The following is a 72,089-nucleotide window of genomic DNA, read 5'->3' as shown; positions in this document are numbered from 1 at the left end:
CATCCATTTACATTTAATACTATTAAAATAATAGTTTATCATTCTAGTGGAAGAAAGAAACAAAGTATACAGAAAAATCTTTTATAAATGTTTAAAAAAGGGGATTTCACAATGAATTTCTCATTTGCAGCTGGGCAAAGCGTGGTAAAAGGGATTTTATAGAATCTACCTTTGATTTTGAAGAATGGGGGGATGACACTTTCCACATCCTGATCTGTTTCAGAACTAGTCCTTGTGTTTATGAGAGCTGCACAAAGAAGCCTTTCATGTGGATCAGAAGGACATTTTTTCCCATGTTGTCTATGAAGTGCCATGTGCTGCCCTTGGGGTTTTCCACATATCGATGATGCCCATGTAAGTTACACAGAGCCTTTCTCCCTTCTTTTCTCAATCACAGTGTTGACAATTCAATCTGCTCTGCAATGAAGCCCTAGCGGTGTGGTTTTCCTGTTTTCCACCCGCTCTTTGCATATTGCTCACTTTGAAAGGATCTTTAGACAGGAGGCAGTGTTTCTGCTGAAGCTTTACAGCATTTAAACTGTTCTTATTTTGTTAAAAAAAAGTGTGGGGACCTTTTTGAAGATTAATATATATTGAGAAGTTTGGAAAGTTCTCTTTCCCGTCTTTTTTGGGGGGGGGTTAAAAACACGTTCAGCATACTCCTTTTACTCTGAACTCCTGATCTAAGTCTTAAATAATTTAAAGTAAAGGTCAAAAAGAAAGCTGGGTACAAAACTGTGCTGCCCTCACTTAACAAGCATCAGAAAAGAAAAAAATCATGCAAGGGATAATTTGAGTTACGCTTCTCTTTTCATTTGAGAAGCATTTCGCTTTCCCCTCTGAATATTTATCATGATGATCGGCACCTGGGATGGAAAAAGTCATAACGAAGCAGGAGGCAAACTCTAGAAGGGGTACCAAGAAATTGTTCAGAAACTTCAGGAGCATTTCCTCCAAACAGGCTTCTCCATTTATACAACAGATCAAGGAAGAGCAGAATCCAATTTCAAGTCAAATAACCTCCATATCGATGTGCAGGCTAGTTGACAGAGTACTATCATCATCCCTGGGATTTCTGGTGGGTAATGTGCACAAGATAAGTTAGCATAGCCATTTGGCAGAAAACTGCTGTAGTCAAATTGAAATAGCCCTTAGTGCCTTGGTTAAAATGGCCAGCCTGCGAGATGCTTGTTGTGGAGCAGAGACGGAGGAAAAAGTGGGCTTGAATTAAATACGTTTTAGTGCAGTCGGGAGCAGCACAGGTGTCAGAGTCTTATTTCAAAGCGTTAAGGCAAAGCACAACACAGAAGCGAAAACTGAGAAGGCAAGATCCTTCCCTGTGATCAGAGACATTATTGCTGTCAGTGGGATCAGCTACAAAGAATGCCATCGTATTTTCGAATCACAGAATTCAAAAGTTAGAAGGTACCCTGGAGAGCATCTAGCCCAACCTACTGAGAAGTGCAAGAATTGCTATTCCAGCATCCCTGACAGATGGACATTCGGCTTCTGCTTAAATACTTTCAGCAAAGGGAATTCAGCACCTCCCGAAATAGTCTGTTCCATTGTTGACCATCTCTTACCATTAGGAATTTATTTCCAAGTCCAACTGAAATCTACTTTCAGAGCAGCAGTGCAGTGGTTAGAGTGCAGTACTGCAGGCTATTTCTGCTGACTGCCGGCTGTCTGCAATTTGGTAGATCGAATCTCACCAGGCTCAAGGTTGACTCAGCCTTCCATCCTTCCAAGGTGGGTAAAATGAGAACCCAGATTGTTGGGAGCAAAAGGCTGACTCTGCAAACCACATAGAGAGGGTTGTAAAGCACTGTAAAGCAGTATATAAGTCTAAGAGCTATTGCTACTTCCTTGTAATTAAAACCCATTTTTCCTTGTCTTGCTTTCTGGAACCCTGGAGAGTTGTGTTCTATCGTTCTACATGATAGCCTTTCAAATATTTAGACAGCTATCACATCTCCCCACATAACAGTATTTCTCCAGGCTGTAACATCTCTAACTCCTTCAACCATTCTTTATGAAATTTACCTTCCAGCCCTCTTATCATTTTGATTGCTACCCTCTGAATGTTCTTTGCTTTGTCACTGTGCTTCCTAAAATCTTCTTCTTGTTGTTCTTTGTGTTATTCCCATTGTATTGCAGGTCCACAGTTTTACATTTTACATGCCATTTTGTCCAGTTGGCAGTTTTATGGCAGACACCTACGGCTCACATGTCTTCATGCAGGCAGTCCATCATCCATCGCTTTTTTACTTTACTGTCCTTCCTAAAATGTGGTGCCCAAATTGAATACAGTATTCTAGATATATAATTGGAGCAATGCAGAAATGAGAGGCAGATGGACTTCTCTTGATCTTGACCATATACTTCTATTCTGTAACCTAGGGTCAGAAGAGAAAAAAGAAGAAGCAGCAAAACAGATGCCCCCACCCAAAAAAAGATAATTTCCATTCCTCGTAGCTTAAAGGAAGGGGAATATGAGAAAACTATTGCGATTGTGAGAAAACATGTGTTGTGATTTGTTGAAAAAGCCTGGATGTGTGTGTTAAATGAACACGCACAGTCAGGAGGACAATCAGATGGTGCCTTTGGAGTCCTTATGTGGATGCTTTATAATTTATGCCCTGACCCGACAAAAGGGCGAACGACAAAACTGCGCCGGCTAAACCATGTCGCTAAAACCGCGATGTCATCAGCGCGCCGACAACAGCGCGCCGACAGAAGCACGATTTAAGTTAAGGTAAGGGTTAGGTTTAGGTTTAGGTTTAGGGTTAGGGTTAGGGTTACAGCACGCTTCTGTCAGCGCGCTGTTGTCGGCGCGCTTCAGCGCTCATTCGTCGGCGCGCTTTAGAACTCGCGGTTTTGTCACCTCGGTTTAGTCAGGCCCACTTTTGTTGTTCGCGCTTTTGTGGGTGAACCAATTTATGCACATTCCGGAGGATTTCTTTTCTCTGTTTCTTACTTATGCTTTCTACAGACACCAAAGAAAAATAGTCTTGGGTGGGGGGAATAAAAGTTGAACAATATGGTGGGGAGGGCAGAAGAAGAACATCTGAATGCCACAGCTATTAGAGTAGATCTTGGGAGCTATTTTCCTTGGGTTCTATAGTTGGAAAGAGCACCTTCTGAAATTCTTGTAGGCATATAAAGATTTTCTATATTGAGATGTCTGTCTAAGTGCCTTAGGATTGTCCCATCATTGTATGGAAATACCAACCAATAGATGTATTTTGGCTTATAGAATAACATGTATTTCTTGAGGGGTGAGGGAGGAAATCCTCTTGTTAGAGATGGCAAGCAGGATGCAAAAATTAAATGCTTTTTCAAGGTGGATTTGCTTGATGCGGCATAAAGGACAATTGAATTCACTGGAGTGGCTGACCTTTTCTTATTTAAAGCACCCTTCAAAGGTATTTTGTCTTGATGCATAGTCCATTCCATGAAACGTGTACTCACAAAGAAGCCAATCCTTATTGTGCTGCATTCTTTCTGAATTACACAAATCGCCAACGTGATTCCCCCACAAACCTATCCATATCAGCCATTACAACTAGAACCTTTCTCCCCCGCCCAAATTCCATTTCTGCCTTCACACACATTTGCACAAATCTATCTTATGCATAGCACTTTCAGAGAACCTGTTTTTAATTTAAGGTTTTACCAAAATACAAAGCACTAGAATGTACGGGCCAATGAGACTTTATAAAAAGGCAAAGGTTCCCCTCACACATATATGCTAGTTGTTCCCAACAGGGTGGTGCTCATCTCCATTTCAAAGTCGAAGAGCCAGCGCTGTCTGAAGACTCTGCATGGTCATGTGGCTGGCATACATGACTAAATACCAAAGGTGCATGGAATGCTGTTACCTTCCCACCAAAGGTGATTCCTATTTTTCTACTTACATTTTTAACGTGCTTTCGAACTGCTAGGTTGGCAGAAGCTGGGACAAGTAATGGGAGCTCACTCTGTTACATGGCACAAGGGATTCGAACTGCCGAACTGCCGACCTTACTGATTGACAAGCTCAGCGTCTTAGCCACTGATCCACTGTGTTCCTGAAACTTTATTGATATGGGTAATTACTCATATCTATGTACCATGAAAAATCAAACATAATCCCAACCTGTTTAGATGTGTAAGAACAAGGATTACGAGCCAACACTTTTTACATTGCTACCACAGAATTCCAGAGTGGCTTAGTTCCATGTGCTATCAAAGTGCTGAATACTTTCACAAATATTTCTCTTGACAGAAATCAGTCTCGCACCTTCCTTTACTTGTAATATCCATTCTCTTCCCAACTTTATTCAGATTAATTGTAATTTCTGTTAGAATAACACTTCTTTCTAAAAATTCAGGTTTAAATTGAAATCAAAATTCTAGCATCTTAGAATATGCTAGTTTTGTAAGATTATGCATGGCATATTTATATTATTTGTCAGATTTGTGAATGATATGATGAAAATATATATTAGCATTCCGATCCTAAACTTTTCAAGTTGAGATAGATATTTAAACTATGAATGTGAGGACAATATTATTTTTTCAATTACATGCATTGACATATTCAACACATCAATTCTAAAGAAAAGGGAAAGTACGTTTAGAATCATACAAAATAGTTGCATAGTTCCAACCCTACAAACCTTACAGGTTTTTTTTTCAAACCTCTTATTCAAATTAATTAAAAAAGCATTCATTGTTCATGAATTTGTTTCCAAAGGGGGGGGGGAATCCAAAAGTGGAACAGGTTAGTCTTTCATGGTCCACCATATTCCATAAAGCCATTCCCAATTTCCCATATTTCAAATAAAAACAGGGAAGCTTTTTAAGGAAAGTAAGAATAAAACCTCTCGTGCTGCTTTTTCTCTCTCTCTCTTGTTTTTCCAGATCAGGAAGCTTGAACCACCATGAAAATGGTAAAGTGACAGAGAAACTGTCATGCAGCCCAAAAGCAGCAGCCTCGACCACCTCATGAAATCGAGGTAATCTTAAAAATACCAAGAACGGAAAGTCTGAAGAAATTATGAAATAGTCTACGAGTGAGGTAGAAAATAGAAGTCAGTTACATAAAAAGAGATGCCTTGCAGGAAATTGGAGAACAGGCCCTGCCAGCAGCATCCACAGGCTCACACTGTTTTTGTCAGAATAACAAATGCACCATTACAATACGGTGCCACAAGCTCTGTCCCTTTGTGGCATTGCTCTGCCTCTCCCTTCCCCTACCCAGAAAATGCTGCTAGACTTGCACTAAACTATGAAACAGATAATTTTTTCAAAAAAAATGTTCAAGGGAACATTTCTTTCCTGAAGATCCAACTCAGCCTTAAGAAGCTACAGTTCCCTCTCTTTCCTGGTTCATATCAGGCTCACCAACATCATTTTCATGTAAATTGTTCATATTACGGACAGGGAGATACACCTCAGGACATGAAAACTAGCTTTCTGTTATCCAGGATCTAGGTCTTTTCTGGGGGTTTTCATAAGATGGCGAAGAAAAGATCTATTTTGAAGGGTGCTCAAATATGTGCTGTTATTTCTCCGCAAACATCTTGAATTTCAGATATTTGGGGAATCCCTCTCTAGATCCCTTGAGGGGAACGGAGAGGGAAGTAAAGATGGCCAATATGTTCAGAAGATCTCTTGTCCAATGTTAGATGTAAGTATTATTGTGCCACACACAGCCAGTTAAGACTCAAGAGAGAACGCAATGATTATGCATTAAAGGCAAAAGTCCAACTGCATCTGACAGAGAAATCCTGTTATTAAGCTCTGACCTGCTTCAGAAGCCTTCATTGGTCTTGTTGTCTCATTGATCAGAATGAAAGATCTATGATTCTCTGGCTTTTTGTTTAAATCTGGTAATTTTTGTCATACATCCAAACTATACTGTGTTTTTTCTCCATATCATATAATATATGTGGGTATATGGATAACTTTCTATTTATTTATTTATGTATTTATTTTTGTTTATTTATTTAGTCATGTTAGCAATAGCAGTAGCAGTTAGACTTATATACCGCTTCATAGGGCTTTCAGCCCTCTCTAAGCGGTTTACTGAGTCAGCATATCACCCCCACAGTCTGGGTCCTCATTTCACCCACCTCGGAAGGATGGAAGGCTGAGTCAACCTTGAGCCGGTGAGATTTGAACCGCTGAACTGCAGATAACAGTCAGCTGAAGTGGCCTGCAGTACTGCACCCTAACCACTGTGCCACCTCGGCTCTATATATCTATATGTTTCTGTAGTGTATATTAGAGGTGGAGACCCTTTGAGAGCTGTAGGCAACGAAATTTCATTTTAATGTATGCCGATTAGTGTACATTCAAAGTGACAACAAAGTTAACAGTCTAAGTCACTGTTCTTAAGCTGCAAGGGGAAACTACTTTATTAATTATCCGAGTTATTTTTATTCCATCGTTCAAGATACAAATCCTTCCAAGATAACAATTGTTCATGTCACTTGTAGATTAACCAAATCACAGGTTAGTAGCTCACCATGAGTAGGACAGAGAGTCAGAAGACTACTGAGAGGTCAGCAGCTCAGCAGTTCGAAACCTGTGAGCATGAGCCGGTTTGCCCAAATCGGTAGCATTTTAAACTACCAGTTCAAGCGAATGGCGCGCATGTGCGCCCAAAGTGAACCAGTAGCAAAGCAAACCGGTAGCAGACTTCAGAGCATTTCACCCCTGGTCCTAAGTCATTTTTTTTCAGTGCCAGTGTAAATTTAAAGTCACTAAGTAAACTGTTGTAAGTTGAGGACTACCTGTAGTCTAGAACAATATTTTTAGATGTATTTATTTATCACATTTATATAGCCTCCTTAGGCAACGTACAAACAATTTTTTAAAACACAAATGAATGGAACCAATTTTTTTTTCAACTGACATTGGATTAAGGGATGAGTTAGATTTGTAGATGAGCATTTGCTGGTTCCAGACCAAAATTAACAGGAGTATTTTTCCTTGTTTGAAATTTAGAGCAAGACTGGGCATTCTTGAGGTTAAAAAACGTCACAGCTACACAAGCATCTTATGCAGAAGGCTTTGTGTGTTTCTATGATAATTCCGCCCAGAATATGGAAGATTTGAAAGTTCTGTAAACCTTTTCAAATCAAAACAAGGAACAGAAAAAGGTGGGGAAATGAATGGCTTGCAAACGCAGGAGCTGTGGATCAAGCCGTCTGCTTTAAACAAAACCTCTTTCTAAAGCTTTCTGAAATAGCTTCTCCACCCACTCACCCCCAGCAAACTGTTTTGAAATCTGTGTTCAATGCTGCTATATATTACTTTAAAACACACACACACACACATACACACACACTCGCATACACACAAGTGTGCTTGGTACCCTGGTAAGAATTTAGAGAGCAGCCCATATATAATACACCAAACCTGTAGAGTACCATATGGCTACCAGTTAGCCAGCCAAGAAGATGGCATCTCTGTGAGTGATGAGCCCCCTGCTTCCAAGACATATCCTTAAGTTATGAATTAACGTGACTATGATTATAATCGTGGGTGATTAGAATCTTTGGAAGAGCGTCAAGCTTTCCGTCAGTGTTGTAGCAAGAGCACTGGAGCAAGCAGTGCTTTTCAGGAACAGGGTTCAACAGACCCAAAGCGATTGCTAGAAGATTTTATCGAGGAAAAGAAATCCTTGCCTTCCATTAGAACTTCTTTAATGGAGAAAGAGAAGGCAGCAGAAGGTGGCCTTCTTCTCCTTTGGAGCCCTGAGTACTCTGAATTTCTCTATTTTTCAGAGGTGACTGACAAACAAGGGAACAAATCTTGCTATCCACAAGAGTCCTACAGAATATAAAAAAGAAGAGAAGAGAAGAAAGAATAGAATAGAAAAGAAAATAGGAGAGAATAGGAGAGAATAGGAGAGAATAGAATAGAATAGAATAGAATAGAATTCTTTATTGGCCAAGAGTGATTGGACACACAAGGAATTTGTCTTTGGTACATATGCTTTCAGTAATATATAAAAAGACAAGATACATTCATCAAAAATCATAAGATACAACACTTAATGATAGTCATAGGGTACAAGTAAGTAATCAGGAAACAATCAATATCAATATAAATCGTAAGGATACAAGCAACAAAGTTATAGTCACACAGTTGTAAGTGGGAGGAGATGGGCGATAGGAACGATGAGAAGATTAATAGTAATAGTAATGCAGAGTTAGTAAACAGTTTGACAGTGTTGAGGGAATTATTTGTTTAGCAGAGTGATGGCGTTCGGGGCAAAACCTCTTGTGTCTAGTTGTTCTGATGTACAGTGGTCTATGACTAATTTGGTCCTCCCCTCACTCCGTTTCCTTCTCTGTGTCCTTAATATCATTGGCATTTTCCTGCTGGAACCTGATAATCCTCGACTTATAATTGGTCGCTTAGTGACTGTTCAAAGTTGTGATAGATCCCGAAAAAGATATGTATGACTAGCATTCAAAGTTCCAATGGTTGGCTTTCTCCCATGGTCACCTGATCATATTTTGGGTGCTTAGCAACCAGCTTGCACATATGGCCATTTGCAGCATCCTGAGGTCACATGACCACAATTTACGGCTCTGCCACAAGCCAGCATTTATTTTCAATTTCCATTAAAAAATGCCTCATAGTGAACAATGGGTTTGCTTAATGACTAGACTATATGTTTAGTTTAATGAAAAGAAGGACTAGGGGTGACATAATAGCAGTCTTCCAATATCTCAAGGGTTGCCACAAAGAAGAGGGAGTCAAACTACTCTCCAAAGCACCTGAGAGCAGGACAAGAAGCAATGGGTGGAAACTAATTGAGGAGAGAAGCAACTTAGAACAGAGGAGAAATATCCTGACAGTTAGAACAATTAATCAGTGGAACAGCTTGCCTCCAGAAGTTGTAAATGCCCCAACAATGGAAGTCTTTAAGAAGATGTTGGATAGCCATTTGTCTGAAACAATATAGGGTTTCCTGCCTGAGCAGGGGGTTGGACTAGAAGACCTCCAAGGTCCCTTCCAACTATTCTATTCTTAACTGTGGGATTTGCTTGTTGACCGCCACTCAAAAAATGATTATAAAATTAGGTATGATCACATGTTGACCTTCTTAACACCAATTAATTGCAGGCTTAATGATTGTCGCAAGTCAAGGACTACCTATAGCCAAATTAAATACGATCTATAGGAGAACTCCACGTCTCTCTTAATCCTGAGAGTTTCATTGTTGAAAATTGCCTAAACACAACCTGAACTCTATACCTCATGCATAAAAATCACCCCATTTATACATCACAATTCTGACTATCTAAGAGGTTATGTTCCTCAATACATTGGCTCCATCTGAAATTCCAGGTTATATCCCGCAAAAATGGTTTTACTTCCTTAGCTTTGGGCAAGGAAGGAACAGATGCCCTCACTTTTCCACAGCAGATGTTCTGATCAAGGTGTCACAAAATCACAAAGCAGACTCCTTGTCCCGACAAAACCCCTTTTTATTAAGCTAATGTGAATTCGTCTCATTCACATCCAGCAAAAAAAGTCTTTGAATTTACAACCACAGACCTTATCAGGCTTGGAGAACTGCCAGGCCAATATCTTCCAAATGCAACGCTGTGCAAGAAATACTTGGCAAGTCTCTAAGAGTCATGAACAAATCTTCACACTAATTAAATGAACAAATTGTATCCTGCAAACTTCCATTTCGCTGCTCTTTATTCCCTAAGGGAGAGGCCATTCACTGTCCACCTGTGCCTTTACTCCCGAGTCGGTCCTTGTTCCTTAACCATTCCCTTCTCCTGGCAGCTCTGCACATGCGCACATCAAGAGCAGACTCCAACTGTTCTTCTGCCCCATTGATCTCCAACTCCAAAGGAAGCTGATAAATGTCGGACGCCCCTGGCCCCATCTCTGCCTCCGACACAGAGTCCTCATCCGAGCCTCCCCCAGACTCCAGGACTGGCCCATGTTCCTCCCCAACCTCCTCACTGTCTGAGTCTGCCGCCAGCTCTGCTGTCCACTGGTGGGCCACAACAGCAGAGGAACTGTAGGCCAGAGATGAGCAAGTACAAAGTCCTCTGCAAACGTATTGAAAAACGAAGTTATTTGGAGGAGGTTGCTTTTTGTTTTGTGTTCTGCTGGTTTTAAAATTCACTCCCCTACCCCCACTCCCGAATTCCAGTAAGTAAGATTTACTCAAGATCACTGCGACTTGCTTTCGCAGTTGCTTGAGTACAAGTTGAAATAATTGTGGGGTGGCAGAACTTGTTCACAGTAAGGCCTGCAAGAGTTCATCTTAAAGTTCGCGGCCTTAACTTCACAACAGGCTTTTATCCCCTTTTCGTTTCTCCGAAATGATTTTGCGTAATAGTGATGAAAGAAATGTCCTTCTGGGTTCAGCTCCAAGTGGGGAAAAAGACACTGGAGACATGGAGGCTGCTTGGAAAAATGGTTTATTGTTGGACAGGACCACATGGCTTGAGTCCTGAACAGAAAAGGTGATCACATGCTTCAATGTTGGTGGAGAAGAAGAGAAGGGCTGAGGAAAGGGCTTGCTAGGCTTTTTATAACCTGTTCAGTCCCACCTCTCTGTTTCCTGTTCCTGTGTAAGAAATGTATTCTGATTGGTTGTCAGACTCCCATAGGGCCATGCAGGGGCAACTCTCTAGGCTGTGTTTTGAATCCAGGTTTGGTTGGGTTCTCAGATGCCATGTGGTCAGTTGAGTAAAGAGCCAATATTATCATGCTTTCCTGTAGCTGAGTGGAGAATAACAATAGCAATAGCAGTTAGACTTATATACCGCTTCATAGGGCTTTCAGCCCTCTCTAAGCGGTTTACAGAGTCAGCATATTGCCCCCAACAACAATCTGGGTCCTCATTTTACCCACCTCGGAAGGAGGGAAGGCTGAGTCAACCCTGAGCCAGTGAGATTTGAACCGCTGAACTGCAGATAGCAGTCAGCTGAAGTGGCCTGCAGTACTGCACTCTACCCACTGCGCCACCTCAGCTCTTCAAGAAGTCTTTATTATGTAAAGTGGACTACCTTGGCCTTCTTAATGGCCCATTAACACAGTGGGGATGGGCAGGAAGCTACAGGCAGCTATTCTGTCTTTTAAAACATGTTTCTTTCTTTTCACGTCCAGAGAAATATTCTGCCTTTTCAATATTTCCTAGGATATTTCATTTTTCTGGGAGAGGGCTGGGTGATAACTTCCTACAATTGTTAAGCTGATTTAAAAAAAAACGGGAAGAACTCAGAAGACTGTTTGGTCTTTAGCAAATGTTCACTTGTGCAGGAGGCTAAGTCCAAGAGAGCACATGGAGAAACTGATGCTTCAGCAGTTGGCAACTTCCCAGATGCTGTAGCAACAGGGAGAAGGACATATGATGAATAGTCAAAGAAGTTGTTTTTTTTTATGACCTGTAATGATATCATTGGCAAAACATCATGCAGTGGGCTCCCATCACTACTCCTTTCCAGACAGTGAGGATGCTCCTAATAAAAAATATTGGCTTACTTTATATTGCGCAATTATTCATAACACGAAGGGCAAATGTGTGCAGAATACAAGTGTTGCCCAAAGAGTCTATTCCATTTCTAGGTGATTGGGGAGAAGGTACTGTGCAGTGAAGGGAGGCTCAGAAAACCTGAATCCAGAAGAGTCCTGGGGGGGCATTGCTTGGAAAATGGACTGAGAGTGCATTCCTACCCCCAATAGTAACTTGACCATTGGCCATTCTATAGGCTAGGTCTCTCCACATCTTCTGATTTTGCATGATTTCTTTAATTTTGTTTATGCTCTGGTATTGGCGTTGTTGGTGTCCCGCTACCATGTTCTTTGATGGCCTGGTTTCATTTTACCACTAATTCTTCAAAATATACCGTATTTTTCAGAATATAAGATGCACCTTTTTTCCTCAAAAAAGAGGATGAAAATCTGGGTGTGATACACTGAATACAGCATTTTTTGCCTCCCAAAGCCCCGCCCCTTCACCAAAATGGCCATGGATATCCTTATGGAGGCTTTCAGAGAGCTCCTGGGAGCTGGGGAGAGCAGAAATGAGCAAAAAGCAGGCCTGTTCCCCCCCCCCAGCCCCCAGCAGCACTCTACAAGCCTCTATAAGGCTATGCATGCAATTTTTTTGACAAAAAAAACGGCCCTGTTTTCACAAAAATTGGGCTGTTTTTTGCTCATTTTTGGGGCCCGACCCACAAGAGCACCCAAGGCTATTCATGCCTGAAAAAAGGGCCCATTTTTGTAAAAAAACAGGCCATTTTTTGGAGATTTGCAGAGTGCAAAAACTTTGCAGAACTTTTTTTTCCTTTTGGAAAGCTCTTTAACTGATTGATGAGAATTACATTGATCAAGTGCTATGCCAGCAGAAATACCTACCTGTTCTGGCCCCCACTTAGTCTGTTCCAAAACTACAGTCACACGAAGCTTGCAAAAGAAAGCCTTTATCAGTCCCGGCTCACTCTGGCTGCGAGCCCAAAATAAACATAGATAAAATCTCTGGCAAAAAGGTTACGCAGCAAAATGCAAAAACAAAACTCTTACAGCAAACCAGGTTTTCAGGAAGCAAAATCACTTATCCAAGTGTCTCTTTGAATCATAAACACAAACTCGAACAGGAACAGAACTGAATTCTCAAACAAACAAACGGGCGTTGACTTCTGCAACTAAGGCGTGGCACCATCCGTCTTTTATCTGCAGAAGATGACACTAACAAGCAACAGCTGCTCATTATTCCTGCATCCCGACTCAACTCACAGCAAACTTCTGCTGAGTCACAACACCTACCTATCTACTGTATTTCTCTCTATCTCTATTTCTCTCTCTCTTTCCCTCTACCTACCTACCTGCCTACACACACTCTCTCTCTCTCTCTCCCCACCTACCCACTGTATTTCTCTACTTCTTTATTTCTCTCTCTCTATCCTTCTATCTACCTACTTACTCTCTCTATTTCTCTATCTACCTACCAACCTACCTACTCTCTCTCTCTCCCTACCTATCTATTGTATTTGTATTGTATTCTCTCTCTCTATCTCGCTACCTACCGACCGACCTTCTCTCTCTCTTTCTCTATCCCTTTATCTACCTACATACCTAATTACTCTCTCTCTCTCCCTACCTACCTACTGTATTTCTCTCTCTTTCTCTCCCTCTCTATCTCTCTATCTACCTACCTACTTTTTTTTAAAAAATTGCCTCTTCAAAACCTTGGTGCGTTTTATACTCCAGTGCGTGTTATACTCCGAAAAATACAGTAATTGTTTTCTCCAATGAATTATCCAGCATGATATGCATATTACTCAAACACTGGAATTACTGAGGAGGAGTTAAGACTGCCACAGGTATATAGCTGAGGACAAAATGAAGGTAACATCATGAAGCAGAAGAAACAAGGTGTGTTTGTGCCGTGTTTAGGTGCAAGTACAAAAGAATCTTAGTTGAGCTTCATATACTCTCATAGATTTATAAGTCAGGGTCTCTGCATATCACATTTTGTCTAGGTTTCTCAGGTTATCCTTGGACTGGGGACTGATGTGTTCAAGTAGACAAGAGCTGTGGTGACACAGTGGTTAGGATACAGCAGTGCAGGCTATTTCTGCTGACTGCTAGCTGACTGCAAATTTGACAGTTCGAATCTCACCAGGCTCAAGGTTGACTCAGCCTTCCATCCTTCCGAGGTGGGTAAAAGGAGGATCCAGATTGTTGGGGGAAATAGGCTGACTCTGTGAAACCGCTTAGAGAGGGCTGTAAAGCAGTATGAAGCAGTGTAGGTCTAAGTGCTATTGCTATTAATAAAACACAATTTCTCCAATCATTTAATAATCAAGTCCTGAATGAAATTATACCTCGTGCACAATTTCATCTGGTGTAGTAAAAAGAAGGGAGGGCCAACCTTGAAGCAACAGGAGGACAAAACCACCAAAAGATATAGAAGAAATGAAAAGGTAATAATAGAAGAGGAATCAAACAAACAATAATAGGAACTTATTTTCCATTAGGCACCTTCAAGCTACCACAAAGGAAAACATTGAGAGAAGAAACTATAGCAACAGTGCCAAATAAAATTTAGGAAGATTATTTCAGGGGGGGAGAGATTGAGGAGGCAAGAACATTAAGTAGCTCCAAATTCCAGAAAAGGAGAGAAGCAACATCAGGTCCTGAGGAGGATAGGTGAGTATTTTGGGGGTTGAGAAGCCTACCAAATTTAATGAAGCCCAAAACTGTGATTTTAATATTATGAACCGAAGGATGCTCAGAAAAGAAATGGCAGAATGTTCTACTTTTGCAGAGGAGGAAGGCCATGTGCCCTGGAAACAGTCCCATGTCGCCTGCTTCATAATGTCACAGTATACGGCAGCAGGGCTCACAGCATTGCCATTGGCAGGGGAAGGGTGGGATGACAAAATGTATATTGCAGTGCTAACCTTTTCATCCACTGTGATGTCATGAGGCACATTTTGTCATTCCAACAATATCTCAACTTGCTACAGATGTATTTTGTGTGAATAGAGCCATGGTAGCGCAGTGGTTAGAATGCAGTATTGCAGGCTGACTCTGCCCACTGCCAGCAGTTCAATCCTGAGCGGCTCAAGGTTGACTCAGTCTTCCATCCTTTCGTGGTGGGTAAAATGAGGATCCAGATTGTTGGGGGAAGGGAGGCCATATGCTATTCTGAAAACCACTCAGAGAGGGCTGTAAAGTACTGTGAAGTGGTATATAAGACTAAGTGCTGTTGCTATTGCTAAATAAAAAACCAACAAGTCCAATCCATGCCATGTCTCCTTTCTTCTTGGTTCTGTTATAATTGTGATCCTTAACAAATATACAAATGAGGGACTTCCCATTGATATTACCTTCACAAGAACAGCAACATTGTGAATAGGATTAGACTAAGAGGAAATGACTAGTTTTGTTTTTTTTAAATCATCCACCAAACTCCTTAATAAAATGGAGACGTCAACCTGCGTGTCCTCACTGCAGGTCTGCCAGTTTAACCAATAAATCATGCTGGTTTGGGAAAGGACCCACCTCAGTGGTGGGATGCATTTTTTTACTACTGGTTCTGTGGGCGTGGCTTGGTGGGCGTGGCAGGGGAAGGATACTGCAAAATCTCAATTTCCTCCCAATCAGTTGGGACTTGGGAGGCAGAGAATAGATGGGTGCGGAGCCAGTCAGAGGTGATAGTTATTGGTTCTCCAAACTACACAAAATTTCCACTACCAGTTTTCCAGAACTGGTCTGTGAGTGCAGAAAGCCATGGGAGACAACACTGAACCAGAGAGACAATGGCATGAACTGTCCATAAAGCCCCATGCCAAAACTTTCCCTTAGATGCAACATCTCCATTTTTACCATTGTTTCTAGTCTTTACTTTTAATGTTACACTTGGCAGAACCTCAATTAACTTCCCAGCTGACACTAATAGTAGTCTTCATTTTATTATCTCTTGCCTGACAAATTTAGTGAGGTCTGTACCCTGATTCCATATTATTCGAGAAAGAAGCAGACCTCTATGTTATCTTAGCCAGTTGACTTAGCTACTTTGAATCACCGATAGCATTTAGCAAAGTGCAGGTCATCTTTTGATAATAGCACCTTGAAGGCATCCAGGTAAAGTAGTATTAGTTCTGCCTGTCTCATATATAGGGAATCTTCATTACTATGTTTTATTTCATTTTTTTAAAATCTTCATTTGCAAAAGGAACTGAAGTTAGTCATTTAGTATCTGACATTTTTTTTTTCTCTTCTGAGTCAAAATTGAACCAGTGCCCAGTATTGCTTAAAGGTGTTAATTGCTAGATTGGATGTAAAAACGAAGGTTGTGACCCCCTCTGGTAATTAAATATCCTATGGCATTGTTCCCAAGAAAAAGAAGCTAAATACACTTTTCTGGCTCCATACTATGGAAATGGTTATTTCATCCTAAACTGCTTTTTTTTTTTTTTTTGCAAATGATTTCTTTTGAAGTGCTTGTGATAAAATCTATGCTCTGCAGAATCTTTATATTTCCCACATTAAGATTTTGAAAAGAAAGGGCCATTTCAGATGGACACTAAGCTCAAAATTGGCTGGATGGATCAGCTCCTGGCTGCCTAAAATATTATCATTACTCTGTGGTTTAAAGTAGATCCATGACCACCAGCATCAACATGACTGCAGGAAAGGGGAAAAAACAGTGCTCTAGCACTGGGCATATTCTTCAGTCCAATATTTCATCTTAAAATAGCTCTGCAAATGAATATATTATCTTTTTTATAATCTGTAAGACATCCAGAGTTACCTTACAGGGAAAATGGGGGGCATAATAAATAAATAAATAATCAAACAAATAATAAATAAACAAATGCATATTTGCATACATACATACATACATACATACATACATACATAGATAGATAGATAGATAGATACATACATACATACATACATACATACATACATACATACATACAGGCAGTCCTCAGCTTGCAACACAATTTTGCCCCAAATTTCCATTGCTAAGTGAGATAGTTGTTAAGTAAGTTTTGCTCATTTTATCACGTTTCTTGCCACCGTGGTTAAGTGACTCACTACAGTCATTAAATTAGTAACATGGTTGAGTGACTCTTGCTTCTCCATTGTTTTTACTTTGTGTCAGAAGGTGATCACATGACCCCGGGATAATGTCACAAATAGAGGCTCATTGCCAAGCGGCTCAGTTTTGATCATGTTGATCATGGGAATGTTGCAATGGTCATAAAGTGAGAAATGATCATAAATCACTTTTTTCAGTGTCATTGTAGCTTCAAATGGTCACTAAATGAATGGTTGAATGGCTGAGGGCTCTCTGTAAATAAATAATATTGGACAATAGACGATGGAAGACAGACAAGGAGACAATAGATAGATGATAGAAAGATACCGTGTTTTCCCCAAAATAAGACAGGGTCTTATTTTCTTTTGACCTGAAACAAGTGCTTGGCCTTATTTTCGGGGAGGTCTTATTATTTTTGATGTGCAGGAGGCAGCGAGCATGGTCACAGCTGCTGCTGTGTTGCAATATTTTCAAGAACAGCTTTTTTGGGGGGGGGGATAGCTTATTTTAGTGCATGTGCTCAATAGATAGATAGACAGATAGATAGCTATAGACAGACAGACAGACAGTCAGACAGTCAGACAGTCAGACAGTCAGACAGACGTCAGACAGACAGACAGACAGACAGATGATAGATGATGGATGGATGGATGGATGGATGGATGGATGGATGGATGGATGGGTGGGTGGGTGGGTGGGTGGGTGGGTGGGCGGGCGGACGGACGGACAGACAGATGATAGATTGATATAAATAGATAAAGAAAAATGTTTAGTATTATATATGTATGTTAGTATACATTTTATAACATTTCATATATTTGATTACTTGTGTCACACATGAAAGACCAGAGCCATAGATTACGTTCCAATTAAACTGATATATTGCTCACTCCTATGCACAAGAATCTAGTCAACTAACTAGCACTAATAGAATACAAGAGGAGTAAGACTACTTAGACTATTTGTGGGAACATGAAGATCTAGGCTTATTACTCTGTTGACTCCTCTTTGGGCTCTGCTAGTCTTTCTCCCACACTTGTTCTTTTCAACAGAGGTATTTGTAGAGAAAGGCAAGTGATGTCAATCACACTGCAAGACATCATTATGTACACCATATCAATTATATTATGTGCATTGTTTGAATCATCATATTATAATGAAATCAACCTAAAATCACTTAATTCTCAGTAGCATAATATCACAACATAATCATGGCTTCTATTGGCCACCTCTGTCCTCCACATTTTTTGTGCAGAAATGGGGTCATTAGTTGCTCCATTTTAGACATGAGGAATTGAGACTGATTTGCAGCACCTTCCAGGATGATCCCAAGACATTTTGCTCTCTGTGGTGAAAGGCAGTGAAACATAATGATTGCAAGTGTTAGGAAATAAATAAATCTTCTACAAAATGACAGAGGTTTGCCATGAAAAGTAAGAATGCTAGCTGAGATGCTAAAGACTTTAGCTGCAAGGATCTGTAACTGTAAGAAGCAGAAGAAAAACAATCCTAAGAGATGTTATAGTAAATGGAGGTAGAAATGGAGGCAGAATATCAGCAAATAGCCCGAGCCTGTAAAGATGAAGTGAGAAAAGCTAAGGCTCATAATGAAGAAAGGCTTGCCACAAAAGTAAAAAATAACAAAAAAAAAGCTTCTTCCAATATGTTAAAAACAAGAAAAGGGTTAAGGAAACAATTGGTCCATTGCTGGGAGAAAGTGGCAAGGTGACAAGCAACAGGGAGAAAGCAGAACTATTTAACTCATTTTTTGCATCTGTCTTTACACAAAGGGATAAAACAGTCCAACCTATCAAAAACAGCACCACAAAAATCAGATTAGGAACACAAATTGAAATAGGGAAGAAAATGGTAAGTGAGCACTTGTCTACCCTAGACGAGTTTAAATCACCAGAACTGGATGGATTACACCCCAGGGTTCTGAAGGAACTGGCAGATGAGATCTCAGAACCACTGAATTATATCTTTCAGAGATCCTGGAGCACCGGGGAACTGTCAGAGGACTGGAAAAGAGCTGATGTGGTTCCCATCTTCAAAAAAGGGGAAAAAATAGATCCAGGAAACTATAGACCTGTCAGCCTGATCTCAATACCAAGAAAGATTCTGGAAAAGATAATCAAGCAACGAATTAGTGAACGCCTAGAAGTAAACAAAATAATAGCCAAAAGCCAACATGGGTTTGTCAAAAACAGATCATGCCAGACTAATCTTATTGCATTCTTTGACAAAGTGACAAATTAGTGGACCAGAGGAATGCAGTCGATATAGTTTACTTGGACTTCAGTAAGGCATTTCATAAGGTAGACCATAACCTACTACTAGATAAAGTAGAAGAATTAGGTTTGGGCATCATCACCACCAAATGGATTCGTAACTCGCTGACCAACTGCACTCAACGTGTAGCCCTCAATGGAACGGCATTTACATGGAGGGAAGTGGAGTACCCCAAGGCTCTGTTTTAGGCCCAGTACTCTTCAACATCTTCATCAATGATTTGGATGAGGGAATAAATGGGGAACTCATCAAATTTGCAGATGACACCAAGCTGGCAGGAATAGCCAACACTCCAGAAGACAGGCTTAAGTTACAGAAGGATCTTGACAAACTTGAACATTGGGCACTATCTAATAAAATGAAATTCAATGGTGAAAAGAGTAAGGTTATACATTTAGGCAAGAAAAACGATATGCACAGGTACAGTATAGGTACCTTGCTCAACAGTAGTAACTGTGAAAGGGATCTTGGAGTCCTAGTGGACAACCATTTAAATATGAGCCAGCAGTGTGCAGCAGCTGCCAAAAAAGCCAACACAGTTCTAGGCTGCATAAACAGAGAGATAGAATCAAGATCACATTAAGTGTTAATACCACTTTATAATGCCTTGGTAAGGCCACACTTGGAATACTGCATTCAGTTTTCATTGCCACGATGTAGAAAAGATGTGGAGACCCTAGAAAGAGTGCAGAGAAGAGCAACAAAGATGATTAGGGGACTGGAGACTAAAACATATGAAGAACGGTTGCAGGAACTGGGTATGTCTAGTTTAATGAAAAGAAGGACTAGGGGAGACATGATAGCAGGGGTTGCCGCAAGGTAGGGTTAGCCCTCAGCCACGATAGGAATTGCCCAACAAGCCCCTTCATTGCATCAGCCAAGCTTCAACCAAATGTAGCTCAGTCGAACTCCTAGGATTTATACATGGTACCAATGGAGTCTGATGCAGCCAATAGAATATATGTTCTTGCACAGGAACAGGAAGCTACCTCTCATCAACTTTTTTTGTTCAGCTGCACCAGAACCACCTATGTCGTTCTGCTTCATCATTAAACCAACTTTCCAATCAGCCTCCGGGTTTCCAGTATCTTTCTCCCAGCTTGGAACTGAACCAGATGGATATTTCTTCCAACAATTGGATGCCCCAAGAAGCAGGGATAATAATTCCTTGTAGTCCCCTCCCTTCCTGTTGAAAACTTGGTAGTTGGCTTGTTTAAAATGAACTAGAGAGGAGCAGGGAGGGACAGGGCTTCAGAGATTGCTCCTCAAATTTAGCATCAGTGTCTGTGTTAAACAGGAGCTCTACAGCGAGGTGGCCATGCCCACTGCCCCTTCAACCTAGTTACTGGATTGACAGTAGAAATTAATTTCCACAGTGGAGACAGGCAAGCTGAAGTAATACTCAGCTATCTCCCTAGTCAGAATTGTAAGATGAAGCTTGCCTTTCCCCTGAAGCGGTAAAAAGAGCAGGGCTGACTGTGTAAGAAAGGAACTGGCCTGTTCCAAAGCAATAGAGATGTGAAAGATAGAAAGACAGGGAAACGGAACAAAACTTTAAAAACCAGAACAGAAATAGAACAGAAAGCCAATGTTACTGCTTGTCCCCCAAATTCTATGTTACTGAGTAGATTATAACTACTCTAAAGATCCACGGGAATTGGCAAACTGCAAATCTGCCTGCCTGTTAAAAGCTCCCTTAAGTGTTAGGACTATCAGGTTACTTTTCTAGTCCTTTCCTATTCTGCATAAATTACAGGGAGTCCTCGCTGGATGATGTCACTTTAATTCATTAAGTGAATGGCTGAGGTCATGAAGCAAATCATCACGCGACTCCAACTGACGATTTTACCTCAACATTCTTCATAAATTCCGTTTGTCGGAAAGCACAAGAACGGCAATCAGGTGACTGTGGGATGCTGCGACCATTGTAAATGTGAGGATTGGTTGCGAAGTTGTGTATTTTTTTTTACACCATGGAATGGGGGATAAACATGGCAATTGGTAAGTGAGAACGAACTCTACTTCACTGTCTCTGAAGACTTTTCGGAACATTGCCATAATAAGTGGAATTTTGCGGGGTTTGTAAAATTAGCCTTGTATACAGCCTCAAACAGAGAAGAGCCAACCTCTTCTGTCGGCAGATGAGGTTGACATGCCCCAGCGGAAATGTAGCCATGACTTTCCAGGCTGTGCTAATATTTACTGGAAAGAAAGACAACCCTGAATTGAAGGTAAAGCTACTCCAGGTGTGGGATTCAGTTTGCACCAGTTTGGGTGAACCAGATGCTCATTTTGCATCTGGTTCGTCAAACCAGTTGTTGCAAGGACCGGCTGGCCCTGCCCTCCCCCACACACATGCACATCGGCTTTCCCAGGAGTCTCCACACAGCCTGTTCATCATGCCAGTAAGTACAGAGCTTGTGTGCAGGTTCTGGGAGGGCGAAAAATGGGCCTACTAGAAGTTCCAGAAGTCCGGAAAGAGACCTGTTTCTGGCTTCCTGAGGGCCTCCGGAGCCCAGAGAGGCTGTTTTCACCCTCCCGGAAGCTCAAAGAAAGCCTCCGGAGCCTGGGGAGAGCAAAAAATGGGTCTAATGAAAGTTCTGGAAGTCCAGAAATGGGTCCATTTCCAGCCTCCAGAGGACTTCCGGAGCCCGGGGAAGGCTGTTTTCGCCCTCCCAGAGGCTCGAGAAAAGCCTGCGGAGGGAAAAAAAACCACCCCCTACATACACACACCATGAAGAGGCTGAGTAGACCACACAGACCATGGCCATGCACAGCAGAAACCGGTAGAGAACCAGTTGCTAAAAAAATTTCAATCCCACCACTGAGCTACTCCTCCCTTCCTTCCATTGCCAAAAGGAAGATTAGACAGGACCGTTAGAAAATTTTCATTTGCATATTGTAGAGGAATCTAACACGACCTCTAATTTGAATCATTTTGGGGAAATGCTGATCTTCCTCTCAGGTTGGTAAAATATAACAATGCAGCTTTTCTACAATAGCCACCTTCTATCTCTTTTGGCTTTTGTTTTTTTTCTCTTTTTCTCTTTTTCTCTCTCTGCCTGGTGGTGGAGTATTGTTTAATGCCTCTTGGAAAACTTACTATTATATGATTAGCTATTTATCTTTATAAGGATGTGACTGTGTTAATACTAAAGTATTCCTTTGTATTGAAGTGGTGCAACATGAGTTCAAATATTTTATCAATAGATATACTAATTGCAAAGCTTTGTTTCCTGGTCTTTCTCATTGCATGAAATAATCAAGAATAATCTCACCAAACTCAGTATCTTTTGTTCATTCAGTTCACAAAATAGCAAAGCAACTTAATCATTCTTGTCCCATAGCAAAAACAAAACAGCTGCAGCTTCATGTGAATGCAGGCTACCCAAAACCCATTTGTTTTCCACCACACTTGTGTTCCATGTGACAGTGCAGACTTTACAGAAATTAGTAGTAGAGCTCAGTGGTGGAATTCATTTTTTTTTACTACCAGTTCTGTGGGCATGGTTTGGTGGCATTGGCTTGGCTTGGTGGGCATGGCAGGGGAAGGATACTGCAAAATCTCAATTCCCTCCCCACTCCAGGGGAAGGTTACTGCAAAATCCCCATTCCTGCCCCACTCCAGGGGAAGATTATTGCAAAATCCCCATTCCCTCCCCACTCCAGGGGAAGGATACTGTAAAATCCCCATTCCCTCCCCACTCCAGGGGAAGGATACTGTAAAATCTCCATTCCCTCCTGACTCCAGGGGAAGGTTACTGCAAAATCCCCATTCCCTCCCCACTCCAGAGGAAGGATACTGTAAAATCTCCATTCCCTCCCCACCCCACTAACCTGCTTTCCAGCTCCATTCTCCTCTTCAGGACAACAAAAGATCAGCTGGGAGGCAGTAGGGGTGTGGCCAGCCTATTTGCTGGTTCTCCGAACTACTCAAAATTTCCATTACCGGTTCTCCAGAACCTTTCAGAACTGGCTGAATACCACCTCTGGTAGAACTGCTTTTTTGTAGTGGGTTGGTTTTTAATTCATGTAGTTATGTATAGTCAGTTTTTTTAACACTTTTCCAAAATTAGGTTAGATGACTTTTTCTTTCTCCATTCCAAATGCAGCACTTCCCAAGGTAGTAAGCATTATGGTATCTTGACACTCTTACTATCTGAGCTGTCTTTTAGACTACACTTTAGTAACTCTGGGACTTAGTGAGTTAGAGAGTCAAATACTTCAGAAATGACTGATTGAAATCTTTCAATTCATCCAGGGAACTTTTATGATCAGGAATGGATTGGAAACTGGATATTTCCACTTATGGCCAATAAGGTAACCATAATAGTTCACTCCTTCTCAATGAGGACTTGCTGGATTTGAAAAATATAATATATTTTTATTATACCTCCTTTCTTCCTCTCTTCCTTCCTGTGGTGGGATTTAATTTTTTTTACTACCAGTTATGTGGGCATGGCTTAGTGGTTGTGGCATGGCTTGGTGGGTGTGGTTTGGTAGGCGTGGCAGGGGGAAGGATACTGTAAAATCTCCATTCTCTCTCCACTCCAGGGGAAGGTTACTGCAAAATCCTCATTTCCTCCCAATCATCTGGGACTCGGGCGGCAGAGAATTGATGGGGGAGGGGCCAGTCAGAGGTGGTATTTATCAGTTCTCTAAACTACTCAAAATTTCTGCTACTGGTTCTCCAGAACTGGTCAGAACCTGCTGAACACCACCTCTGCTTCCTTCCTTCCTTGACAACTGCCTGGATGATTCCCTTCAGTTTTCTTGTCAAGATTCCTGAAGCCCTTGACTGCTTCCTAGAGCTGAGAGAGTGGGGCTGGCCCAATGTCACCTACACACAACTTTGTGTGTAAGACAGGACTAGAACTCACAGCTCTAATCCTGCTTTTTAGACTGGAGCTTTAACCAATATGCCAAACTGGCTCTCAGTGTGTTTCCAGTGCTCTGTTCTGTGGCCATCTTCTATAGTTTAGGGAGATTCAATGTGTAGCCTTCCAGATGTTTTGAACCCCAGCTCCACTAACCATAAAGAGCGCAACCATGTACGAAGGTGCAGCCCAGTGGTGGGTTCCTACCAGTTCGGACAAACCGGTAGTGGTTTGGTGGCCTGGGTCGCTGGAACAGGCAGCGACCCAGGCCTGCCACACCCCCAAACCAGTTCCCCAGGTGCCATCTTGTTTTTTAGTTCTGCGCATGTGCAGAACAATTTTAATTGCACTGTGCATGTGCCTGTGAAGTGCGCCCAAGAGCAAACCAGCAATAATACCTGCCGGAACCCACTCCTGGTGCAGCCCCCAAATATCTGAGGGGCCACCTTTTCCCCTTTTCCATCAGATCACAGAAAGAGAGAATGTGGTTAACCTCACAGGGTGTCCTCTAATTACCAAACAAGATGGGGATCTTATGCCATATGAGATTACCATCTCAGACTTCAGATTTGGGACGCAATAAAATGGTAGCAAATTGTTCCTTGTTTAATGCCGGCCTTCTTTTCTGACTAAGGCGGGGGAGAAACACTTGTGGATTTTCTCTCTATGACTAAATAAGTTGAGCCTGCAGTTTGACTTCAGTGAGTTTGGGAACCATTACTTGCTCCGCTTCAGGTAGCACATGTAAAACCATCCCCTTCTTCCCTCACAACACAAGCCTATTCAAGGGTTCCCCAGTTCTGTTCAGAGGATGAGTAACCCTTGAACTCAGACAATAAAGATTCTACAGCATGCAGTAAATGTATGACTGATCCTGCTGCTTCATTTGAAAATGCCATGATGACTTGAGTTAGTGACATGCAAAAATCATTCTCTCACTTCTCTTCCCATTATTTCTCACTCATTTGGCTTCTGACATTTCTTTGAAGTCAGAAGAGAAATTCTCCGGTGTGATAGAGTGGCCCTGTGATTACCTAGTTAGGAGGGGTCAAGAAGAATGTAGGAATGAGTTCATTTTCATTGTTATTAACATCCCTCTACTGGTTCCCATATTTCAATTAAACATCCCAAGGAAAGTCAATGTAAGGGAACTCCTCTGTTGATTTCTTTTTCCAGAGTAGGAAATGTGAGCAGCCAGGGAGGCTTCAGGGAACTGGAAAATTGTATAGCAATAAGAAAACAATAATGCTGGTGTTGTTCTGACCTAGGCTTCCCAAGATCATGAAGCAGATTCTTTGTCTCATAAAACCTCTTTTATATAGGTTATAAAGGGAATTCCTCTCCAGCAAAGTCCTGGCAAACAGTCTTTCATGAGGTTTCACAACTTTATCACTTGGAGAGTTGCCCGACCGATATCTTCCAAATGCCACGCTGTAGCAGCAATTTCTTGGCAAGAAGTCATGAACAGATCTTCACTCTAATGAATTGGATTGCCTCCTGCAAACTCCCCTCCCGCTTCACTCCTCTTTATTCCCTATGGGAGGGGCCATTCACCATCTACCTGTGCCTTTACTCCTGAGTCGGCCCTTGTTCCTTAATTGTTCCCTTCTCCTAGCAGTTCTGTGCATACCCACATCATGAACAGGCTCCAGTTGTTCTTCTGCCCATTAATATCCGACTCAGAAGGCAGCTGATAACTGTCCGATGGCCCTGGCCTCATCTCTGCCTCCAACACAGTCCTCATCAGAGCCTTCCTCAGACTCCAAGTTCCTCCCCAACCTCCTCACTGTCTGAGTTTGCCATCAGCTCCACTGGCTGCTGGTGGCCACAACAGGTGGTTAAATATCCACCATCACTTCTGCCAACAATAAAGTAGAAATATCATCAAATAGAAAGAAACAATTAAGCAGTCCCTTTTAAAGTGTTATATTTCACATGGAATTCCTATTTCAAAAGCTCAATAGTACTTTAATCTTCAAAATAAAAATAAAAGTAGGTGTGTGTGTGTGTGTGTGTGTGTGTGTGTGTGTGTGTGTATATATATATATATATATATATATATATATATATATATATATATATATATATATATATATATATATATATATATATATATATATATATATATATATATATATATATATATATGATGTCCCAGTTTGCATACATCTCAAGTCATGTGGGATGATGTGCTATAATTCTGAAGAGGAAAGGAAAAATGAGCAGACGGGTCAAAGCAACCGTTCTCTTTGGCAAGAAAAATATTTGAACAACAACCCAACCCCAACTTTGTTCCACCTATCTGTGCTAATATCTGCATACAACATCCAGGTTATCCCTCAGACAATAATCAGAACAGGTTTAATTCTAACTTTTCTAAGGGCTTGGTATTTTAACTTTAGAACTGCATTAATTCTGGAGGGGAGGGGAGGGAAAAGTATACAGAAAGGTTATCTCCATGGTGATTGTTTTCCTATATTCAGATTACAGCTTTAACATATAAGGATCCTATAAGGAAAGATGGTAGATCAATAGAAAAACAAATGTAATCATTTCCACTCCCACCCCCAACATGAATTATAAAATCAAGCACATGCAGATTTAAATAAATACAGGGTTGAAAAGAATACATTATATATTTTAGGTAGAGACAAACATTTATATATAGAGAATATATTTCAACTTTTTTTTCCAATTCTCCTCTTAACTCTAATATGTCTTAGAAAAAGAATCTGCAAGCTTTCCAGATACTGTTTAGATGTTCCTTGTAAAATCAAATGAAGAAAGACTCCAACTAAAACACTTATGAGATTTGTGAATGCCTTAGGTGGGGTTCAGGCCCTGCCCATTAGACTGTCATTAGCTCCAAGGTTATGCATGATTTTCATAACAAATTGTGATGGTTTTTATTACATTTTTATATGTCAGAGTTTTTAATCACATGTTCTGTTAGCTACTTTTAAGGTCATCTGGATAAAGAAATGAGAGATTGTTTAAATATACCAACAAATGTGGACTCTGGGTAGAAATGGCATTTGGCACATAGAAAATTGTCATATATCAATAACCTAGTAGTAAGAAAATTAGAACCAGTTTGGTGTATTGATTAAGGTAGCAAGCTCAAACCCAGGAGACAATGCACAAAGTCAGGAGGGTGATCTTGGGCCAGTCACTCCTCTCAGTCCCGGGAAGATGGTAAGGGCAAATCACTTCTGCATTATTATCAAGGAAACCACAGGGACTTGTCCAAGTAGTCACCAGAAATCAACACTGACAAGAAGAAGGGAGAAGGAAGATAGATAGATAGATAGATAGATAGATAGATAGATAGATAGATAGATAGATAGATAGATAGATAGATAGATAGATAGATAGATAGATAGATAGATAGATAGATAGATAGATAGATGATAGGTAGGGAGGGAGGGAGGGAGGGAGGGGAGAGGGAGAGGGAGGGAGGGAGGGAGAGAGGGAGAGGGATGGATGGAGGGAGGGAGGGAGGGAGGGAGAGAGAGAGAGAGAGAGAGAGAGAGAGAGAGAGAGAGAGAGAGAGAGAGAGAGAGAGAAATAATATTTTTTGAACAGGAACAAGAAAAATAATTGTTTGTCTTGGGTAATCTTATTCCAAATTTCACCATAGTCACGTTAGCTTTTGGTGTAACATAGGCCACATTTTTATAGCTCTAAAATGTTGATCATCTGAGCAGAAGAAACTAAAGTTATTTTTATTAGACGACATGTTAAGAGGAAAATGAATAGGTTAATAATGTTTAATTGTATAATATACTATAATCTTAAGATTAGAGAATTAATATTAATGTGAGTGATGTTGTAAATGCTGAAAGCTGATGCACAGGGATATTCGTACTCAGACAACACACTGTTTAAGGAAAGATGAAATGTTTATATGTTAAAAAAACTTTTTATTAAAAAAACAGAAACTAAAGCTAAGGAACATTGGGACAATGATGGATTTGGTTCCCCATGGAATGACACCCAAAAAGTATGTTTGTCAAATGACTAACATTTTTCAGAATCAATTAATTACAATCCTTTTACTGATTATTCAATCAATTGAACACTTTATGCCTTCAATAAAAAATGATCTTTCTAGCTGCTATGTTTCATCCATAGATCAAGGATTCCCCCCCTCCCCCAATGGCAGCAGAAGAAAAGCACATTATTCTATGTAGCATTTCTCGGGTCTAGAAATGGTTTTTCTGGAAATTATAAAAGAATCTAAAGCAGTCTTATGGCTTAGTGCAATGTGTGAAAAAGAAGTGTGTGTGACTTTCTGAAGTCCTGAGGACAAATATTTATACTTTATTTTCATTCTGTTGTTTTGTTGCAATGTTTGCGGTGTTACGCTGTGAAGAAATCCTAAATTCTGAATTGTTATATTCCTAACCTTGTCCCTAACCTTCATTCTTAATGTAACTGTTAGAGAGTGTTTAAAAAAATAAACACTTGCTTCCACTTCTCCCTCTATAACTTTTTGCTGTACAAATGTTTTGGAAAATAACTGAATTTTGACCATTGGTCAAAACCCAACTCTTGCTGAACTGGCTTAAAAATAAAAACTTTAGGCACAATCAATTTATACCAGGGGTGTCAATCTCAATTTCATTGAGGGCCGCATCAGGGTTGTGTTTGACCTTGAAAGGCCAAGGTATGTGTGTGGGGTGTGGGGTGAATGGTTGGAGGGGCATGGTCATTGAGGGTGTGGTCTGGTGGGCATGGCCAGGGTGGGTGTGGCCAAGGTGGGCATTTGACACAGGCTCAAGATGCATTTTTTCCCCATTCTCTTCTTTCTTTCCAAACTTCTTTACTATATCCTATCTCTTCTACCAGATATTACTGGCAAACATTTATTACTTATTCTTCATAGTCCACTAAAATTTCAAAATTTATACCCCATTGTTTAATAGTAAATTGCTTTTCCAGGCAGAAAAGCTATTTATACTATTGTATTTTTATTATTCAACTATTAATAAAAATACAATAGCATAGATAACATGATAATACAACATCTAACAGCAGAGGTAAATTTCCAGGGTAGTAAATAGAAATGCCTGTCAATTATAGATTGTAGATTAAATGTACCTACAGTATGTAAAATCTGGCATTAAACTGTAGTATTAATGTCAGATGTTGCTTGTTTTCTATCCAGTTCAGGAACTTACTTGAGGTCACATAATTGTAATCAAGTCCAATCCAGTCCTCCTGCAGCACTCTGCCGGCCCAAAATGGACCACGTAGAGGCTTTGGGGTGGGGGATATGCTGCAGGAGGCCATGAAGGCCAAAAACGGGCCAGTCCTTTGATATTTCCAGGCCAGTCTCCTGGGCCAGATTTAAGCACTCCACAGGCCACATCCAGCCTGCAGGCCTTGAATTTTACACTCCTGATCTATACAATCATTAACTTTCCAAATTGTGTATCTAGTCTACTGTGCATCTCACAGCAGCTTAATCTTTTATTAGCTGACCAATCCATACAATTTCTGGGCAATTTTGAGAATGTAAGCCTACCAAGGCTTGAGAAACAAGGGAAAAGAAAGTAGGCCCCTGTCCAAATGTGTATCTATGAATATATATTTCCTGGGGAGGAAATGCTAGTAGTTCCATCTTCCCTCTTAAAATCCACCTATCTTCCATTATTACAGCAACTGTATTGGGCAAAAGCAAGAAGAACAGCACAGAGCCTTTGAAAACTAGTTCAATGTTGTAAAGTTTCATGTTTGAAAAACAATAGGGATTCATAAGTGTGGAAGAATGCTTTGCCACATTACTGAGGTGATAGATGAACCGCAAAAGGAAAGAAAGGTGAGGATCTGTAAATTGGAGAGAAAGTTCCAAATCCTCATCCCCCCCCCCCAAAAAAAAGCTCTTGCAAATGATGCCACAAATGAGAGTATTTGGAAGATATACTGGACTCAGTTAGATTCATCAAGAAGACATGGTAAGGAATCCTTTTTTGTGGATTATGAAATCATAGAAATGAGAGTTTCGTGATACAACCCCTCCTGAAACTATACCAATTGAATTGTTTTGATCTGCCTTCACCCGGAACTGTTTTTCTTTCCTAAGTGATGCTGATCTTATTACTGAAAAATGGCATTGGTTGCTGTTATTGTATTGCTGGCAGTGAAATTATTACTATTGCTCTGCACTGTATCAGGCTAGCATTTCGTTTTGAACGTATTTATGCCTTTAATTGTGTAAATAACCTTGCAGGTAGTTTTTGCCCAGAAACACAATATGCAATTATTGCTACCTAAAATGGAGAGACATTGAGCAATTTTACCAGTGGGAGAGGGTACTCTCAGGAGTTAGAAAACTGAAAAATAGAAAACAACAGTTTACAATAAAAGGCAGTTAAGCCACCATTTAACTATTATTGGTAAATAATAACTGTTATGATAGTAAATCCATGTGTTTATTGGGTGTGTATCCCCTCCTGAACTATAAATATTTCCACCATGCAATAAGGAAGTGACACTTAGTGGAAGAAATTCTTCAAATTATGATTTGTTTCCAGGATGCTCTTGTAGGATATATGCGAAGAAAAACGAAGTGCCAAGACAACAATCTATAAATAATTCCCCATAGATTCTTATTTTAAGGGTCATATTTCTTAGACTTGACATTTCTTTCCTCACCTGTTTTCTATAGGCAGTGGTTCTAAATTTCCTAAAGCTCTAGGGAGTAAAGTAGAGGATATTCAAAACATTGAACGTTTAAACAGGCAAACAACAAAATCGCTTTCCTATATAGTTTTGATAAGGTTTCTTTTTAAAAACAGTTCTAACGCAGACAAGGACTTTCCACAAAAAGAGGTTCTAAATTTTAATTTACCGTTTTTATTTGAAAGGCTCTCTAAATTCTTGGAAGATGAATTTAAGGGGGTGGGGTGGGAAATACTTTCAGAAACGTTTAGCTTTTTGCCATTTCTAAGGAAGTAACCACTGTTAAAAACAAAAGACTTGAGATTTTATTTTTCACCACGGAAGAAAAAAAGAAAGAACCAGAATAGTTAAATGAAATAAGCTACATGGAATGGAGGAGGAAGAATTTCAATTTAGGAAAAGAACTTCTGTTAGAAAAAGAAATTGAAACTTTGTTGGCTGGGTAGGTTGTTGTTGTTTTTTACTTTGTTTTCTGGTTTGGATTGGACAATAAGAAACACAGCCAATAAACAGTATCTATAATAACAGAAAGTGTGGCTAGGGGTCGAGGGGAAGTGCCACAAAGGGGAAAATATAGTACCAAAGGAAATACTTTTACCCCCATTGCGAGACAAGCTCCCTTTGCCTTCAGACAAGTGATTACCTTCCCATTACTCAAAATGTGCAACTACTAAACCTGAAATGCCACAAAATAAGCAAGAGAAAGAGAGAGAGACACACAGAGAGAGCGAAAGCATCACTAGCAAATTGGAATCCAAGGCCTTTTGTGCTTGTTAAATGGTGGAATGATTATAAGTAGAAAAAGTGATGTGCATTAGTTCGGAGTGAATGTACAAGAAATGACAAGCGTGTAACTTAATGATTACTCCACCATGCTCAGAACGGCCCCCGAATCTTGCGCGGAGCAGTTCATCCCTTCAGCAAAGAAAAGGGCAAACCTTCCACTGCTATTCATGGCCATTCCTCACAGGTCACCTGGAAGTAACACCAAAGCAATAAATGTTGGGATTTTTTTTTAAAGGAAGTCTGCTGCTTAAGCTTGTGCAGGGAAGTACTCAAGGTACGACCACAATTGAGCCTAAAATTTAGTTGTTAAGTGAATGTTGCCTGATCTCATGACCTTTCTTGCCAAGTGAGTCCTTGCTGCCGTTGAGCTGGTAACATGGTTGTTAAGGGAATGTGTCTTCCCCATCGACTTGGCTTGTCAGAAAGTCATAAAAGGTGATCACATGACCAATGATGGGATTCAAAAAAATTTACCGGTTCTTGGTGGGCATCAGGGACGTGCAGTCACTAGAGGCAGGGGAGGCATTGCCTCGCCAGTCATGAGGAAAAGGAAAGAATTTTAAAGAATTTTTTAAAAATAATTAAAGCCAAGGTAGTTGCTGCCAGATTCCAAGTCACAGTGACTTGGAGTCTGCTTAGTGTTAACTATAGGAGGAGGCGAGAGAACTATGGGCCTCCTTTGCATAAGGAATTTTTCGCTTTTTAAGAGTTAAGCAAGGGTTAAAAAGCGAAAAGTTTTGTATGCAAAGGAAGCACTTGATTCTCCCGCCTCCTGATCTGGGAGCAGCGAATCATGCCTTGCAGCTGAGCGACTGCACAATCTAGCAGCAGGAGCCTTGCTTGTAAAACGCGCCTGTGTTGGAAAACGTCATGCTCCGAGCAAGTTCAACTCTCCACTTTGCATCGCGGGATCCGCCAAGAGCAGAACCATCAGAAGACTTAGAGGTCTCTTATTTCAAAAACTCTCCCTTAAGAATGATTAAGACAGTATTGTTATTATCATCCCTGACATGGGAAATTAAAGCAATCTGCATATGGAAGCCACTTGGGAATTTATGGCCAACAAACATGGTAAGCAAATATGGGGTTACTGAGAAGTAAAGCCCACAGACTTAACTGCTGGGCTGGCTGCAGGCTGGGGCAGTGGGCAGGCGGCGGGGGGGCACTTTGCATCGCGGGAGCCATCAAGCCCCTTTGTTGCCGGGTCTGCAGCAAAGGCGCTTGGCGGCTCCCGCCGAAGCTCCAGTGCTGGCAGACATAGGGCAGTAGACATATAGTAGCTTTTGCCCGCTTGCCTCACTAGCCATAAAGCTCACCGCACGTCACTGGTGGGCATAGTATAGCTTGGTGGGTATAGCAGGGAAAGGATACTGTAAAATCTCCATTCCCTCCCCACTCCAGGGGAAGGTTACTGCAAAATCTCCATTCCCTTCTGATCAGCTGGGACTTGGGAGGGAGAGAATAGATGAGGGTGGGGCCAGTCAAAGGTGGTATTTACTGGTTCTCCGAATTACTCAGAACCTGCTGAATACCACCTCTGCACATGACCCCTGGACACTGCAAACATAATAAATATGAACCAGGTGCCAAGCATTGTAATTTTGATCACATGACCATGGGGATGCTTCAACTATCGTATATGTGAAAAACAGTCATAAATCACTTTTTTCAATGGCATCGAATGGTCACTAACTGAACTGTTGTAAGTTGAGGATTACCTGTATAAGTTAACGTGTCAGGAGATAGTACAGGTTTCTCCCTTCTGTTCCCCATGCTTGCAAACCACTGTATTTGTTAGCCGCAACTGGACAGAGCCTTGCTTTAAATGAAACAATACACTCGATGTTTAATCTCACGGGTAGCGAGGTATCAGAAATGCTGTAGATCATATTTTTATGATTTATTGGCTAGAGCCTTTCCCTAGTGGAACAATTCTACCCACCTCTCTCCTTCTCCCCTTTCCACATTACAGGAACATGGTGCAATTTTAAAACAATAATGTGAATCCAAGCTTCTCCAATAAATTAACAGAGGCCTTTAAAAGAGCTGGGGGCGGGGGAGATAAGGGAATGCCCAAAAGGTTTGTAATGACAATGGTTTTGCATATATATATATATACATACATACATACATACATACATACATATGCACATATATGTCTGTCTGTCTGTCTGTCTGTCTATGTTGCATTTGTGCTGATAAATAAATAAAGGGAGACTAGTATAGATCTATTTCAAGCTATTTAGCTCTCATCAGCTAGCCATACCTTTACTGGGATTTGAACAGTAAAAATAATGCAACAGTAAAAATAATGGCTTTCTGTCTGGATGGCCTCTTGTGATGAGCCGATAGATAAAGGAAGCAATATGCTTCCTCCCATATTTGGGCATACCAGGGGTTGTGACATTGTGTGTGTGTGTGTGTGTGTGTGTGTGTGTGTGTGTGTGTATTGATGGATGGATGGATAGATAGATATAGATATAGATATAGATAGATATAGATATAGATATAGATATAGATATAGATATAGATATAGATATAGATATAGATATAGATATAGATATAGATATAGATATAGATATAGATATAGATATGCATATAGATATATAGCTATGTAGATATATGTATGCATATCTATACATACATACATACATATAGATAGATATAGATATATAGATATAGATAAGATGTAGATGTAGATATAGATATATAGATATAGAAATAGATATAGAAATAGAAATAGATATAGATATATAGATATACATACATACATACATACATGCTTATATATATATATATATATATATATATATATATATATATATATATATATATATATATATATATATATATATATATATATATATATATATATATAAAACACAATATTTAGTAGGCTGTTTGATTATTTCATCTGTTCATTCGCCTTTTCCACTTCCCACTTGGAAAATAAGACAGGAAACCCTGCAATACTTTTAAAGAGAAAGGTCTAGTCTGTTGATCAGACTCATAAAACTTCTGCGTTAAGTGGGTATGTAATTTACTCATCTGCATTTCAAAGTTGCACATTGTTAAAACTTCACCATGTGGATTTCAGCATATGGAATCTGCACTGCTGGGAACGAAGGATTATATATTGCTAATTCTTCAATAATACCAAACTGTATTATTTATGGAACAGCAAAACATCTGCAATTGGAAGCAAAGTAAAGTGTGCTAGAAATCCTTTGTGCCCCTATTGCAAGATTTGGCTAAATAATCTTCTTCCACCATTTCTCTCTTGACCGATCAGTGTTTTATGTAAGGAGCAGCTGGATTATAAAACATTATTATTCCTGATGATGCCAGGAGGTGGCACACCACGAACTCCAGAGCAAAATCTATGCAGGGGCAATGGTTAGTTCTACAGAATTTTCTTTTTCTTTTTTTTTTGACTTGAAAATTCAACTCCCACTTCAAAAGTTTCAGAAGATGCTGAGATAATAGCATGATGATGTTTCCTCAAACTTGGTGAGCTGGGTTGATCCCAAATTCATATTATATATTTTGTGAATAAGAAAAGGAGAAATTTAATCTTTAGTGACATCCTGTCTAATTTTTCATGAATCACAACCATTGTATGAATCTTCAGGGACCTCCCAATAACAACTATCACTTTCAGGTGGAATGGGATTGATCAGTGCTGGGTAGAACAATCTACTTCTGCTGCAGTGGTGGTTTTCAAAATTTTTTAGAACTTCTTCTGTGGGTGTGGCTTGCTTTGTGGGAGTGGCTTGCCAGCCATGTGACTGAGTGGGAGTTGCTTGCCAGCCATATGACTGGGTGGGTGTGACCAACTTGTAAAATGTTGTGAAACTCACTTAACAACGCTTTTGCTTAGCAACCAAAATGTTGGCTCAGAAACTCTGGCATTTGAAGCACGCAAGTCTTAAAGCTGTCAAATTACAAGACCCTTGCACCCCTAACCCTTTAGGAAAAAAACCCCAGGGGTGTTCAAACTTGACAGCTTTAAGACTTGTGGACTTCAACTCCCAGAATTCCTCCTCTCGCTCTTCATCTTGATTATGTGCGGATGGGCAGGGGGAGGGAGCTGGTACCAGTTCTAAACGGCACAATAGATTTGTGGAATCTCTTCTACAGAAGAGGTTAGAACTGGCAAGAACCCACCCCTGTTCTGCTGGGAATTGACCATTTCTCTCTCTACTAAAAGCGTATATATTACTGATATAAAATACTCCTTCAAATCCTGTTGGGCTACACGGGCTTCCCCACTTTTACTGACCCCAATTTTGTTATACAAAACATGGCCCCCATATTTTCATTTGTTGCTCGTTTGTTTATCTTTTACTGTTGAATGAACTCCTATAATTGTCTGGCCTCCAGAAAAGGTCACTACTCTGTTATAATATCTGCACTGCAATACGATAAAGACAAGGGAAGGAGAATTTAGTGACAGACTCATACCATTGCACAAATAAAAATGCCCAGCTTAAGGGCTGTAAAGAAAATAATGTGATTATAATCTTGATTGAGTCCCTCCAGTTTATTCATTAGAATCTATTTTTAGGGGTGCATAATTTGTGACTAGAACAGTGCTCATTAAGAATACTACTGCCTGATCCAAAAGGACAAGTAAAGAATTTACCTGCTGTAATGAGAAGCCTGCCGGTTTGGCCTTTCTACTTTTTCTCTTTTTTCTTTTTAGAGCCGAGGTGGCGCAGTGGTTAAATGCAGCACTGCATTTAACTTTAGCTGACAGCAGTTCTGCAGTTCGGCTGTTCAAATCTCACCGGCTCAGGGTTGACTCAACCTTCCATCCTTCTGAGGTGGGTAAAATGAGGACCCGGATTGTTGTTGGGGGCAATATGCTGACTCTGTAAACTGCTTAGAGAGGGCTGAAAGCCCTATGAAGCGGTATATAAGTCTAACTGCTATTGCTATTGCTATTTTATGGAAAAAAGAGAAAGGAAGATAGAAAGGAAGGAAGGAAGGAAGGAAAGAAAGGGAAGAGGAAAAAAGAGTCAAAGAGGGAAGGAAGAAAGAAAGGAAAGGAAAGAAAGGAAAAAAGGAAGAAAGAAAAGAAAGGAAGAAAGGAAGGAAGACAGAAAGAAAGGAAGGAGAAAAAAGAGGAAAGGAGGAAAGGAAGAAAGAAAAGAAGAAGAAAAAAGAAAGGAAAGAAGGAAGGAAGACAGAAAAAGGGAAGGAGAGAGAGAGAGGGAGAGAGAGAGAGGGAGAGAGAGAGAGAGAGAGATCTGGCTCAAGAATGCCAGTGTAACTGCACTGGCTGCTCTGAAGGATGATCTCTGACAGGACCAAAATATAGCAAGACCTCTTTGGTCTTGTTAGGTCTCTCAGTGTTTGGTGCCACTGAATATGGTATCTCTCTGGCCCATGTGCAGCAACTGGGAGCATCATTTTCTAATAGTTACACTCCTACCTGACTGGACAGGGTGTACTCAGTAATAACACAGGAAAACAGTCACTTGAGTCCTTGGGTTCCCCAGGGTGGGTTTTCTCAAGGCTTGAAGCTGTGTGATGCTTGTTATCTAATAGCACTTCAGAGTGAGGTAGTATTACCAGTAATATGCTGAAAACACCCAATTGCCATTCTGCCAGAGACTTCATAGGAGTCCTGAACTTGTGAACTTGTACTTAAGAGCCTGAAAAACTGGATGGGATGAAATAAACGTAAATGAAATCCTACCAAAATGAAATTGTCAATTAACAGCCATGTAATCCAATATCATCAATCAAAGTCCTGGTATTGGTATTTTACGCAACATAATCTTGGAGCATATCAGACAATCCTGAACATGGCCTAGATATCAAGAGAGCAGTCTATTGAACCCCACCCCCTTCCATGAGATTGATCCAACATGGATTAAAAAATAGGATTTACCAGTGGCGACCTCCGTTCTTCAGAATATTCTTCTCCAGAGACAGCCAGAATCATTAAATAGTTACGCTTAGGTTTCACAAGTTAAACTTATTCCAGGTTGACTCAGCCTTCTAGCCTTCCAAGGTCGGTAAAATGAGGATACCAGATTGTTGGGGGAAATAGGTTGACTCTGTAAACCACTTAGAGTGGGCGGAAAAGCACTGTGAAGCGGTATATACAAGTCTAAGTGCTGTTGCTATTCTGTTTGAACCAATGGTGGGTTCCTACCGGTTCAGCCGTACCAGTAGTGGATTGGCGGCCAGGGTCGCTGGAACCGGCAGTGACCCAGGCCTGCCACACCCCAGAACTGGTTCTTTGGGTGGTGCCGTAGGCACCGCCATCTTGTTTTCCGCTTCCGCACATGCGCAGAATTTTTATTGCACTGCGCATGTGCGCACAACACACATCAGGCACGTGCATGCTCAGCGCCCCCATGAGTGAACCAGCAGTAGTGCCTGCCGGAACTGACCCCTGGTTTGAACACGATTTTTACCAAATGAAGGCGAACATACATGTCTCAGTATAATATTGCAGGATTCAATCTGGATCAATCTCCAGGACCAGACTCTTCAGACTCGTGCTGGAGCCTATCCTCAAGGAACTTTTCTTTAACAGGGCTCTAGCATGAGTCCAAAAGCTCGGAAGACTGGGATCTCTGGCCCAAGTGACCAACCCAGATTTGATCCTGCATGATATTTACCTTCACTTGTTCTTAAGCATTTTGCTTATGTGTTTTCATGTTATGTTTTTTTCATATTGAAAATTTCATATTGAAAATTTCATATTGAAAATTTTCATATTGAATTTTCATATTTTTGTTGCCAATCTGTCAGGACTGGGTGAAATAAATATAGGAAATAAATAAATAAATAAATATTTAATAAGCTGTTCTGACCCCCTCCTCCATCCATTAACGAAAGCCGAGGCAAGCTTAACTGGAATGTACTTTAATAGCAAGAAACCAAAACCTCGGTGGCTGAAAGCCAAGCATAACAAACAGATAAGGACCTTCGCAGCAATTCAGACAAACCTTGGCAGCAATCCAGTCTGTCAAGTTAGTTACAATAGTTCTCTTTAGTCAATGCGTTGACTTCTGCAAGAGGGGCGTGTGCACAACAGTCTTTTTATAGTCTGGAGAGGACCACCAGCTGAGTGCAATTACCTCCTGTACTTGCGTAACTGTTCCTGACACCTATTAGCTCTTCGATTCCGGGCATCCAGGAACAACTCACTTCTGGCTTCTGGATCACTCTCCCTTGTCTCCTCCCCACTGGTCCAAGGCTCAGGCGCCACCTGGTGGCCAACCATTCTCTCTGCGCCCTGCTCAGAGTCGGAACCCATTCCAGGGTCCTCCACATCCTCCAGAGCCGACTCATAGGGCCCCTCGCTGTTGGAGTCTGGTGGCAACTCCAACGGCTCCTGCTGGGCCACAACAGTAAGCATTCTATCAAAATACAAAAAACTCTATTTACAATGGCTTCTTACCATTGATATGCTTCAGTCCATTTTCCCTGTCAAAAACAATTATCTCAGTCTCTGGTAAATTAATTTTCAGATCCATATTCCTTGTTGCATTTATTAATTAATTAATTAAATTTACATGCATGAATCATACAGCTGCTATAAGCCAGAAACAAATTTATACATAAGCCACATAGTAGAAACATGTTTTCTGATCACAACATGAAAACATTCATGTTGTATTAGAGGGAAAAAAACCATATTTTTCAGCAGATTCTAAGAACTAAAAAAGACCCCTCACCGTTCTTATTTATTAGGTCTCTGAATGGCCAAATCATTTTTTTATATCTCTCACCTATCACGTAATATATACTTTTTCCCTTTGATCATATCCATGCAGAATGTTGTACAATTTCAAATTCTGCCCGAATTCTCTCATTATTGCTATTCTCTGGAGTGTAACATGCAACCGTCAACAGCCTGTGAATGCCTATTTTCATATGCATCTACAATCATCTAGCTTCATATCCTTCATATTTTCTGACACGATTTCTGTTATTTCACTCAGAATGAAACCTAAGCCTTTATATATAATAAGCAACCCTATCCCACAAAACCACTTTTATTTGTGTCTATTAACACCCACCCCTTTCTCTTAGTTACACAGATAGAACAACACATAACCTCCAAAAACCAATTGTCAAAAGATGTTGTTCCTAAACTACATAACTTTATACATCAGATATATGTAGTACACACACTTGCTCATATGCCACCGCCTAGTCAAGGCATATGGAAGATTTTCATAAGATATGAAAGATATGAAAACCAACAGTGGTAACAAGGATTAGTGTCCTACCCTAAAAGTTAGATCTTTTGTCTTTCTTCAGGCATTTGGGAACATTGCATGCCAACTGAAGGATACTGATGCACTTTATATCTTCATTTATTTCTTAATGATCACGTTTCAGTTTTGAGAGCCATCCTCTAGTTGGCACAGAATGCTGAATGTTGTCTTGACTCAAAAGTAGTTGCACCCTCACCATGCAATATTCGCTGTGACAGTGGTGGGAATTCAGCCGGTTCAGGCAAACCAGTTGTTAAATTACCCACCCCTTGCTATCAAAGTGGATCCTGGGGGCTGCGCTGCAATGAAGAAATGGGCAACGGAGCGGCGGGCGTTAGGGAAAGAGTAGGCCGCTTTCCCTCCTTCTCCCTGCTCCTCCTCCTTTCCCCATGCTGGCTACTCCATTGCGCGTTTCTCCATTGCAGCACAGCGCAGTGCCCAGGATCCACTTTGATAGCGGAGGGAGGGGGATAATATAACAACCGGTTCACTCAGGTCAGGTTGGTCATTACGGGAGGATCGTCCTGCATGTATGGTAAAGTTGGAGGATGGGGATGGGCCACGCCTCCCACGACAGCCAACCTAACCCTGGGCAAACCGGTTGTTAAATTATTTGAATCCCACCACTGTCTGGTTTGTCATTTTGAGTCTCACATTGTCGCTAAGCATGCTTGTTCTGTAGCACCTACACTCTGGTTGCATTCCACCTAGCAAGGCTTGTGATCTTTCCTTTTTTCGACATACTTGAACCAGGGGAACCGCTGGAAGGGTTGGGGGGGGGGGCCTATGAGCTGATACAATTCTGCAGAAAAATAATTGCTTTACCTGATGGAATCCTGAGTGGAAGTATTTGGCCCTTTTTATTATTACTGAAGTATGGTTTAATGTAGAACAGATCCTATTAATAAAAGCAACTGTCTCTCTCTCTGTGTCTTTTTTAAGAGGGAAGAGCTGACAGTTGGAAAAAGGTGTCTATTAGGAGGTCTATCACGCAGGTAATACCTTGTATATCTAGACTGATCACTCATTTATAGTTAAAACAAGAGGTGCTAAGGGTGTAGTGAATCATAGTCTAATGATTAGTGATAAAAATCACCTAGGTAATGAAACCTGTATTAAGAAACAGATTTTTAGGCAAAAATGATTATTGTGTGAGATTGATTAAAAAGATGATTGTAGAACAGGGTAACCTTTCATATAATTGAGGCTTGAAATTGTTTAAGCCCGTTTGTCATAATGATGTGATGATACAGAATTGTAAAAAGATTGATCAGTAATAAAAAGTTATTTATTGTTTTCCGTAACTTGAGGCATTATCAAATCTCTAAAATATGATTATAACATCTCTTGTTAAAGATAGAAAGGGAAAAAAATAAAAGTTAAAGATAGAATAGTTACATTTCTAATTTGGAATTAGAACAAATGTAACACCATGTTTATATTTTATTTAGCATTTGGGGAAAACTTGTGAAAACAATTGAATCTGAAAAAGTTGAGATCCATAAATGTTTTGTCCTCAGGATTTTAAATTTATTCTCAAAAATATGAGTACTTTCAAAACAAAACTACCAGACCATTCATAATGAATTTGTATAGCTATGAAAAGCATTTTTTTGCTACCCAATACATTTTTTAAAGGAAAAAAAGCTTTTCACTAGATAGAAGTAACCTTTTTGTTCTAGCAATGTTTGAAAAAAATGTAGACCATTATCCACTGTAATTCTTGAATCCAGCACAATTTTGGTAACTTATTGGTTGTTAGATGCACTCCAAAGTCCATTGCACTGGTAGAAACAAGAGGGCATACTCAATCTGTCAAGGCATTGAATGTGTCTCAAGATCTTCCTATTCGTCATAAAACAGAGAACTTTCTTTGTGCTTTTTTAACTTAGAAGATAAAAAGCTCTTCTTAATACAGTTCTGTCAGCACAGTTTTCTGAAGCACAAGTGTCTTTTGGCCTGCAGAAAAGCTTCTTCCTTCAGTTCTCTATAGCCTTTTCAGAATATGGCAGCTATGCTATTATAAGAAAAGCAATGGTGAAATTCAATTTTTTTTACTACTGGTTCTGTGGGCATGGCTTGGTGGGCTTGGCAGGGGAAGGATACTGCAAAATCCCCATTTCCTCCCCGCTCCTGGGGGAAGGGTATTGCAAAATCTCCATTCCCACCCCAATCTGGGGTCAACCAGAGCTGGTATTTGCCAGTTCTCCGAACTACTCAAAATTTATGCTACCAGTTCTCCAGAACCTGTCAGCACCTGCTGAATTTCACCCCTGAAGAAAAGTATTAAGAATGCCAAACCCACCAAGATCTTTCAACAGAAGAATACCTTTAAGGATTATTTCAGCTTAAAAAATGAAACCAGATACCTCAGCATCCTTTCTCTCTTCCTTCATGGCAGGGGTATCAAACTCAAGGGGTCAATTGCTTAGATCTGGCCCACGGGGCTGCCCTGGAAACAGTGAAGGACCAGCCCACGGTGCCTCTGCCAGCAAAAACGGAGCTCAGGAGGGCCGCAAGCTCTACTTTCACTGGCAGAGGGCTTCAAGAGGCCATCGTTTTGTGTTCTCCCTGGTCTCGCCTTCCTCCGCTGAAGACAATGATCACCACAGGCGCCTCTGACATGAGTTATGACAAGCTGGCCATGCCCACCCTGGCCACACCCACCTTTCCCCTACAGTCAAACACAACCCTGATGCAGCCCTGAGTGAAATCGAGTTTGACACCCCTGCTTTAGGGCCTATCTTTGAAATTCCTCCTTCTGGCATTAGCTTAACTTTCATATTGAGTACTGTTTTCATCGTTTGGTTGACTAATTGTTGGATTTATATGTTACTCCGGTTTCTCTCCTCCCGTGCTCCACCTCTTTTTGTCAAAAGGATGGCTCCCTATATATACACCACCTCTTAAAAGTCTGTGTCCATTTAAAGGATCGGTAGCTTCTTCCTTCTCATTTCTCAACTCTTGCAACAGCTGCACTCATAGGCATCCATTTTTCTATAACAACAACAATGTAACTGGATCTGACAGGGCCTTACAATATGATTCACATGAAAGACAGTTATGCATTTTTAACTGTGTTTGATTCATATCATTGGAAAGCAGAATATGCAGTAAAGTCCTTAGGATTGGTTAATGTTCCAATAAGCTCCCAAAATTTTATGAACCATGCTCTTTGGATACATTTTTATTGTGCAGTTAGACAATCTGTTGATTTATTGTGAGGACTCAGCTGTCCACATTGATCAAATTTGATCAATTCCACAATATCTTTGCGACTGTAGCCTCTGTGCTACTCTAGAGAAATGGGCCTTTGATCCACCCGTGTTAGTTTACTTGGAGAACTGTACATATTTGAAAATAAAGGAACACCTCCTTTTAGGGTAACCCCTCTGTACTATGCTGGAGATACAGCATGTTCTGACATTATTACCATAAATGTACGCCTAATTTTCCTGCATGACCACACTGCAGATTCATCTTGGATTCCAATACTCAAACAGCCATTCTTCACCTCGTTCAGGCATTCTCTTTTCAGCCCATCCTCCATCCTCCAGTTGCATTATAGGCCTCTGTTTTCTCCTGGAGAACTTTACTTCTACAATCACTCCTGAGTTGAAGGCAACCTCCTCTGCCTATTTCATTCCAACTCTTTCTGGCTGAAAGAAACTCTGATGTTTTTAATTGGTGGAAGAAATGTCCATCTGGGTTCAGTTCCAAGTGGGGAGAAAGACACTGGAAACAATGGTGGCTGTTTGGGAAAGATGGTTTTAATGGTGGGCGGGACCACATGGTTTGGGGGGGGAAAAAGCACATGGAGTGGAGAGAAAGAGAGAAATTTATACCCTCTGTTGGGATTTGAATTTGAGCTTGTATTCTGATTGGCTGTCAGACTCCCATGGGGCCATGCAGGAGTAACTTTGTAGGTTGTGTTTTTGAGTCCTAAGCTTGGTTGAGCCTTGCTGGGTGATGTTGTAGTGAAAGGGCTTTGGGATTCCTATTATGGCTCTGCCTGAAAGAGGTAGATCTTTGTTATGTATAATAGACTGGCCCAGGCCCTAATGGGCCATTGACAAAGGGGGCGGGGGGAGGGATGAGTTTCTGCCTCCCTTTTAAGGGAAATATTCTGTCCTCTTAATATTTCCAAAAATATTTCATTTTCCTAGGAGAGGGATAGGTGCTAACTTCCTACATAAACAAAGGACTCTGCCCAACCAGGAGCCTTTTGAGCAACAGTACTCTCTCCTCAAAGGCATGGAATATCATATAAATGTCCAAACTGACCTCAAAACAGTGGAATGTTTATAAACATTTTACACCTTCGAAGAGAAAGGTCAAGGTGGCAACCAGCAGGTTCCTAGACTAGAGAGAGTCATTAAGTAAAGAAAGTTCAGCTGCCTCTCAAAGCTATCAAGAGGGCAGCCAAATAGCCAATGAAATGTTTCAACCAAACAATCAAACTCAGAGAACACCAAGGACTCCATCAACTGAGCTAAAGCCTAGCAAGAGCCGATTTTGTCTAGCGGTGAAGGCATCAGGATGGAAGCCCGCAGATTGTGAGTTCTAGTCCCACTTTAGGCATGAAAGGTGACTGGGTGATCTTAGGCCAGTCATTCTCTCTCTAACCCACCTCACAGGGTTATTGTTCTGGGGAAAATAGGAGGCAGAAGCAGTGGTGGGATTCAGCCAGTTTGTACCACTTTAGGAGAACCGGTTGCTAACTTTCTGAACAGTTTGGTGAACTGGTTGTTGGAAGAAATCATTAGGTCAGAAAACCGGTTGTCAAAGCATTTGATTCCCACCACTGGGCAGAACTGTATGTTTTTGCCACCTTAAGTTATTTATAAGAATAATAATAAAGGTAAACGTAAATAAAAGAGCATTTAAGTTCAGGAACATAGATCTATTCAAATGCTTTGATTTCTTTGTATTAAGAGGACCTTCTGTTATATATGCATTTTTCTTTTTTCCCCCTCATTAAAGAGTCAAATCTGGTGGAATCAAGGCTCAGAAGCTTTTATCTAGTTAAGCCAATTGCTGAATAAAAAGTTAACTGTCTGAAGAGCTGAGGATTACTTTTGTATCCCAGTTCACAGCCAGACATATAGACTATGACAAAATGCTGGAATACTTCTCTGCCACTATCTTTTATTTGAATGTCCTCTTCATCTACACATCATCATCATCATCATCATCAGTTCACAAGCTCTTATTAAAAGGAGGTGTCATTAAGTGTAGATTACTACAGTTACTGCAGCTATTTGAAAAACTAAAGGTTGGGCAACTCTAAACTCTTTATTGAAGACATAGTTCAGCCATTTTAAGCTTTGCTCATTCATACTTTAAGCACATATTTAAAGTTCCACTGTTGGAATTAATGAGATTTAAGGCTGTAATCTTACAGCTGGTGAAAGGTCTATTAGAAAGGACCCTAGACCAATAGGATAGCTGTCTGTTCTCTAAGGGAGTTCCAATTGATGGTTCTGTAAGCACCTACTTGAGTTAGTTGAAAAGAGAAATTGACAGTGCTATTGAACAGACATCTTAAACCAGGAAAAGAAGCCCCTATTCTGTGATTTGAGTGTCTTATTTAAGAGAAAAATATATTCATGACAATCACAATAGTTAAACAGTCATTGCTTCAGTTTGGCTGAATAAATCACAGTGATTTAGCCCACAGTAGTAATAAAAATAAATGATATTGTTTTGGTTCATTACTACTGAACTAATGAAATGTAATGAATTAAGAAATTTAGTGAGTGAAAAAGTCTCATCAAAAGAACCTTCTGAGTCTGTCTAGGCCACAGTAATTGCAAAAACTAAACACAAGCCGATACTATCCCAAACCTAATTAATTTCAATGTCCATAGCAAAGAATATGTGTTGGTAAAAACAGACATAATCTCTCATTCAAATGTCATTGTCATTCTGAGTTTAACTCTTTCCTTTCTTGCATTATTTGTTCAATTGTTTACAAAGATTTAATAAGCTACTCTTCATCATGGAAACACCTAGAGCACCTTAAAATGATTTAAAGTAAGATAAAGAATGCAAATGGTAAAAGTAAGTTGACAAAACCATGACACCAGCTAAAGCAAAAATCAGTGGTAAATAGAAAAATAGGTATAGAGATTAGAATTCTGGATTTATGGCTCCACAGCATTTCTAGATTGCATCACAGTAATGTATGCAATATGTTTGAAATGTGAACAATAGTTATTAAACATCTGCAAGGCTTAGAACAGCTACTTTTTACCTGAATACCCTCAACACTCAAAAGCCCCCCAAATATAATAAAACCAAAATAAACCCACCTTGAAAAAGTGTGCTTTCCAGACTGAAAAAGTTGTCCCTTTCTACTCCTAAATGCCAGGATAAAAAGTATCCCTATCTGGCATCCCTATGCACATTTGTGCATATCTGATAGTTGAGAGCCATCACCCAAAAGATCCTGTTACTCCCTATTTCTGATAGCTGTAACGCTGGTACTTCCATGTGAATAATCTTTCTAGAAAAGTAATGAACAGAAGGAAGAAGAGTAACTGAATTCACTTTCCTGGATATCAACCTTTGCTATCATTCGAAAGGGCAAACTACTTATTCAAGGATATCCACAGGGTGAATAAAAAAGTAAGATGGTGGCCCTAATCGTAGAGCTTTAATTGCATCAAGGCCACATTCTTCCCCTGCACTTACTATTATAAAATTGTCTTCTGGGTTATATATTATAGGAAGCAATGAATACTAACTTCACGTAAGCTTGACAAAATTATCTAGCTGTCATTATCATACATAGTTAGGGAGTGGTGCAGCGGCCTAGAGGTGAAGCTCTCAGCTCACAATCAGGAGGCTGTGAGTTCGATCCTAGGTAGAGGCAGATATTTCTCCCTCTGGGCACAATGAGAACGTTATTTGTTGAACAAAATGCTGTACTGGTGACAGGAAGGGCATCCGGCTATTAAACACTATACTAGCTTCATTCAATTGTTCAGACTCCACCCCGCAAGGAATTATGGTGTCGTTAGCAGATGATGATGATTATTGTCATACATAGTTAGGGAAACATTATTATGTGGTGCATTCATTAGTAACTGTTCTGACCAAGCCTTAGCAGAAACAAGATACAAATTCCTTGTCACAAAAAAAACCCCTCTTTATTTACCTCTTGTGAATTACTGGCATTCACACACCAAAAAGTCCAGGCAATAGTCCTTCAAGGGGTTAACTGCAGGACAATTGCTAGGCCGAAAGGCTGCAAATTAAGTTCTAGTAAGCAGTCTCTGTGGCACGAAACACGATGAACAAATACGAACTGTTGTCTCCTACGACAACCACTCCCCTCTCCTTCTATTTATTCCCCAGCCAGGGAGGAGCCATTCAGCGTCCATATGTGCTTTGCTTCCTGAGTTGACTCCTTGTCCTCTGTTGTTTACCTCTCCTAATAACTCTGCACATACAGTTCTTCCTCCTCACTCACATCAGCCTCCAAAGACAGCTGCCTCTCCGGTGGCTGGGAAATGTTGGACGGCCCTCGCTCTCTGTGTTCAATGCACAGCATCCAATGCACAGTAAATAAAAAGGATTAGATTGTGATAAAATTGATGTGTATGATAACTAACTCATCATGCAAGGCAATATTAAAAGCCTAAAATAAATGAAATAAATCCAGGTAGATTACATTCTGTCTTTATTGCTGCTTGGACCTGTCAGGTTCCTTGGCCCAACAATGTGCTAGCATTTCTTTTTTTCCGAAGACTTCTCTCTACTGGATATTATTAAACCACATAGAAGGCAGGTCTAAATATCTTAACTCCATTCGCCCTTTATGAAGTTCCAAAATGTTCATTCTTTAAACACTGACTGAGAGATCAAAGACTGAGAGATACCAAACACCTGATGGAACCCAGATACTATGCAGGTCATCTTCTGCAGGAGGCCTCTATTCCAGGGTTCCAGAAAGCATTGAACCTGGCTTTGTTTTGTTGATTTTGTTCATTACTGGATCATCGTAGTCTGGATTACCTGTTTGAATTTGTATTTTAGCTGTTTTTATGCTTTTAAAATTTTGGGCACCACACAGCATCCACTGGAGTTGGCTAATAGAGCTTAATAAATAAATAGCAATGATAAAGGGTTTAAACCAAATAAACAGCCTAAGTAGAATCAAGGTGACACGTTCCTACCTGAGGACCTAAAACATAAACATAATAGCCATTTGACTTTTACAGTCAGTTATCTTGCTTGACCTTGTATATAAATCAAGAAACGTTATTTGCAAAAAAAAAAATCTTCTTTCTCTGCATTTATATCTCATTTCTTCACGGTGTTGGCCGTAATTCTAATGGCATTTTTCCCCCTGACCCATTGATTTAGGTTGGGATTGTCTTGTGAAATACCTTTAGGATTTCAGCTATTGGATATAGCAGAGATCTACCCACTGAAATGCTGTGTTTGGTTCCAAAAGATTTTTATGCCACTCAAAGTCATAAAAAAAATGCAAACCAAGCAAATTCTAAGAGGGGGAAATCAATGAAGCTGTATTATCTTAGAAAGCAATTCCAAGTATGTTCCATGAATGAAAATAAAAATGACAAAATATGCTGTCTGTATTGGAGAACTATATTAGACAAGCTACCAAACCATGAGTCCATAGACACTCCTTTTTTCTGTAATATTTGGCAAATGCAGTCAAGTTTGTGTAGGTGGTGGATGCTACCTTGACATTGAACAGAATAGAGCAGCTCTTCCTGTAGCAAAGGATTCTGTGCATACCAGACCTGGCATGAGATGCTTAGATATAATTTTGGTTTTAAAAAGATTAATATATTCAAGCGCTCTAATCAGCTAAGTAGCAGATTGCAATAGCAGAGTTTAAAGGTTTTAAACTCTGTTACACATTTGACAAAAACCAGAATGCCACAGCTCCATAGCAGTTAGAATTATCTGCAAATTCAGTGTGTGTGTGTGTGTGTTGTGTGTGTGAATGGCATGATTTAGAGAGTCTTGTAAATCAAGCTAAAGTAGTGGATCAGTCAAAGTCTCATAAACATGGATTTTTAGATGTCTCAAGCAAGTTATATTCCAATCCCTCACCAAAGTCCATCTAAGGATGTACAAAAGATCAACAAACAACAGGAAAAAGAGAGAAAAAGTCAACATTTAGGAGACTAGAAAGAAATCTCTGGCAGCAAGATACTAGCAAAGTTGGACATTCTGGTGAAATCCATGTCTTTGTCAGAAAAAAAGAAACACGAGCAGAAAATTGCAGATAAAGGCATCACAAACCACAAGAAGCAAACCAGGATATAACGTCTAAAAATAAAAGCACACCTATAGATGAGATAGAAAGACCTTGGCATATTAATGATCTGAGCTTTTTGATCTGTTCCAGCAAAATTTCCAAGTCCTGCTCATGCAGTACACCATGTGTAATGTTCTTAATGTTATTAACATAGCTATGACTAACTAGGTGGTTTAAGCAGGTAGGTTAGTAAAACAGTTGCACAGAAAGTCTGTAGAGATTCTCAGTCATCCAGGTCATGGTTGTCCCAAAGCTGCTCTTTTCAGGAGGCAAATGAGTTTCCTTGTTTTTTCTTTGAAGATGTTTCGCTTCTCATCCAAGAAGCTTCTTCAGCTCTGACAGGATTCCTTCCATTCCCCACTATCCTGTCAGAACTGAAGAAGCTTCTTGGATGAGAAGCGAAATGTCTTCAAAAGAAAAAGCAAGGAAGTCCAGTTGCTGGAAAAAAACAGTTGCACAGAAATTTAGAGAGGGAGAAGAAATCAAGTTGAATCTAACAGCGTCTCTGAATTCTACCTTAATTTGGACTGCTCATTATTAATCTTGTCACCCATCAATGTCTTTCTTCCTTTTCAAAAGCATGCTAAAGATGGGGGAGGCGGAAGGCGGAAGGAAATAATCAGCCATTGCTAAAAGCATCATCCCTTATAAATACAAAACCTGACAAATTTACTTCTTTTTTTTAAAGCAAAAATCCTCCTTATTGACTTTACTTCCCAGGAGAAATCTGTTTCTTCAGTCTAAACGGTTTCTGTGTGGAGGACTTCTGAGTGAACTCAGATTCACCTTTTCCAGGAGAATTAGAAAAAATAAAGATTTTACCATTGCTAGACCTCCTTTGGATGCAGAAGTTTTAAGCATGATCAGAAACGCCCTACTAGGAGAGCAAGCTGTACTATCCTTCTCTGGTTTTGGGCAAACCCCTTTTCCTCCCATTTTCTCCTTATTCATGTGTGAAATTCCCTGTTGTTTCTATTATTGTTGGAAAGGATGCTATAAGCATCCAAAACCAGATCCTCCTTTTGTGCTGATTCACATTCATCCGAACTCCCCGTTGACGCGTCCTACAACTATGCTACAATCCTTTCATGCTACAATATGATCCACACATATGAATGCTCTCTGTTGCAATTTAATAGCAGGAACAGAAGCACTGGAAGTGACAGAATCAGGGGAATTAGAGGAAATGCTCATTAAAACAAATTTAAAAGGTCTAATGATTAAAATATTGATTAATTAGCCAAACATTGATTAACAGTCACACATTATCAACTACAAAGGTTCTAATTACTGTGCCATTATTCCAAAGATTGACCTGTTCTCTCTTGTCACTTAGGATGAAGAACAATTTTTATTAAGTGGGTAATTTGGATTTTTGACCTGTAAAATTTTAATAGGGAGTGCAGAGAGGGTGTCATGTGTGGTTTGGCATTTTAGTCATCAAGGGACCTACAGCTACTGTCTCTACTTAACCGAAGGCACAGGAGTGCAAAAGGGATGTGCACATGTAGGGATTAAAGCCCCAAATGACTTCTTCATCAGGATAATATGGAGATGTGCTTGCCAGGATAACAAAAAATGAAATCCTTCTCCTAAACACCAAGGATGGCTTAATTAGAGAAGCATACAAGCAGCACATGAGAGAGAGCACATTATGGCATGCCCAGATGCCTTTGAATAAGGAGACAGACAACATGAAAACATTCTACTTTTAGTTCTCTAGCAAAAAGAAAGAAACCTATCAGCTACAGAGCGTCTCCCGCAAGTATCACTGCGCCTTCCACCATCTGGCACGAGAACCTAAGCTAAGAGGAAGCCCATCATTCCCCAAAGCCAGTTTTGCCTAGCAAGAGATTAATCCTATGGAAAGCAGGCCTGGAATGTAAGGGGAGATTTATGAGTATCCTGCATAAGGATACTCAGAGAAACTCTTTGGGTTTCTCTATTTAGACCTGTCGGTCTAGCATTTAAATCTTGCCTCACAAAGGAAGAGAGTCTAGCACACACCCAGTCTAGTTACATCTCCATAAATGTCAGAGAAAGGATGGTCTGGATTAGTTCTTGATGAGATCAGCTCTCTGGCCAAGAAACAGATTTATGGAATGGATACAAATAAAGCTGGTAGAAGGAGGAAGAAATTTGGACTGTATATTTGCTTAATAATCTTGCCAGGCAAAATATACTCCTAAATGAATACTGTTTGTGTGTCCGTGTCCATGTGTGTGTGTGTGTGTGTGTTGCCTGTCCAACAATTAACAGCCTGCAATTTGGCCAAATAAATAGCCCAAAGAAGACAATTAGGAAAAGAATCATTAACTAGTACAAAATGAACAACAAAACCTTGGGAAGAGCTCCAGAAAGAAATGAGGGTGCCCAAATGCCACCCTAGGGAAGCCTTTTCTTCAGGCAAAATGTAGATGTTGTGCAGAAATCTCCAGGGTATGTCCTGGTCAGCCCCAGGAACTAAAAGAGCTAAGATTAACTTAGAAATTCCTTGTATCACCTGGGAACAGTAGTAAAGGAGTTACTAGGAGAGGAACAGGGGTGAAATCCAGCAGGTTCTGACAGGTTCTGGACAACCAGTAATGGACATTTTGAGTAGTTTGGAAAACCGGCAAATATCACCTCTGGCTGGCCCCAGAGTGTGGTGGGAATGGAGATTTTGCGATATCCTTCCCCCAGAAGTGGGGAGGGAATGGGGATTTTGCAGTATCCTTCCCCTGCCACCCCCATCAAGCCACGCCCACAGAACCGGTAGTAAAAAAAATTGAATTTCACCACTGGAAAGGAGTTGTTTTAAATAGGATCACTATCAACAGAAAACCTGAGATCACATCCTTCTTCTCTCTTTCTAATCAAGAGAAAAATAGTAAATAGTGAAAAAGGGAAAATAGAAAAGGAAGCAGAAAAGGAGAAAAAGACACAAAAAAGAAGCAGGAGTTTCCAATATGTGAACCCTCGGAAATAATAAAAGTAATTGTTAAATATTTTTATTACTTTTATTATTTCTGAGGGTTCACACATGAAGACTTCAGTTGTCATCCTGACTGCTCAATATTCCCAAAATTAGTATCATGCAGCTGCAATTCCCATAGCTTTGGTCACAGCAAACTATTTACTCATGTCACTCTTGGAAGAAGGGATGGTTTCATTTGCTTATTCCACTTCAGCTGGGTGGTGCTAGTTGCCATAGTGATGACCGTGGCTATTTTTGGGTCAATCACAATTTCATGTTCTGCCTGGCTGTCCATTGATTAAGTCTATGACTAACAAGTGCAAAAGTTGACTTTTTGGTTACCTGTTGCCAGCACCGTTTATCCCTGCAGCAACCAAGGACAAAACTCATTCAATCACCATGATTTCCTCTTGCCTTATTCCTTTTTATCTATCAGCCAGACAAATTTTATTTTATTATATTTAGATTATTTTATTTTATTACATTACATATTATTTTATTAACATGGTTTAGTGCTCTTTAGGTAAGCGTAGGGCCCAATAGTTAAGATACTGGGCTTGACGGCTGGAAAGCCGGCAGCCCAGGTTCAAGATCAAAGTTCTACACAATGGGGTGAGCTCCCATCCTCACCCCAGCTCCTGCCAACCTAGCAGTTTGAAAGCATGCAAATGCAAGTAGATAAACAGGTACCACTTTGGTGGGAAGGTAACAGCGCTCCATAATATCATGCTGGCCATATGACTGCGGAAATGTCTTTGGGTAACCTGCTCAATGGCCTTGAAATGGAGATGAGAATCACTCCCTAGAGTCAGTTAATGGCTAATGGAGTAAAATCTACAGGAATTCCTTTACCTTCCCCCCCCCCACCTCTCAATGTTCTTTTAGAAGAGTGCTAGACTCATGTGAAGAAATAGTTACAGTGACAGATGACAGGCACAGAAGAGGAGCTACATCCAACAGATGCTTCAGGAGCAATCTAGTTTATGCAGGGACGTTTTTCTGCCAGATGAGGCACTTGTGGATAGCACTTTTAACTTGGCCATCTGGAAGAGTGCCATCTATACTCTTCATTACCAACAAAAGCAGTTTGAAAGTAAGGGGAGGGTATGTTTGTACGTATGCATGCATTTTAAAGCAAATCCTTATTTTTGTATAAGTTTGTATAACCATCCAAAAAGAAACTCTTGGCTATTTTAAACCTATTGTTTATTATTACTGGTGAGAATAGCTTTCCCCAGCTTGGTATCTTTCAGATGTCTTCAGTCACATTTCCCAGAATTCCCAGACAGCACAGCCTCTTCTGAGCATTGGAGGTCAAAATATCTGGAATCCAACAGACTGGGAAAGACTGAACTAGTACATTGGAGAATTACAGCAGGTGCAAAGAAGTCATCCAAAAATCAGAAAACACAAGTTTTATTTTTTTTATTTTTTGCCTAGCAACTCAGTTCCAATAAGTTGAAGAACAGAGATGTGAGCAGGGTAAGGGAAAAAAATTGAAGTAAATGTGGTTTACTTTTACTTTTAACTAACTCGGTTGAAAATAACGAATGTGGTTATTCTCCCGGGGTTTCCTAATTTTCTATTCTGTCAGGATGGCTAGGCCTTTCGCAAGGGCTTTGGGAGCTGAACTTGAGACTTTGGAGAGTTACCAAGTTTAAGACAAATCTTTGGCTGCCAATTGTTTCCTGCTAAGGTTCAGTGAGTAAAGGAGGTATTTAAACACATAATGTGTTGTCCTCAGCAGATCTCTATAAGAGATCTGGAAAGTAGTTGTGCTGTGTTCAGGAACCGTTTCATTACTCCGGCATTGCTGAACATGGAAGACAACAAGGCTATACACAACAATATATTATCCTCGCAATGTAGACAGGAGGAAGATGGAGTATCCGAGCAGCCAACCATCCTTCCTCCAATTTGTATTTTCAGACATTGTCTATTTTTTTCCTCCTTCTTTTGTTTCCGACAATGATAATTGCAGTTCTTTATGTACCTGACAAGGCTAGGACCATAATACACACAGACCCACACAGACACAAACACTGGGTAGGACAGATATTTATGGAAACGGATCTTATTGGGGGGGGAGGAGAAAGGAGGGGGCAGAACAATGGGGATGGATAGCAACTCCTTATGCTATTGGGTTGAATGCAAAAAAAAATTCCAGTAAAACCTCCCTGCATTAAAAATGAATTAACAGGGTGATTATTAATTGTGCCTATTCCGATTCCTTTGTGCTCTCCTGCATGTTTCCTGAATCTCATTTGAATCCTTTGGTTAAGTAATGTGTCAAGGGGGGTGCCTGCCTGAATGCCTGATTTATTTAAAAAGCAGGACATCACTCCCAGATTAGAATACCAATGAGTGGGGTTAAAAAGGCTCCACTGTAGTTGGAGGACAGCTTTCACTCTGAGAGGTACCTGAAAAGGACCTCCATGGACTAATTTTCCGAATCACATTGTAATGTGGGCTCATGTCAATCATCAGAACAGACAGCTTCATCCCATGATATAAACTAGTTATACATTCAAGAGCTGCCAGAGGATCTTCATTAAAAAAGGGACTTAGCATTAAAAGAAGAAGGTTGTTTTATTATAATACTTCAAACACGGTTTTTTTTGTTTTATATGTTCTCTGAAAAGCCTTTTTTGTTCTTTCTTCATCACAGTATCACAAAAAAAAAAGTGCCACAGAAGAAGTGACAACATTAAATATTCTTATTTTTAATAGGAATCAAGGTAGCTTTCTGGTTTAAGGCATAAAGAAATGATATACATTTCCCCTTCTAAATATATTCATGCCTTTGACTAACAAAAAGAAATCTCCAGATGTAATAGGAGGATGTTTTTAATCTTTTGTGAGGAGGGATTTGCAAAGCTGCTACTCAAGTACAATATCTAGTGGCAAAGTCTAGCAGCAAGAGGTTATATATTTGTATAAAACCTTTGGGCGATCACCAGCTTCAAGATACAAGTGAGATATCACAATCCATGCCATTAAAATATAATGAGATGGCATTAAGAAGAAAACATTAACAATATCCATGGAAGTGCATCATTGACATAATAATCTCATTTTTTTTAAAAAAAATAGAACATACAAATGTGCGTGCAGACACACACACACCACACTGCTGTCATTTCCAAGATCCTATTTTAAATATAATTTCACAAGTTGCACATCCTCAAATTAAATGGGACATTTAAATCAAACACAACTGCCTTTCAAAGAAAAAGAGAAGGAAGAAATGTGATCTCAATATATGCTTCATGGCTCAGCCATCTTTCTTTTCCTTTGGATTCATCAAATCCTAAGACTTGGCGGGAGGAGGGTTGGACAGATTTTTAAAAATATTTTTATTGGAGTGGGCTATCTGATATCAGTGATGGTCTCTCCATTCTTATTCCAGGGCAGATGACTATATTGTTATTATTTGGGACATGGCAGGAGGTGAAATACAGTATATATTTTTACAAGTATTGCTGAACTAAGAGCTGCATCATAAATCTGTAGAGATTCTCAGTCACCCCGTTCATGGTTGTCCCAAAGATGCTTTTTTCAGGCGGCAACTGGACTTCCTTGCTTTTTCTTTTAAAGATGTTTTGCTTCTCGTCCAAGAAGCTTCTTCGGCTGTGACAGGATACCGAGGAAGGGAAGGATCTATATTCCTTGCAGACAGCTGGTCATTTGCATCCTTTTAGACCAGGGGTGTCAAACTCAATTTCATTGAGGGCCGCATCAGCGTTGTGTTTGATCTCGGGAGGCGGGGTGGGGGTGGCCAGTTATACATCACTCATGTCAGGGGTGCCTATGGAGGCCCAAGAGCTGTGCCAACAAATATAGGCTGTTTCCAGGGTGGTCCTGTGGTCCGTGGTCCTGTGGTCCGTGCCTTGAGTTTGACACCTCTGTTTTAGAAGATTGTTGAAGCACTTGGAGGTTTACCTGTGTCCTCAGGGTCACCTGAGTAGTGCTCCTGGTCCTGTAGTCTGCCAGGACTGCCAGGAGCACTCCTGCCAGGGTCATCAGGGGCACTACACAGGTGACTCTGAGGACCCTGAGTTTTACGGTGTCAACGCTCTCAACAATCTGGATCTTCATTTTACCAACCTCAGAAGCACGGAAGGCTGAATCAACCTTGAGCCGGCCAGGATCGAACTCCTGGCATTGAGCTGAATTAGCCTGCAATACCGCATTCTAACCACTGCGCCACCACGGCTCAGTGAAGGATGAAGTAGCTTTGTTCAAATTTGGAAAGCAATTCAGACTATATGATCAGTAATTGAAAGCAAGATGGTGGTTGTTTCCTTTTGTAAAACTATACAATTTTCAATGGATACACTCAAGACATGTGTGGGAATAATATCATTATGAAATTAGTTTTGAGAGCTTAGAAAATCCGCCTGCTAAGTAAGCTCTGTTGCACCCAGAGACAGCTTAATTAAAGTCTTCTGATGCGTAGCTATAAAAATAAATATACCAATCCCTGCTCTTCAGGGCGCTTAAAAGAATTCTTTGAAGCTTCTCCCCATAACTCTATCATATTGAAGACTTCAATTATACCCAACCAGACACATAGAGCTTTATTTTTTTTTAAAGAGAGAGTTGCCACAGTACAACTAAAGATTGATAGATACCTCAGCACCTTCTAGCTTCCATCTCAGAAGCAGTTAGCAGCAACACAATCTTTGATTTGCCCTTTATTGCTGCCTATTAGGCAAAAAGCATTGACATCTTGAATATAAAGCTTGGAAGCGCATTTCATAGAATTATCAAAAGCAGAACATTCCAAGTGCAATGAGTGTAAACCAAAAGAAGGGGAATTCTAGACTGCTGTGTGCCAAAACCCAAAACAATTCCCAAACAATTCCCCCTGCGTTCCTGCTGCTCTTGATGTCAGCCCAGGTGAGCACCAGATATACAGCCCTTGCCCAGATTGGTTGTTGTTTTTTTTCTTATAGGAATCAAAATACAGAATAGATTCAATGCGACATCCCCCGATCTAACCTGCCAGATGACAGCTCTTCAGTATTTATACATTGTACAAGCATTGCAAGCAACAGAAATTATTCTCAAAGATACTCCAGTAATAGCAATAGCAATAGCAGTTAGACTTATATACCGCTTCATAGGGCTTTCAGCCCTCTCTAAGCGGTTTACAGAGTCAGCATATTGCCCCCAACAACAATCTGGGTCCTCATTTTACCCACCTCGGAAAGATGGAAGGCTGAGTCAACCCTGAGCCGGTGAGATTTGAACAGCCGAACTGCAGAACTGCAGTCAGCTGAAGTAGCCTGCAGTGCTGCATTTAACCACTGCGCCACCTCGGCTCTTGTACCCAGTACCAGGATTTTAGTTGTGCTTCTGTCTTAGTTTCAAAATATAATCTGCCTATTATTTCACTTTCCATTGAGTTCATGAATTTTCAAAATCTTGTAATTGAATTTTGCCAAAATATTTGCAAGGAGAGAATAGAATCCATACAAAAGTGCCTGTCTCTTCCTGTCTCTCTCATCTCTGTTTCTTTCTGTGTGTGTGTGTGTGTTTCTTTCTGTGTCTCTGTTTCTCTGTTTTTTGTCTCTTTCTCTGTTTCTTTCTCTCTCTCTCTCTCTCTCGGTCTCTGTTTATTTCTGTCTCTCTCTGTCTCTGTGTATGTGTCTCTCTGTCTCTTTCTCTCTGTTTCTTTCTGTCTCTGTATCTGTCTCTGTTTTTCTCTGTTTCTTTCTGTCTCTCACTCTGTCTCTGTTTCTGTCTCTCTCTGTGTGTCTATCTCTGTCTCTTTCTGACTCTCTGTCTGTGTGTGTGTATGTGCCTCAGTATTTTAAATGTTCACAAACATAACGTAACAATGTTACCTTAGTGACAAAGCCAAAGCAAGTAAAAATATCCTTCTCAAAAACCAGTGTACTAGCTACAAAAAACGTAATTGTGTTTGGATGTCAGGTGTATTCCACCCAATCCAACTTGATTTGGTCTCTTCTCAAATCTCATTGCTTGTTTCATTAGTCTTTCATCATACAATTGATTTGATTATTCTCTATGCCTAGACCCTGAACTCTCTTTTTCATTAGCAAAAACATTAAAATGTTTTCTAAGTCAAGATTGACGCCAAGTGACAGCATGGGCAAAACCATGTCATTTAATGCAGTGTTTCTCAACCTTGGCAACTTGAAGATGTCCGGACTTCAACTCCCAGAATTCCCTAGCCAGCATTCGCTGGCTGGGGAATTCTGGGAGTTGAAGTCCGGACATCTTCAAGTTGCCAAGGTTGAGAAACACTGATTTAATGGGCAACAATTTCTATTGCTCCACTATGCTCTGGTGGACTCTCAATTCCATAATAACTAGATTTAGTTTCTGAGCCCTGTTTAGACCTCCTGCATTTTATAACCCTCCAAAATGCAGATGAAGATTTCCATAGGCTGCATAGGATAGATCAGTCCCTTTTCCTCTGAAACTGATAATGGACGATGGTAGAACAAGTCGTACATAGTCATAATGGGGCTCCCATAGAGCATATGCATCCGCTGGGTTGCTCTGTGGGCATGGAGGGGCACAAGGGGGCCCTTTTACCATGGGCTGAAAATTGTCACAGCCAAAGCAAAAAACCTGAACAATGGTGCAGTATAAGAGTTCCTGTCTCTAGGTGAAGGGGCACTTCACTTCAATTGAACCACAATCCAAGTACCCTCTTGAGACGGCTCTATAAAGCAAAGCCTTGTCAAAACAACTGCTTGCTAACCTGGGGTGGGGTTTTGTGCACGTGGGCAAATATATCTAAATGTTCTCCATGGAAGGTGGAGAACAGAACAGAAAAAACCCCAAGATGGTGGTTATGGCAGCACCTTGGAAGCCTCCCCTCTCTTGTATGTGCTTTTTGTATGTTACATGCGCATTCAAAGGAGAGAGGCCAGAGGTGATATTCAGCAGGTTCTGACCAGTTCTGGAGAACCGGTAGCGGAAATTTTGAGTAGTTTGGAGAACTGGTAAATGCCACCTCTGGCTGGCCCCGCCCCCATCTATACTCTGCCTCCTGAGTCCCAGATGATCCGGGGGGGGGGGGGAATGGAGATTTTACAGTATCCTTCCCCTGCCACACCCACCAAGCCACACCCACCAAGCCATGACACGCCCACAGAACCGGTAGTAAAAAAAAACTGAGAGGTGGCTTTCATTGTGTTGCTGCCACCAGGATCGTGACTTTTTTTGGCCCTACCTGCAGATGTTGAACGCGAAGATGAAAAAAGTTTCAGATTTTGGAATCCTTGGAAAACTTCTGCCTGGAACTTTGGAGACAGCTTGACAGTCAGTGTTGGCTGTATAGTCTGAGCGGTCTAACTTACTGCAAACATGTTCTGAAATGTGTAATGTAAATAAATAAAAGTGCGAAAGCTGCGAGAGAGATGAACTCTGCCCATTTCATATGTCCCGTGCTTGCTTTAACAGTATCCTAATGGTTGCCACATGCTTCAGCTAAAGAACTTGCTCATGATTCAGGGGGGGCTCCATACTGAGATGATTTAAGGTAGCAAAAGCAGACAAAATATGTGGAAAATATTCAGGTTAGAATGTCGATAGATGCCAAGCTACGTGTTCAGCAGAGAGCTTACGATTCTGACTCATTACTCTTTCTAACTTTCCAAATTAAATGCATTTTAACTGAATTCTCCTGTGGTTATCTGAGCCGAATGCACAAGTGTGGAAATTTTTCACTTGCCACTAAAGAAATAGATCATGATTATCATAATAAATCTCTGTTTGTGCCATTAAGGATGGTATTCACATGATTTAACAATTTAATGCATGTAATCCTTTTATCAGATGCTCCTAAATAAGGCTTGTCTTTGCATTAAAGGCTCTAATAACCAGAACTAAATTAAGTTATATCCAATAAAATATACTAATTTGCTGTGTCAAACAATTACGGAGTTCCTCTTTTGTTAAAAGAATGCATATACAAAACGGTCTTGAAAATGCACATTAGAGAGGGTTGCAAAATTGCACAGAATTTTTTTTGTATGCTTTAATTGAAGAAGAAAAAAAATCAGTGTTTGTTTACCTCTTTCAAGGATAGCAAATATTATATTTCTGTACCATGTATTCTTACATTTTTATCCTAGTTGTTATTTATTGTGTTCTTTGAAGACAAAAAAGTGGCCTTTTCTGGGAGAAAAAAAACTTTGTAGATCTCCCCCCCCCCAATTTTTTTTATTTCTAATAATAATAATTCTTCCAAAGTTGGTAAAATGAGGATCCCAGATTGTTGGGGACAATAGGCTGACTCTGTAAACTGCTTCGAGCGGGCTGTAAAGCACTGTGAAGCAGTATATAAGTCTAAGGGCTATTGCTATTGTAACATGGTGGTAATAAAGATAATTTAAAACCTGAATAAAGATTTAATGTCTGAGTCCCTTCTTCCTGGCCACATCTCCCTAAAGATGACTTTCAATCATTAACACACAAGTCCGTCAGCCAGACCGACCTTTTTAATAAGCAGTTGAGGAGCTTCTGTCTTCAGTGCATGAAGGTAACAAAAGGCTCATTAGTCAAATGAAGAAAGAAGAGCTGGAATATCAGTGTCTTGTTTTAAAGGAAAACCTGCCTCATGTGCAGGCAGGTGTGCGCACACGAGACACAATCTTCATGCAGGTATTTGACTGGGATTTTGGCATCCAACTTCCAATGCTTTGGGCCCCCCTTGTGAAAAATTGATACCGAGGAAAATGTTGAGAGCACATATTTTTACAGCTTGTCAGCTTAAGTGAGGCGTCTTTACTTTGCAGAATCATTTTGAAAACCTACTTAAAACCAATAAAGAAGTTGAAAGAAAGGGAGAAGGAAGGCGGTTGACTTTCTTTCTTTCTTTTCTTCCCCTGTTGCTATTTTTTATCAGCTAAGAAAGGCTGTTTGCAAGAGACTGGAGGTTTGAAATAAACAAGGAGTGAAATAAAGAGCAAGGACTTAGCACTCTTTTAAGTCATAACAGCACGTACAGAGGACTTATCTGAGCGAAGAAGCCTGTTGTACAGGCTTGAAGCATGTTTGCCCTGCTTGCAATAATTGACTGATTAGATTTATGTCCTAACTTTCCTCCAGGAGCTCAACATTAACTATATGGGAAACGCTGAGTGATTAAGGATGATTTAAAGCAGGAGCGGGGGACCTAAATGGCTGTAATTGACTTTTACGCCAAATGCTAACAATAGGCAGGTAGGACCAGAGCCTGAAGAAAGTTCAGCCAAGTGCAGCTGCAGAGAGAACGAAGCCTCAACACCATGGATGGCTTCTGAAAAGCCATTTTTACAGAAGGAGAAACACAGGCAGGCAGGCATCCTATTCGCTCCTGCTCACACTAATTGCATACATATGCACACACATACACATGCACTGACACACACGCACCAGTGGTGGGATTCAATTTATTTTACTACCAGTTCTGTGGGTATGGCGTGGCTTGGTGGGCATGGCAGAGGATAATCTCCATTCCTCTCCCCACTCCAGGGGAAGAATACTGCAAAATCCCCATTCCCTCCCGATCAGCTGGGACTCGGGAGGCAGAGAATAGATGGGGCAGAGTCAGTCAGAGGTGGCATTTACCAGTTCTCCAAACTACTCAACATTTCCACTACTGGTTCTCCAGAACTGGTCAGAACCTGCTGAATACCACCTCTGACACGCACACATTCCCACTTTCACACAATCAAAACCAATCAACTCAACTCTATTTCTAAAGGAAGGTGAAACGGGAGGCTCTTTAACATGCATGGTGATGTCATCAGAGGGCAGAGCTGTGGCCTTCAAAATGAGACCACTCTACGAAATCCAAAGGAAGCAAACCAGATGGTGTTGTGTGAATCAGGTCAATGGCGAGGGTGTGTGTGTGTGTCATTTTAAATTTAACTAGGGAAAAAAGTTTTATCACAAGAGAAACTAAGATGAAGTTGTGGGAGCTTCATCACTGGAGGCTTTCCAGAAGAGACTGGACTGCCATCTGTCAGAAAGGTCTCCTGCTTGGGTGGGTGGGGGGTTGGACTGGATGACCTACAAGGTCCCTTCCAACTCTGTTAATCTGATTTCCAAGCGAAACCAATGGCAGAAGGAGGGGTCGGCAATGCTTTACCTCGCAGGTATAACAATAATAATAGCAATGACAGCGTTCCATGGAAAAATTCATAGGCAAAATTCATTGCCACCTGGGCTGCTTTTGAGAAAAAGAGCTACTATGATGGGAAAGTTTTTAGTGGGATAAGAACAGGCACTCTATTGTAAACTGGAAAGTTCAGCAAAATGCTACGGAGGAAAATAGAGGTCACCCGTAGGGTATAGAACAAAAAAAGTAAAGAGAAATGGAATTATATTGTAAGCATCAAGGCTTAATCTGTGTTTTCACACACATACACACCCCAAACCTTTTCCTTTGGGGGCTAATGAACTGAGTAAAAGAATGAGGAATTTGGGAGACTCACTCACTCACTTACTTAGTTATTGCTGGTATGAAAACAGAATGAAAGAAGTCAATCAAAGGGTGAAAGTGCTGGAAATCAGTCTAACTTGGGATGAAACCAAGAGCCTCAAGGCAAAAGTCTCACTCCGCTGAAATAAATGCAAGCCTCTCCAAGAGTCTTAAACACATTTTGTCCCATTATTTTTCCCAGCCCAGATCTGGATGCCGTGGAATGACTTGAAGGCAGCAGGCGGCCTCCCTGGAATTAGGACGAGCTGCTGGCCGGAAGAAAGTCATTTTATGCAGATGATTGTGTGGCAAGGAGATGGCCCACTGTGACATAACATCAGATTAAAATGCAGCTGTCTCAACGCAAACCACAATAGGACAAAGATCAAGAGGCAAGGTCAAATATGCGGAACGTAATGAGATAGAATTTTAAAGATATCAAAAAAAGAGGTCCAGCCGGCAGGAGCATCGCCAACTCGGAAAAGAGATTCGCATTCCCAACTGTTTCAATAGTAACAGTGGCCAACGTACAAGATGCTCCTAGAGGTGATAACACAAATATCCCAAGACTTCCGAGTCCCATTTTGGGATGCTGTCTTAGGGAGAAAAACTGTTCATAGCTAGTGCAACAGGAAGAAGCTGAGTTCAATGCAGAGATGGTATTAACTTTTTTTAAAATTTCCTTTGTCTTAATATATTGTAGACTGTGTTTGTTAAAAATCTATACCGTTTACGGGCTCTGGGAAGTCGGGGGGGGAAGGGAGGTGGGGTGTTAGGGGGGAGGGGGGGATACATAGTATGTGTTAGGTTTTAAGGTAACGTGACTGCACTTGTATATTGTTGCTCTTTAATTCCACTGTAAAAATAGGACAAGCTGAATATATTAATAGATTGTAGAAATACACCGAAGGTAGGAGTAGAGGGATAGAAGAAAGAGGGGTAGAGAGGGTGGGAGAGAGGACTGGAGGGAAGGGGAGAAGGAAGGGAGGGAGTGTATCGGGAGAGAGGAGTGGTAGAGGGGGAGGGGAAGTAGGGTAGAGGGGAATGATGGAGGAAAGATGGAAAGTTGGAGGGGGGCGAAAGAAAGGGTGTATGGAGGGTCGAAGAGGTACATTGGGTTTTTATTTTGGGGGGTACTGCTGATAAGAGGAATGGCTGTGTTTATTGTTTAATGTTATATGGCCCCGGTTATGCACAGTATATATGTGACTGTACGAAAATGAAAATGGAAAATAAAAACACATTTATATGAAGAAGGGGGAGGGCAGGACAAAGAGCTGCAAAGAGAAAGAGGGAAAGGTAAAAGACTTAGTGTAAAGGACACTTTGGTGTTTGCTTGGATGCCGATGATGATTAACGGGGAACACTATTAAGATGTATGCTGCTCAGAGGGAAATGGAGTGGGGACAATGCTGCAGGCTATCCATTGCTGTGTTGAAGAGCAGGGACAAAGGGCCATGAACTTTAGCTCAATTGGACACTTAAAAAGTTACCCAGGGTTGTTTTGCACAAAATTTGTATCAATTGACTGGACCACGTAAAGTTTTTAAAGATGGGAGGAGAGGGGGAGAGACAGAGATTTGCCTGAAAAGGGCAAATAAAACTGTATTTTAGTTTTACCTGTTTGTTTCTTCGATTTCTATAGGTCCCCAAACAGAGATCAAACCCAGTCCAATGTTGCACATGGTTCTCCTTTCCCTTAGATTAGGGTCAAATTAGGGTCAGATTAGAATCAATTTGAAGCCCCGAGGCTGTGGGGAGCCACCAAGCTGCTGCTCCAGCACTTGTTCTAACAATAATTACTGAAAAGTGAAAGTGGCATCTTCTAGGGTTTATGAAGCAGGAAACCCAGGAGAACTGTCACATAAGCCCGGCAATTAAATTTGACTAAGAAGAAAAACAGTCACTTCCAAATCCTAACAGAGAAATTAAAAAGAAACACGGAGACCTTTCCAAAGCACAGCTTTCTCTGGAGTGAAGATTATTTACAAGGATGCATCTGGGCCAGTGGTGGGTTTCCATGTTTTTTACTACTGGTTCACTCGTGCATGCACGCTTTACTTCTGCGCATGCGCAAAAACATCTGGGTGGGTGGACAGAGCCTCCTGCCGCCTCTACTACCGGTTTGCCCGATCTGGGCCGAACTGGCAGAAATCCACCTCTGATTTGGGATCCCACCTGCTTCTGTTAATAACAATAAAATAATGTCAATCAGTGTTTCTAATCTTGGCAATTTAGGAATGAATAGACCAGTGGTGGGATTAAAATTTTTTTACTTCCGGTTCTGAGGTCATGGCTTGGTGGGAGTGGCAGGGGAAGGATACTGTAAAATCTGCATTCCCTCCCCACTCCAGGGGAAGGTTACTGCAAAATCCCCATTTCCTCCCAATCAGCTGGGACTCGGGAGGCAGAGAATAGATGGGGACGGGTGGTAGAGGTGGTACTTACTGGTTTTCCGAACTACTCAAAATTTATGCTACCGGTTCTCCAGAACTGGTAAGAACCTGCTGAATACCACCTCTGGGATAGACTTCAGTTCTTGAAATCCACTCATCTTAAAGTTGCCAAGGTTGAGAAACACTGGTTTTGATGCTTGCCCACTTACCCACAACAAAAGACACACACACCCCAAAAAAAGTATGAGTGATCAACTGCATCTTGAGAAGCTTAAGGCTGTGAGGAGGAGAAACTTCACTGAATTCTTCTGATAAATGTGTATATCGTGACTGGCCCAGTGCACTACAACAGCCATTTTGTGAACGGTCCAATTCTTCTGCATGGTGGCTATTTTCTTCAATCACTCATAATATGTTCTCAGAACATTAAATATGCTCACTGGTTCAAAAAGTTGGCCTTATGTCAGCCCTTTAAGATAGACCAGAGTTCTGCAGGTCAATATTGGTCTTATTATACTGAGAATGAGAGCATCTTGCAAATTTGAATACACTCCATTTAAATTTATGAGAACAAGGTAGGATCTCCTCTGAGACATTCTTTTTCTTTTTGTCCTGAACGTGGGTTTCTTTTATCTGACTGTTGTCTTGATAGCAGCTCTTCCTCCTGCCCCTCAAGGCCATTCCCTTGCCCCACATCTTCCCCTGTTTTAGAAAAGAAGAAGTAAAAATTAATTTGCTATGAAAAAAACACAATAACAGGAGATCTAATGTGAAAAGTCACAGAAACTTTTAATTTTCTATTATACCTTTTCAATTGGATAGACCATTATGGTTAGTGTCAGTATACACAATACCAAAGTGTATGGTCTTGACCTAACGAAGCAGTTTCATTGCTCTTAATAGGTTCATGATCCAAATAAAAGTGGGTGGGGGAAGAATTGGCTAACAAGTTGAAATTAGACAACCAGACACCACTGATTGCATGATAAGGAGCCATGGTGGTGCAGTGGTTAAAATGCAATATTGGAAGCTAACTCTGCCCATAACTAGCAGTTCAATCTTGACCGGCTCAAGGTTGACTCAGCCTTCCATCCTTCCGAGGTGGATAAAATAAGGACCCAAATTGTTGGGGGCAATAGGCTGACTCCAGAACCACTTAGAGAGAGCTGTAAAGTACTGTGAAACAGTATGTAAGTCTAAGTGCTATTGCTATAACAATATTTTTTTTAAATATACTCAGCAGAAAAATATTAAATAACATAAAGCATCAGCCTCAATATTCATCTTCAAGGAGTCTCATTGCTGTCACCATGAAACAATCGGGGAGAAATGGGATTTTTTTTTTGGAGGCCCCAATCTCTAATTCTGCAAACTGTATCAACAGAAGGATGTGCCCACATATTTGATTTTTTTTTAAAATGATCATTAGCAGAAATGATGCCATGTTCCTTCTGAGCTTCTATCCCAGCATGACAGAAACTGTTGCACAAGTGTTGCTTAATTGTGGGATTGCTGGTTTTTTTTTAAATGGCTCTTGTTTTCTTTTTTGCATCATGCAGAGATGAAGATCATTTTGCCTGACTATCTTTGCTGCCTCTCTGGTGAATACTGTCTGGCCCCTTACACTGCGAGGTCAGTCAATTTCCTTTTTCTGTGTTCAGCACAAATAACTGAAAAGGAACTCTTCTTTGTTGGAAAGTGGCGTATGATGACTTTGCATGGGGAGAAACCTCCTTTTATGGGGTGCTGTCTTTGGAAACCACAAATATCTCCTCTGAATTCTGAATACAGGAACAGTCCAGAAACGTATCTGCCATTACACATTCAACGACAATACTAATAATAATTGCATGACAGGAAAACCATCAGCTAGATACCATGTTTCCATGAAAATAAGACAGGGTCTTATTTTCTTTTCACTCCTGAAATAAGCCCTTGCCTTATTTTCGAGGAGGTCTTATTATTTTTAAGGTGCAGGAGGTAGCAAGCGTGGTCACCTGCTGTTTTGCTATATTTTCAGAGAGGGCTTATTTTAGCGCATGCGCTCAAAAGCCTGATTGGGCTTATTAACCAGGGAGGTCTTATTTTAGGGGAAACTGGGTAGTGAAGGACATGCAATTTAAAAAAAAGAAGCAGCTCTCCATGACTTTCACTAAGAGTGAAAATATATTTTGCCTTTCTGTTTGTATATAGCCAAGCTTGGCAGTCAGCAAAGTGATAATGACCTAACTCATATACATTAAGGGTTTGCATCATTTAGAAACAATGCAATGATTTACAAGTTTTTTAAAGGTCATTGGCTTATCTAGCCAAATAAGGACAATTCTGGCCAGTAGCACTCCCTAGCATCTCTTTCATTAATCCATTTTCTGATAGCTCATAACCAGAAATGATTGAACCTGAAATGTTTTGCACATAGATTTTTTTTAAAAAAGCATGCACATTGCTCTGTCATTGAAAATTGACCATTCCCCCTGTTGATTTGAAATAAATGTTGTTCTTGCCCTAAGATCAAGACCCTAAGACCATCTCTTGGCAGGTTGCATGCCATAAATACCAAATAAATACCACTGTAAGCCATTCTTCTCATCCAAGGCGAAAGACGATCTAGGGTGTAGTGGAAATGGCCCTCTACTGGCTCCCACCTGAAGAAAGAAGGACCATTGCTGGTGGTAAAAATAATTTCTCCTCAAGTAAAAGTCTCTAATGCATCTCGACGTCCGGAAGAAGTTGGTTCTGTTCAGTGGTAGGATTAAAAAAAAATATTACTGGTTATGTGGGCGTGGCTTGGTGGGCGTGGCATAACTTGGTGGGTGTGGCTTGGTGGTCATTGCAGGGGAAGGATACTGCAAAATTCCCATTTCCTCCCGATCAGCTGTGACTCGGGAGGCAGAGAATAGATGGGGGAGAGGCCATTCAGCGATGGTATTTACCAGTTCGCCAAACTACTCAAAATTTCAACTACCGGCTCTCCAGAATTGATCAGATCCTGCTGAATACCACCTCTGATTCTGTTGGTCTGTTTGCAGACAGCCCTAAAGTTTTGTGCATGGTCTTAAGCCCCATGGATGATACTGATCCTGTTAAATTCTAAATCCTGAGATCTTTCCAGCCATGATAAACTGTAGTTAGCATAGCAAAAGAGCCCCCTTCGCTTTTTGTGCTCATTAATACAAGACTTTACTGCTCTGTTTCTTCTTAATCCTACATTAGATTGTCCTGTGTTCAGTGATATTATATCTTTCCCCGATGTGAAATTTAACATACATACTTTAATCCACACACATTTTGAATAAAGCACACACAAAAAGTCAACACATCTGCTGATCTCACCACATCAGAAAATATGCATGCACACATACAGTAATCTTTGGAGATTGCTAGCTGAAAAGGATTGTCTATTCTTGAACTAAAAATGGTTTGCAGTTATACTCATCTTCTTTCACATTGTTGCCTATACTCATGGGTATAGGAAGCATAAGCAGAAACTATTGTTGTAGAGGCAAAATTGGCAAATCTTTAACCATGTAAAAAAATACTTAAATATGTCTAAGGATGCTTTTTATGTTGGTCTAGTGTGTCAGGATCTCAAATCTGATACATCGGTGACATCCCAAAATATTTCAAATGATATTAATGTTTCCTGTTAATCAACTGATATCCAGCAGTCCCAATAATGATGCTTCTTTGGGATGCTAAATCCCAGGTTGATGTGGCATCCCTATAATGACCAGGGCACAGAGGCAGTGGAAACTTCAGCCAGGGGAAAGCAAAATATTGAAAGGAATACAAAAAAGGTTGTATTAAGTGATTTCCTGGGGGTGGGGGGAATCGCTCCATCAAAACTGCTGGTTCCTGAACAACAAATAAAACTAAAATATATTTGGCTCTGCTATAGCATAAATTATACATCAAATGCTATGCCATTTGTAACACTGTCAAGAGTATGTGTTCTTTCTAATAGAAAATCTGAAGAACCACTAGCTGGCAGCAGTGACTTAGAGGCTTCTCTCTTTCCTGCCATCTACTGGTTGTAGAGTGTTTTGCTGGCAGAAGGCTGCAGGAAGCTGTTGGAACTGAAAAAGGAGGCCAGGAGGGCTGTGTGCAGCCCTCCCAAGCTCTGTTTTTGCTGGCAGAGGGCTGCCGGGTGCCATCAGAGCCAAAGACAGAGGGCCAGGCTAGGTACTTGACCTCCACTGCCTGGGGCTCTGGACAGCCTGTGCTCCATCCATGTGGCCCTCCATGTGGCCTGAGAAGGACAGTGAGTCTCCTCTGTTTGGCCTTCTCCCTGGTCTTGCCTTCTTCCACTAGAGACAATGGATCCCCCTCCCAGCCCTTCCCCAGGCCACCACAGGTGCCCCCAACTTGAGTGACATCGAGCTGGCCACTCCCACTCTGGCCATGCCCACCCAACCCCCAGGCCAAACATAACCGTGATGTGGCCCTCAATGAAATCAAGTTTGACACCCCTGGCCCTGACTTTAGCCACTAAGCCCTCATTTCATTCACCACCAAAAGCAATAAAGGCAATTTACCGCCGCCTCTGACATTGCACACGCCAATGACTTCCTGTCCTGTACGTATCTGTAAGGAAAAGCTCTCTGCCTATAGCAGCTGCACAAACAGATGTATGCACAAAGGTTTTCCTTCACCAGATGTTTGCGCTGGATGCCTGAATTTGCCAGCCCCCTCCCCCTCCCACCAAGTTTATGCCTTTTAATAAAATTGATTGAGAACTAAGAAAAGAAACCTCAAATTCAATGAACCAAATTTACTATACTGGGGAAGAGGAAAGAAGCCATCCGAGGAGAATCCAACTTTATACATTTGCCAGAAGCAGAGATTCACCCATTCTAATCCAACAACAATTCCGCGGCTGTTGCTGCTGCTGCTTTTGCTACTGAGAACACTTTTCAATGCCAGCAGCTAGTGCTAAACACAGTGGTGTCATTTCTATTTTGCTTTGTACTCTTAGGCATAAGGGTCCTTCTTCAAAGCCACGGACTCCTCTAGTGGCAGTTATTGAAGATGTGGGGAGCTTCTCCTGCTAACCCTTGAACAACAACAAAAATTAAACCCCAAGGAACAATGTCAAGCTATCATATGTCCTGGCACCTTTTATTACTCAATGCAGAGTGCTAAAGAAACGGTTCCATTGCAACTGAACAGCTAACTGGATTTTTAAAAAGCTGTTAAATGGAGTTTGGAGTGCAGACCCCGGTTAACAATATGTGGGGAAAGAAGTTTGTATTGATTAAATTGCTCTCACCGTAATATTCTAAAGAGACCCCCTTTGGTGAAGTGTGTTCAAACATTCACCTCTTGATTTCTTGGTGAGTCTATTGATACCTTTTAAACATTGTAGCTCAGTCAAAGAGAGGAGAAAACCTGTGGATCCTCAGAAATGTTCCAGCACGGAAACCACATTTCCCCTTGTTTAGAAGCTGAGCCTTGGTTTTGCATTTCTAAACGATGCATATGCAAAGTCAAAGGATCAGATTCCAATTAAGCTACAATTCACTTTCCTCCCCATAATCTATTTGTAAATGCTTTTTTACAATATTTTAATGCACTCTGCCATGCCAGCTGGTAAATAATAAATACAACACTATATACTTCAGGAAAGTCTGCATGCTGCAGCTTTGCAAAGAGCAAATAGCAAGCTCGCTAATGAGTTCACATTCATTTTCATTTTATCGATTGCCATAAGCTAGGTAGGTAATGAAAAAGATCCAATATGACATGGCACAGCAGTTGCAAACTTAACAGTGCTGTCTGACTCATCCAGGAAAGGCTGGAGGAATCCAAACACCTACGGAGAATGTGCTCGCAGCTCACAGCTTCCCAACGCCAGGCTGCCAAGCAAAGGTGCCAGCTTTGGTGTTCTCAAAGGAAGGAGACAGCTTTTAATTCCCCCCAAATTGGCTTCGAAAATGACTGTTCTTCCTCACTCTTAGGACAGCATTGTTAGGAACGAAGGGACGTTTAATGATATTCAATTTTGTTCCATTTTAGAACAACGTAGTTCAATAGGAGGAATCTGTTGCTTAAATTGAGTGTACTCCTATTCTTAGCATTGTTACTGAGAGCAGAGTGGGGTGCCCCAACACTGGCCTCTATAAAGTGTCTTTTTTAGGGGGAGTGGGGTAGTAGGTATTGCAGAACCACAAAGAGGGCAATTGCATGGTGTTATGTTCTGGGTGAAGAATGGAGGCTAGGCCTGAGTGACTTCTAACAGCTCTTTATTCAAAACTGCCTGTAAGGCAACTGTTTCTCCCTGGCTGACACAGCTGCTTTTATAGGGAAGGTGATCAGCCCACACCAATCAGGAGAGAGTATTTTCCCGCTCCAACAGAGGATGAGACTGAGAACTTCAACTGACAACTAGCATATTTTTCAGAGTATAAGACGCACCTTGCCCCCCTTAAAAGAGTGTGGAAATGTTGGTACATCTTATACACTGAATACGAAGCCCCCACATCCAATTTTTGAAAAAAAAAAGGGGGTGAAAAATGAAGGCATTTTTGCCTTCCCCAGCCGCCAGAAGCACTCTGCAGACTTCAGCAGGGCTGGTAAAAGGCAAAAATGCTCCCGTTTTTGCGAAAAATGGCTTGTTTTCCACCCATTTTTCACAAAAACAGGAGCATTTTTGCCTTTCCCAGCCCTGCGGAAGCCTGCAGAGTGCTCCTAGGGGCTGGGGAAGAGAAAAACTTTTTTCTTACTTAGTTCTTCGAAATCTCGGTGCATCTTATACACTGGTATGTCTTATAGTCCGAAAAATATGGTATATAAAATACATAATACCCAGGGTGACTGATCTAAATTTTCCAGTTTCAAGGGGACAAAACGGATTCTTTAAAATCCAAGTCTCTTCCTGAAAAATTCAGTAATCAAAGGCTTAATGAAACACACACGCACACACGCACACACACAAACACACACACACACACACCTTCTATTAGTTTGCACTATTTCCAATTTAAAATCCTAATTCTACTTTACACAGCATATGAAAGATATTATCTTTTTATATTGCAAAAGATATGCTGCTAACATCAACAGATGTTCAGCTTCTTACTAGGTATATGTACTGACTTTACAGCGTTAGAGACTAATTTGGTTCTGCACCTAATAACGGCAGCAAGACTGTTGGTGGCGCAATACTGGAAGAAAGAAGACTTGCCTACAACTCAAGAATGGACATTGAAAGTCACAAACCTAGCTGAGATGGCGAAAATATCGGCATATCTTAAAGACCACTCAAATGAGAGATATAAACGAGACTGGGAAAAATGGATTGACTATATACAAAACAAATATGGGACTAAGAAATTACAAATAGCCTATGCTTAAGATTAGGAATAATCTAAACTGCTCAAAGTTAGTGTAACAGAAAGAAGCTGAGTTCCATGTAGAGATGTTATTAACTTCTTTTTTTTATTTCCTTTGTCTCAATATATTTTAGACTGTGTTTGTTAAAAATCTATACCGTTTACGGGCTCTGGGA

Source organism: Thamnophis sirtalis, unplaced genomic scaffold (assembly GCF_051295495.1).
Source record: "Thamnophis sirtalis isolate CommonGarterSnake01/CBP01778 unplaced genomic scaffold, rThaSir2_p1.2 scaffold_1, whole genome shotgun sequence".
Lineage (NCBI taxonomy): Eukaryota > Metazoa > Chordata > Lepidosauria > Squamata > Natricidae > Thamnophis > Thamnophis sirtalis.
Note: the sequence above shows the minus strand (reverse complement) of the source record.